Source organism: Equus przewalskii, chromosome 10, assembly GCF_037783145.1.
Source record: "Equus przewalskii isolate Varuska chromosome 10, EquPr2, whole genome shotgun sequence".
Classification (NCBI taxonomy): Eukaryota; Metazoa; Chordata; class Mammalia; order Perissodactyla; family Equidae; genus Equus; species Equus przewalskii.
Genome location: NC_091840.1, coordinates 22,069,545 through 22,139,138, shown reverse-complemented (window position 1 = coordinate 22,139,138; position 69,594 = coordinate 22,069,545). Strand labels below are relative to the sequence as shown.

Below are 69,594 nucleotides of genomic sequence, written 5' to 3'. Positions count from 1 at the left end.
AATCCCTGTGAGACTGAAAGAGCCCTGTCCTAGGAGAGGAAGCAGGAAGAGGGTCTCTGACCTGCGCTCAGCTTGGCTGCCCTGCAGCTTGCTAGGCCAGGCCAAAAAAATCCACAGTGGGTCACCGATTATGCCTGGACAGGCGCCCTTACCCTGAAACCAGCTCCAGGATAGCAGAAACTTTTGTGGGGGAGGATGGGTGAGTACTAGGGGGACCTGAGAGAGAACCTAGGAGACAGGTCCCTGCTTCAAATGCTACTGTAGGGCTGCTTCCAATCCTAGCAGGACTGAGGCAGGGTGGGGGATACAGGTACCAATAGGATCTCACAGAGGGCCTTGCCAGCCCCTACACTAGCCCAGACAGCAACACTGGGTGAATTAGAAAAAGGCACCCCTTCCTCAAAACCCTTGACTGCCATCTACTGGAAAACTGTCACGACAGCTATACAAATCTATGATGACTACAAGAGAAATGGTGCCCCCTGGAGTTGTGCAATGCACACTTTGCACACTGAGAGTGGCAATCTCCCCAGCCAGTCTCCCTCTGGGAGTGGGTCTGGGCAGAAGAAGCCATCATCCAGGAAGGAAGAAGAGGGTTGGCACCTCCCTCCCCCTGAGGTCGGTTGATTCCGTCTTGGGGAAGACAGAGCGGACCAGGACTCAAATGGGCTCTGGGGAGACAAGGGCAGGGGGAGGTTGTAAAGGGCAAGTGGGAAGAGGGCCTACTAACGTCTTGGGGCCATCAGACCCTTCTGGGCGCCTCGTTGGGTGCCTGCACCCCTTTCCCCACCTCACCCGACTAGGTCTCCAGTGGTTGAGACCAAAAGCGCTAGGGTGGGAAAGGACTCTGGCAGGGAGATGAATCCGCGGAGCTCGGAGTCGGGGCTAGAAGGTCGCCCTCTCAGTGCGGGGGCTGCAGGCCGCCTTGGTGGGCTTGGGGAAGAATTCTCCAAGGTCAGGGAAGGGGGGCCAAGGAGCAGCCCCTTCGCTTCTCCTCTCCCTTCTCTCCGCTCCCAGGCTCCGGTTCAGAGGCGCTCTCGGCGCCCGCCGCGGCTTCCAAACTGCGCCGCTTCCTTCTTGGGCAGAAAAGGACTTTCAGACGTTGTAGCGGCAGCGACTCAGGACAGCGCCCCCTCCCCCTAACGGCCGCCTCGCTCTCTCCCCCTCGCCCCCACCCTCCCGCTCCCCCACCTCTGGGAAGGCGCTGGGGGTGTGGCCAGGGGCCGGTATAAAGTCCCGGGGAGCCGGTCCCGGGCAGCCGCTCAGCCCCCTGCCCCCCGCCGCCCGCCGCCTGGGCCGGGCCGAGGATGCGGCGCAGCGCCTCGGCGGCCAGGCTCGCTTCCCTCCAGCCCGCTTGCTAACTTCCCTGGCTCCGTCCCTGTCCGTCAGCGGGCCGCCCCGTCTCCTCCCGCTCTCTGGTTCGGGTCCTCCAGGCGCGCCGGGCGCTGCCGCCGTGTGCCCCCTGCTGCCAGCCTGCGCGCCCGCGCCCCCCGCCCGCGCCTCGCGCCCGCGCCCCGTCGTCGCCTGGTCATGCTGCCCCTCTGCCTCGTGGCCGCCCTGCTCCTGGCCTCCGGGCCCGGGCCGAGCCTGGAGGACGAAGCCATCCACTGCCCGCCCTGCTCCGAGGAGAAGCTGGCGCGCTGCCGCCCCCCCGTGGGCTGCGAGGAGCTGGTGCGGGAGCCCGGCTGCGGCTGTTGCGCCACTTGTGCCCTGGGCAAGGGGATGCCCTGCGGGGTGTACACCCCGCGCTGCGGCTCGGGCCTGCGCTGTTACCCGCCCCGGGGGGTGGAGAAGCCCCTGCACACGCTGATGCACGGTCAAGGCGTGTGCATGGAGCTGGCGGAGATCGAGGCTATCCAGGAAAACCTGCAGCCCTCTGGTAAGCTTGCCCCTACCCTTGCACACCCTCCCTGATGGTCTCCCCTCCCAGAAGCCCTTTTCTCATTCAGGCTAGTCTGGAAGGCCCTTGAAAATCCCCTGTGAGTTGAGGAGAAGGCAGGGCCCGACTGGCATGGGACAAGCTCAGCCAAGGAAACTGCTATCAAGTCTCTAGCAGCCTGTTGCCACCATCAAGGAGGACTCTGTCCCATCCATCCATCTCAAACCTCCCAAGGGTGCCTAGTTGGGAAGAGAGGTCTCAATGATAGTCCTGGCTGCTGGTGCAAGAGTGGTAAATTAAGTGACCTGGTCCAGCCTCCATCCTGCAAGTGAACGGTCTGGGGGAGGATGGGGATGATGGCGGTTGGGGCTTTCTGTTCCTGATCCAGGGAGCTCCCCTCACCCTGCCCAGAAGTGAAACCCCAGGGGTCTGAGAAGCCAGGGCTTGGACTTTTGACCTTGAGGTGTGGTGGAGTGAGACATGCAAATTAGTGGGGCTTTGGTGGTGAGGGTCGTCGGAGTTGCCTTTCCCCAAAGCCCCAGGCCAGCTCACCTAACTGTTTGAGAGGTATTGGGAAGACAGGGGTCTCTCTGCGAGGCCTGGGCACCTCCTCCTGCCCTGGTACACAGGCACCCTGCTTCTTCCCGGCAGGTGCCATTTGAGGTGGCAGAAGAGAAGCAAGTCTTGGCTCCCAGCCCAGAGCTGCAGAAACCTACCAGGTGTGGGATAGGGAGTAGAGAAGAGGGGAGAGAGAGAGGGAGAGAGAAAAGAGCTTTAGAAGGCCCTTTGCCCTAAACTCATTCTTACACTTTCTCTGTTTCCATTTTTCAGTGAGCCTCTCAGTTTCTCCTTATAATCTTTCTCAGTGTCTTTCCGTTCTCTTATTCTTTTGTTCTTTCCTTGGGCGTCTCTCAACCTCTAGTTTCACTAACATTCTAGAGTTCTCCTTTCCTTGATATCTTCTGCCCATTATCAGTTTCTTTCTCTTCCTCTGTCTTATTCCTTTTTTCTGTTTCTGTTGTCCCGCTTCTCTCACTTTGATCTCAGTCTCTTTCTGTTGCTGTTTCTCTCTGTGTCCCTGTCAGTGTTCCTCTTTGTTTCTGTCTTTCTCTGTTACTTTTGGAATCTCTCTCTCTGACTGCCTTTCTGTCTCTGCCTCTGTTTCTTGTTCCCTCTCTGACTCTGCTCTCCCTGTGCCTCTGTGTGGGTCTGTCTCTTTTCCTGGTGCTTGAAGCTTCCATTGTTGCAGTCCGGATGCTGGGACTCCAGCCCCGAGCTTCCTGCTCTGGGTCCCAGACCGCTCCACTTCCTCAATCCTCTGCAGCTTGTGAGCCGGAGGAGAGCAGGATGCAGGGAAAACAGGAAGGAGGTGGACCCCAGGGGTCTGGGCCTCAGGCCTCTCTGCCCTTCCTGCCCCTGGGTAGTGAGGGATGGGTCAGCAGAAAACATTCTAGGAGAAATGCCAGCCTGGCTTCCAGCACATCTGAGAAGGGGGGGTCCTGGGGGACTAAGTTGCTGCTCCGGAGGCAGAGATGCCAGTGCCAGTGGGAGAGGAAGGTACTGGTACTGATCAGACTGGGAGTGAGGGCTGAGCCCTTGCACTTTCTGGGTATAACGGGACCACTTTCCCTTTGTATCGCTGTCCTCCACTGGCCAGCAGGTATCTGGCACCAAATTAGAATGGCTGGTAGCCTCCTCCTCTCTCACCAATTTGAACATGGGGTAGAAGAGTCCTCAGAGGGTCTTGGGCACTCCTTCGTCCCCGGCGGGGTAGGAATATCCCATCCTGTAGTGGAGGAAGCATCTGATCCTCTGGAGCCTTTAGGGGACATGGCATGAACAGTTTATGATTGTCCTGATGACATCTTACAAACCAGCCTCAAAAGGTGGCTTTGGGTCTCCTTTGGATTTCAGGGCCCAGATCTCAATACCCCTCACCCTTCGCTCCTTGCCTGTCTTCCACCCGTGAAGTGCATGCAGATATCTGGAGAGGGAAAGGGGAAGCCTGGAGGACCCTGAGGAAACTAGGTAGCAGCTCGGCAAACAGTGTCCACGGCCTCTCACCTCCTGGTCATCACAGAAGTACCCCCTGCCATGGCCTGGGCCACATTACTCTGTGTGAAAGGCGTCCCCTGGAGTTGTATAGCAGCCCTGCAGGGTCTCTGTTGAGCCAAGATGGCCAGGGCTCGGTCCCTAGCCCCTCTATTCTCTTTAGCCTTCCACTGTCAATAGGCCACTGTCCCTCCTAGGTCCCAAGGCTTGGGCCCTCTGGCCTGGGCAATACTTTGGCAGAGGGTATCAGGGTCTTCTTTCTGCCTTTTCCTCTTGGGGCTGATCTTCAGCAGGTGACTGGGGAAAGGCAGCCACTTAGCAGACCCCTTCCCTTGGCCTGCTGTGGTCTAGCTGCCTACTCTTTGTCCTGGGACAGGTCTCCTACTTCCATCTCCACCCCTCCCCCCGACAATAGCCCTCATGTCCCAGCTTTCTGAGCCAAAAATGCTGTGGATTAACACCACTCAGGTCACCAGAGGTGGGGGTGGGGTGGGATGTGTGCGTCAGAAGTCCACAATTCTGCATCAGTGTACTGACCCTCGACTCATGGAATTTGGAGGAGGGGACAGTGGGAAGATCAGTGTTTGGATTGGGGAGTTCCTAAACTGTGCTCTGGGTCCCTCTGGGACAGGGTTAGGGAACATGCAGGCTGGGTTAATTTTTAGTCAACGCAGCAGATATTGTCCCCTTTACTTCAGTACTGGGAATCTAGTCATGTCATGGGAACAGGGCCTTCCCAGAAATTCTGTGCCTTGGGGAGGGGGGGGGGAGGAGGAGCATGGCTGCTTAACATTTTTTCTTTAGTATTGGCAAAGCAAGAATTATTGATGTCTCGAGTATCAGGAGTCTTTCCATTTAAAGACATAGGAGCTGCAGATATAAGTCTCTCCTCCTTCCTCCCCACCCAGTCTACTTCATTTCCTCATCTGTAAAATGGGATTGCAATATGACCTGCCTCACAGGGTTGGGATGTCTGGCATGGAGTAAGAGCTCAGTAAATTGGAGTGATGATGAGGATGGTGATGAAGAGGAAGCTGAATAGATTTAAGTTGAAGCTTAAATTCTCCTCTGATTCTGGGACTTTGGGAGACAGTAGGGCAAGTGAGCAAAGCTGGGGGGGACATTCAGGGGAGTTGAAAGGGGTAGAGAGGACTTTGGTAGCTTTTGCTGCTGTAAACATGGGGAGGACAGGTCAGCTTTTCTTCCCTGGCTCTTTAGTCTGAGGCCGGCAGCATGGCACGACAGTGAGGGGGACACCCCGTGAGCCAGACCTCAAAGAAAGGGCCTGGTACCCAGCACAGGTGGTCTTGGCTTCTCTAGTCAGAGTCCAGGGGAAGAAGGAAAAGGCCTTTCTTGCAAGGCAGATGGATGACCCTCCAGATCATGCCTGAAACTTCTGTGTCTGGGTGGCTGGGCCCACCCACCTCACAGCCTCACTCTGGGTATCTTGAGGAGGGCAGGGGCTGGAGTTAAGGAGAAATCATGGGGGTGAAATCAGGCAGCAAGAAAGAGGAAATCTTCTAGCTTTGGCTATGAACTTTGCAGTCAGTGGTGCCAGAGCTGTGAAGCCTCTTCTCTGTCTGGGTGCCTTCGCTTCCTCTGTTGCTGGAGCAAAGACCAAGGTTTCCCCTGTGGTTGGATGTTGTTGGCCTAGTTCCAAGGAGGGGCGGGAGAAGATAACCTTGCCTATCTTGGAAGCCCCACCTCCCAAACAAGCCTTTCAGAGGTCAGGAGGTCAGAACTTTCAGGGGGCTAGGTCTGCCTGTGCCTCCTGCTCAGAGGGGAACCCACGGGGATGGGATTTTTCCAGAGGGAGCCACTTGGGTGAGCAGCACCAGGTAGCTGGAACTCCTGCACTAGCAGGGAAGTAGCAAGTATTTAGCCAGTTTTGGAGATGAGAAGTTAACGTTTTCCAGAGACCCAAGGCTACGACCTCACCCTCCCAAACCAAGTGCCTATGGATGGGTTCTGCTGTGAGCCCTCAGTCCGCCGGTTAAGCAAGGCCAGGCAAGGAAAAGTTACAGATTAAATGGAAAGTCAACAAGCCATGATGCAGTCAGCGTGGCCTGCCCTGGGTCTGTGTCTCTGCCCAGGGCAGGGTCAGAGCGCAGTGTGCACGCGTGGATGAGTGTGTGCCTGGACATGTGATTGTTTGTATGTGTTTGTGATTCTTGAGTCCCAGCCTGTCTGTGTCTGAGTGGGCAGATATGGACATTGTCTGTGTACGTATGTCCCCATGAGAGTAAGTAAGGAGATACTCTCCCTGTCTGATGTGTTCTACTCTAAGCTTGCACATGAGCTAGGGATAAGTGTGCTGGGTAGTGGGGAAACCAAGAAGGGGGAGGCCAGGCGCGCTGCCTGCTCTGCTTTCCCCACATAACCCCCTCTGTGTGACGTGGGGCCACACCAACACAGGAACATAAGCTATGCTTCCAGGCTTGCCCTGTGCTCCATGCAGCCCTAGATTTCAGTGAGTGGACCCAGTTGTCCTCCTTAGTGGTACCTCTTAAGTAAAGGGATAAACATTCCAAATATCCATTAATAATCCCTTGAGTGCTAGTCATTTGTGAACTTTTATTCATAAAAACTCAGCAATGGAAAGCGTGGTTCCAATCAAACTTCCACTCCAGATCTCTAGATTCTTGAGGCCTCAACCACCCGATGCTCCACACCTCCAGGGTGTGGAGCTCTCTATCTGCTGAGGCAGCCCCATTCATTAGAAAACTCTTCCTTACTCTTGAAACCTATGAACATTCTGCATGTTGTCCAAGAGGACCTAGTGTCACTGTGCAAAGTAATCCTTTCCTTTATGGTCAAGAAAAGAAAGCAAACTCAAAGGAAAGACAATGAAACCTTTTGAAGTTCAAAGGGTGTCCCTGCGTTAGTGTCGTGGGCTGTGGTAAATGAGTAAAATGGTGGTGCCTTTCTTCACATTCCAGCTCAGCCTCTGTCGTTCCAAGATTTGGCTCTAATTCCTTTAGGTCTTTCATTTCTTCTTTCTTTCCATTCCCCACCTCCAGCCTACACCCCTGAAACACTGTGACCCCATCCACAAGTCTCATGGCTTTGTGCAAGGTGGACTTGATGTGTGTGTTGGGGTGTCACTGGCCAGCCTGGGCCTTTTTAGCCAGATAGCTTCCTTGGGAGTGTTTTCAGGCAAGAGCCTGGATCCCAGATCTTTCTCCTGGTTCCTAACTGAGGGCTCAGGGTGTATCTTCTTATGGCCCCCTTGGCACAATCCTGGTCTTCTGAAATTTATCTGCCCCTTCTTTTGCTGCTCACACCAGCTATAGGAGACCTTGCTATAGTGTCTTCTCTTTGGCTGATCCTCAAGAAGTTGATGTCATCTCTGGGACAGAAGTCCTCTCTGGACTGTCCTTTTTGGGATGGTAAATATACAGAAGGATGGGTTATATCTATCTGCTCCATTTATTCCTTCCCTTTGATTCTTTTTTCTAAGGCAGCCCTGTACCCATGACAATTCTTCCCATCCTTGGTAACTCAATTTTATAAATAACCTTTAGTGTGGAATCTTGACAAAGTCTTTCTGAGGGTCTATATTCGTCCTTGCCTGGTTTCCCTTTATCCACATGCTTTCTCCCATACCCCCCAGAACTAGGAGAATAAAAGGAGAACTAAACCCCCAGCTGACTTTGGCTAGGCGGAAAAATACCATTTGACCCAGAGGCAGCTCTGGGACTGCTGCCATGCATGGAGGAACCTGCTAACTCCCCAGGAAAAAAAATCCTGACGCAAACCAGATGTAACCTTCTGTCTGGCTGCCAACATCTGGAATGCTGGCAGGGACTTTGCACTCAGGCCGGTAGCAAGCTGCCAAGCCCGAGCATTTCAGAGGTGGCTCTGATGTGTGGAGAGGTCTTGTAGCCTCGTTCTCTTGCTCAGCCCTATGTTCTGGTTTTCTAGCTGCCTGGATGGAGGAGCAGTGGTTTCAATTCTGGGACTTCTGGATGGGATTTTTCTTGAGTTCAGATAGTCTTTAGGAGATCCAAGGGAGAGCTTGGGGGTCCAACCTCACCACCCTGTCTCCAGATCCTCAGTGCCCTGGCTCTGGGCAACAGACATGGACTTTGGATGGGGTCCGAAGTCTAAGGATGGGAGACTGGGGTGGGGTACTGAAGGGATATCTGAGGGTGTTCTCTTGGTCCTGGGGCCACACAGAGTGTCACACACACACACACACAATTTCACATGCAGGCATACACACCCACTCCCACTTCTCTCCTGTCCAGCCAATAGGGAGAGCTTTTTGGGCCAGATTTCTCACCACTCTTGGAAACTTTGATTCTGGCCATTTGGAAGAGGGTCAGCAGAGCCAACAGCCCTGGGGATCCCCTGGCTGGCTCAGCCAAACGCTGAAAAGAGCAGGAAAAGAGACGAGAAGAGAGAGCAGATGGAGAGGGGGATGGTAGGAGGAGCTGAATGGAAGGGGGACACGATCCAGTGGGGGGGCCCCCCTGCCTGCCTTAGACCTCCCTGCAGGGCCCAGGAGATGGACCCTCATGCCATTTGGACACCTGCAGCTGGTGACTCATCTGAGGGCCAGACTGGGTGGGGTGAGGGACAAGTCAAGGACTTCAAGAGGAATATTCTCCTGAGGAGATCCAGGGGAGTGGGGAGGAGACTGGCTGCTTTCATTTCTTCCCCTCACCCCACCCCCCAGGCTCCCTGCTCTTCCCCAGCACCAGCCTGGTGAATCTCCAAGAAGAAAGCAGGTGGGAGGTTGGGTTGGTGTGCGCCTTGTCCTTTCCCAGTGCTGACCTCTCTCCATCTTGGCCTGACTGCAGACAAGGATGAGGGTGACCACCCCAACAACAGCTTCAGCCCCTGTAGTGCCCATGACCGCAGGTGCCTGCAGAAGCACTTTGCCAAAATTCGAGACCGGAGCACCAGTGGGGGCAAGATGAAGGTCGTTGGAGTGCCCCGGGAGGAAGCCCGGCCTGTGGTAAGGACCTCTGACCTACAAATGTGCATGTGCATAGGCAACAACACCACTGCCACCACACCAGATCTGGACTATATTCATTCAGCAAACATTCTTTGGATGCCCACTGTGTGCAAGATGAGTCTAGTATGTGTCATCAGGACCCAAAGAGTCCTCATTCCTTTCCTTGAAATTTCTTTCCCGTTCATCAGTTCTGTACATTGGTACAGCTGAAGGGATTGTTAAATACTGAAATACTTCTGTACACATTAGTAGATAGCCGTTGCCCCAAGCTTCCTGATGTTTCTTGGCCCTTCTCATGGATTTCCTGTCCCAGAGTTTCTCAGTAACTAAAAGGGTTAATGCTGGCCGTAGCTGGGGGCCTTGGGAGCTTGCTTTAGGGTCTGGCTAATGTCCTTCCTGATGGGTAGTTCTGATGGATCTGTGCCTGGGTCTTACAAGTTGTTAATTGTACCATTTCATCCATCCTTCCTGCTTAGAAATCACCCGCTTCCTGTCCTTCTGCATGGATTTCCACAGCCCCTTTCCCCACAAGGTCCTTCCCTTTGCACCCCTCCTTTTTCAAAGCTCTTTGGCTCAAGATCCTCTCTTCAATGTCCTTAGCTGTGCCCAACAGTGTCCCCTGAACCCAAGCCCCTCCCTTCACCTCATTGGCCCTGCCCAGCCTCCAGGCCTTGACCTTCCTTTCAGGGCCTTCAGTCATGCTCTGACCCCCAGCCCTGGTCCTCCTGCTGTTCTGCCTTCTGCTGAGCAGTTTCATCCTTCCCCTCCTCCAGCCCCAGGGCTCCTGCCAGAGCGAGCTGCACCGGGCCCTGGAACGGCTGGCCGCCTCACAGAGCCGCACCCATGAGGACCTCTACATCATCCCCATCCCCAACTGCGACCGCAATGGCAACTTCCACCCCAAGCAGGTGGGTCTCCCTCTCCACCAGCTCAGCCCTGGCTTCGGCTTCAGGGGCATTCCCGGACTTTCCACAGAATGGTGATCTCAGGAAGGGGGAGGCTCCCCAACCTAACCCCTTGGGCCCTCCCTAAGCCCTCCCCCAGCCTCAGAATCTCAGCTCATTTTGCCCATTCACTCATTTTGCAGATGAGACTGAGGCCCATGGAGGGGTAAAGACCAGCCCAAAGTCACAGAATGAGTTAATGGCAGATGGGTTATCCTGCAATTTCCATGACCTCTGGATTCACCATCTGATGTAGACCTAGTACTCCTAGCAACCTATGCCTCCTGACACTCTCACTCCCCACTACTCCATTCCTCTGAGTAGTGCTTTTCTGTCATGGACTCTCTGAGGTTTCATCTGGGAATGAAGGGGCTAGATCATGAGGAGCTGAGGTGGAAACTCAGACTGCCCCTTCCCGCAAGCTGAGCAGCCAGACCATCTGGGGTTCAGCCAGATCTGACAGCCCGAGACAGGAGCTTTGGGTGGAAGCAGAGGAAGGAAGAGGGCAGGAGAGAAAACATGAATGCAGTAACCTCCGTGCTCCTGCTCCCTCATGCCCTTGGAAAACAGGTTCCTCTGATGAGCCACCAGGAGGCTGGGATGTTCAGCAGGGTTGGCCTGCTCCAGCCTCTTCTCTGGCCAGTCAGAGTTGGACCCACTTGGAAGGTGGCATGTGTGGGCAGGGCACTGTGGTGCCTCATGCTGGGTGTGGCCTGGGGAGCCCTGACCTAGATCTCCTTCGCCAGCTCTTTGTGGGCAGAGGCACACACTCCACTCCACGCGTACCCACAAAGTAGGCTGCCACTTGGCCAGCAGAGGCCTAGCTAGGAGGAAGGCTGCCCCCTGGGTCTGCACATCTCAGGACGGCACAAGGAGGTTATGAGGTGATGTACAATGAGTGGCCCAGAGAGGGCACCTCTAAAACCAATGCCAAACCTATCTCCAATGTTTATCCCAACACCAATTTTATCTTTGTCTCAATTTTTAAAAACTTTTCCCCTAATTAAAAAAAAAATTTAATAGACTTTGTTTTTTAGAGCACTTTTAGGTTTACAGAAAATTGAGCAGGAAGTACAGAGTTCCCATCTACTCTTCCACCCCCAGTTTCCCCTATTAACATCTTGCATTAGTGTGGTAAATTTGTTATGATTGAAGAACTAATATTGATACATTATTATTAACTAAAGTCCATAGTTTATGTTAGGGTTCACTCTTTGTATTGTACAGTTCTATGTGTTTTCTTCCCCCAATTTTTATCCCACTGAAAGTTCTGACACTTGCCTCTTTATCCCCAGACCAATTCTGACCCTTGAGACAACCTTTACTCCAACTCTAATTCTGACTCTGAAATACACCTTTGCCCCCTGCCCTCCCTCCTCCTGCTGTCTAATCTTTACCCAAACTTTAGTCCAACTCCTTTAGTTGTTCTGACCTGAACTTCTATCTTTATCCCAATTCCATTTTTGACCTGGGCTGTAAGCCTCACCCAACTCAAGTTTTAGTCATAATTCCCAATTCTACTGCAACTCTTATCCTGATGCTACCTTAACTTCAACTACTCTTAACACATCCCATTTCTAAAGTCCCAACCCAATCAGAACACACACTTAACACCTATCCAACCTAAACTCTAGCCTTTCAAACCCAGCTGCACCTTTAAACTCCATGCATCCAGTCTCCCCTCCAGCTGGGCTGGAGAACCTGTTTTCCAAAACTCTCTGGACCTTTCCTTTTTGGCCAAGTTCTCTCTACTCTGTGAGCTCAGAGGACCCATGCTCATGAAAGAACCTCCACCCTCAAAGGCCATCTTGGAGCAACTGTCTGACTTGGGGCCTGGGCTGGGATTGGGGTGAGATGCCTGAGAACTGACCTCTCATACCCCCTTGTCTTGGCAGTGCCACCCCGCCCTGGATGGGCAACGCGGCAAATGCTGGTGTGTGGACCGGAAGACAGGAGTGAAGCTGCCGGGGGGCCTTGAGCCGAAGGGGGAGCTGGACTGCCACCAGCTGGCTGATAGCTTCCGCGAGTGAGCCCTGCCAACAGGCAGGGGACTCAGTGCCCCCTGCTACTCTCTCCCCTGGAGGCTGCAGAACTGACCAGGAGCCTGGGTCTGAGTCCTGGCTCTGCCTCTGGCCCAGAAGTTTCCCTCGGGTGTGTGTGTGTGTGTGTGTGTGTGTGTGTATGTGTGTATGAGTATGAGCATGGGTGTGCCCTTGGGATGAGCTGGAGCCTAGGGGTGTCCTCTTTGGGTTTAGATAGCCCAAGAGGTCTGAGAGTGGCAATGGGGAAGCCCTGGTGTGTTTCCAAATTGATCCTGGATTCATTCATTCATTCAGCCATCTAGCCACCCAGCCATCTAAAAACATTTATTGACCACGTACTACATGCCACTTCTAGTTTTCAGCCCTGGGGCCTCTTATTCTGCCTTCCTCTGATTTAGGGATGTGGGGCCACCTCCTATAAGATGAGCACAAGCCTGTGGAAGAAGAGAAGTCCCATTTCCAGAATCAGAGGAGGAAAGTAGACATGTACCTTGACAATTGTCCCTCCTCTCATTCTAGTCAGAGGGTAGAGGTCATAGGCAAGGTGTAGGGTGGCAGATGGCTCAAAGGTCAGGAGACCCAGACCCATTTCCAAAGCTGAGGCCTGCCAGGCTCCCCTTTTCTTTCTTCCAGGTCCCTCCAGGGGGAAGGACCTACAAAGACAAGCCAAGATCCATCTCAGCTTTTGGGTCGAGTGTGGTGCCATCTGCTTGGTTGCCTGGTAGCCCAGACCCCACTATGGGGGAGGGAAGAAGGTCGGAGAAAGGTCTGCAGGACAGAGGGCTGGGGAGGTGGGGCCCATCTCTGAGCAGTCAAGATTGGAGGAAAGAATGCATGGTCAGACTGTATGTGCCTGATGGAGAAGAGGACCCACATTCCGGGGGTGAGGGACTTGCCTTGGGTCTTGCTTCCTTCCTCATTTGTGGTCACAGCCATGAGGTCACCAGGATGACTCCATCCTTCAGTGGCTCACACTCTGTGGCTCTGCCTCCCTCCCCACATCTCTTTCCCCTGCACCCCCCTCCCCCACACTGCCCTACCCCCTGGGCATTTTCTGGCTTGACTGGATAGAAGGAGACTTAGGGACCTACCAGTTGGCCATAGTGTCTTTTCTTTTTCTTTTGTGTTTTTTTTTTTTTTTTTACAAAACAAAACAAAAATCTAGACAATTGTGTTTGGTTGATTTATTTCAAATTAGAGACAGAGATGTACCAGGGTGGGGAGACCTGCCTTACATGGTAAAAGGACTGCAAAGGGTCAGCCAATTCACCCTCCTCTTCCCTGCAGCCTCTTCCCTAGGGGGCCTCCCTGTCCCCAGAGTCTGTGCTGTCTGTGTTCAGACTCCTGGTGGGCAAATAATGGCTTCTGAATGGAGGGAGCAAGCAAGGACAGCCCTGCTGGGCCAGAGCTATTTCTGCGATCAGCCTGTGTGTGAAGCTGGGGCATTTCCTAGGATATCAGGCAGATTGGGTTTGCAACTGGATTTGATTTATTAATTTAGTAGGGGGAGGCACTGCCCTGAAGTTGGGGAAAGGGGATAAACTCTCCAGTGCATTCCACAGCTCTGACTGCCTAGATTCCTGCCTGAGGGGTGTGCTGAAATTTGATTCTGAGGGGTTGGAAGTGGGGGCATCTTTGATCTTGCTGTCCTGGGCTCACCAGGCTGTGGGCTCCTGGTGCCAGCCCCCAAATTTGTGCTTATGTGGTATGACTAGATTCCTGGTCATCTGCCAGTGCCTCACCCTCCACCTCTCTGCTGTGTGTGTGTGTGTGTGTGTGTGTGTGTGGCATTGATCTCTTGGGTGGGGGCCCCCTCCCGGGAGGTCACCCGCAGCCCTGAGACCCAGTGCGCTGAGTCTGCTGCACTCTGGGGGAACTCCCTCCTATCTGGTTGTCTCCTGGATTCCTAGACCCTCCCTAGCTGTGGAGGCGCTCCCAGGCCTCTCGATTTCCCTGGCCCCTGATGCACTGGCATCTGTGCTGTCTGCATCTTGAGTCGGTGGCTGCAATCCTTGTCTCTCTAGCTCTGTCTCAGTGGTGGCATCCTGTAGCCATCTGATTTCCCTGAGGCACCACAGGCCACTGCCAGCAGCAGGAGATAAAGAACAAAGTGACGGTGAGGGTTGCTCCCTCGGTCTCCTGGCCACTCTTCACAGAACACCCTTCTTCTGGGGCTGAGGCCAAGTCATGTTGGGGTAGAAGGTGAGCAAAGGCTGATGATTAATTTTTAGGTCCCTGTACCACGTGTAGAGAGAGTATCTCTTTCTCTAAAGCATCTCTTTAAACTCCCCTTTGTCTCCAGTCCCCTTCCCAATATTCTACCCTTGCATCCTTGGCAGTGGGTGGTAGGAGGTTCTTTTTCGTTCATGGGCCTCCAGAAAAAGCAGGGTCTGCTTGGGAAGAAGCTGCATGTGTGGCCTAGGATGTACCTTTGTTATACACATATATTTGTGGTGTGTGTGCGTGTGCACACGTGTGAATATAGCAAAGTGATACTTTGGATGTGAGTGAGTGTATGGGCTTTTACAGGGCATGTATACCTGATCTGAGTGCACGTAGACAAGAAGCACATTTGTGTGGTGTGTCTATGTGGGCTGTGTGGATCTGAGTATGGATGTGTGTGCTGTGAGAGAGGAAAGGAGAAATACACAAAGTATGTATGTCCTTCCCTCCCAGCTGTGAGTGCGTGACCATCGCTCATTAGGTGTCCCTACTGCAGGTTTTGTGGGGAGCTATCTAGCACCAGAGAACAGGGGATGTGCACTTTGGGAGGGGGAATTCCACATCCCACAGAAACCACCCCCCACCTCTGGCGGTTGCTCCCGTGATCTGGGAGCCAGGTCCTAGATGTCAAAGAAGGACATAAAAGCATCTCTATGTCAATGTGGACACGCTCTACCACTGCCAGGTCAGAGGAAGTGCACTGTCTTGGGCAGTGTCACAGCGTGGAGAACTGGGCTCCAGAGAGGAACTGCTGGTCTAGTTTGCACCTAGGCCCTCCCACCATGGCCTCCAAAGACCCTTGAATGGTCACTCTAGTTGCCACAGGGGCATCAGCATCTCTGGCAGCCATGGAAGGGAGGAGGTGGTAAGGACCAAAATCTTATGTCCTAGTTGGGCCACCATACCTGGATGAACCTAAAACTGAAGTCCTTGAAGTCCTTGAGAGCTCTGCCCTGCGTCTCCAAGAAATGTCATTCCCCCATACTGTGGCTTGGAGCAGAAGATGGGAGGCACCTCACCAGGCTCCCCTAGCCCAGTGGTGCCGATCTGCATCAGGCATTTGGTTTCCATTTCCCAGCTCATTAGTGGAGATCAAGCCCTGATGTCTGCTGAGGGTTGGGGGCTGGGTTTTAAATTGGCAAGAAGGCAGGGAGGGAGTAGGGAGAAAAAAACCGAGACTTGGACTGACTCCAGTTTTGGATTCAGGTTGGGGGGATCTCTGGAGAGCTGGCCAAGCCTCCTGACCCCTCCTCCTATCAGGGCCCTGAGGTTCCAGCCATTGCCATCCCTTCAACTCCTTCCAGGAAAAGGCTGCTTGTTGCAACCGCTCTGCCCTCTGGGCCGGATTCCGCCCCTGAGCTGCTCCAGGAATGTTATGAGGCTTGCAGGACTTGGGGAGTCTGCTCGGCCCTCCTTCTTTGGGGGGCGGGGAGCGGGCGGATATGACTGTGTGGTAAATGACCCTGAAATATTCCCAGCCAGAGAAACTCCCCCTGCATTCCAGACCCCTATGGCAATTTCACCTCTGACCTAGAAAGAGAAAGTCAAGATGATGTGGTTGGATGGAGCTGGGAGGCAGGCTGGCAGCTGGGATCTTGGGTCCTAATGGGGAAGAGGGGAGGAAGGGGCGGTTTGTGAGTCAGGGGGAGGATCAATAAGTAAGCATATTCAAGGGGAAAGAGGGAGTTAATGGGAACAATAAGTGGAGGAGAGACAATGAGACAGACCTTGTTTTTTGGAGCAGACACCGCTCCAGCCAGCCAAGGGTCTAATTAGATCCTCACTGTCAGAGTGACCTGTCCCTTCTATGTCTGAGGCCCCAGGGGCTGGGGAGGGTTGAGGTCAGGGAGTAGAAGGGGGGAGTGCTGCAGATAATTAGAAACATGCTCTACTGAGTCAGCAGGCGCCACCAGGACCACACCCCCCCCACCCTTCCCCAGGTACCCAATCCCCTTCCCCACAACCTGGACCATTCCAGCCAGACTAGGGGAGGGGCTGGTGGAGCCTGGGAGTAGCAACCAGGGGAGATTGGCTTCCTGGCCCTGACACGGTCTCTAAAGTGCAAACAACATATTTTCACCATGCATTGGTATTTAATTACATATAAAAACAGAGCCATTAAACTGAAATTAAACCCTTGTTGGAATCATTTAATTCAGGGCGTGACAAATTGCTTTCAGTGGAGGTGGCTTGAAGTCTCCCCAGGGAGAGACGGAGATTAGTGGCTTCCTTGGCTGGCTGGTTCCCCTCGTTCTCATTCTCTTGGCCCCCTTGCCAGCTCTAAATTCTGAAACTGGGGTCAGAGCCTTCTTCCTAAAGACCACCCAAGCCAAAGGGAAGCCTGTAGGTTTGTTCAGGATGATGGGAATGGAGGGTTGGGGAATCACAGAGTCACTGTCTAACCCAGTTTTTGACAACCTGGTCCCTTTTACCAATGGGGAAGCTGAGGCCCAGGTACCAAGGTCTTCCAGAGCCAGGATTCGAACACTTGCCCAAGCCATGGCCAGGGAGGCTGTTTTTTCAGGCTTGTGTCCTTTCACCCGAGGCCTGGAGACAGAACTTGGGGGCTAGATGGGTGAGTATTGGGGAACCAGAGTAGACTCTGGTCGGGGAGGGTAGATTCCTCTGGAGCTGGGCTCCGGTCTGGTCCAAGTCTGGAGACAGCAGGGAAGGCAAAGTGGTGGCTCTGGAGCATGGGCTGCTGAGGCAGCCTTAACTTCCTGGAGGGCAGCCTGGTGCCCAGACTCTGGAATTAGGCAGACCTGGTTTCTTACCACCTGGGTGAGGTTGGGCAAGTAAGACCTTTCACTCCTGTGAGCCTCAGTTTTCCCATCTGTCAAATGGAGGTGGAAATTCCTATCTATAGTGTTCCTGTGAAGACTAGTGGGCAGAATGTGTGGACAGGGCTCAGGGCCAAGTTCAGTAAGTGGTTCTATTAAACTTCCTTCTCAGGACCTCTGGTTCCGCATTTGTAATAAGATCCAGCTGGGACCTGGTGGTTTCTAGGGCCTTTGCTTGCTCCGATCCTCTCTGTTTGTGGCCCTTTCTCCTCCCTTTAGGCTCCTTCATTCCTTCAGTTTCCCATCTCTCCTCTATCGTGTGTTTGTCTAACTATGGACAGAGGCCTGGGGTCTGTGGTTAGATTGCTGGGTAGGAACAGGCAGGCCCATGCCTCCTGAGGTTTCCCTGCCTCACCTACTCTTCCAGTGGCTGTGAGTGAGGCCTATCTGGGAGGTGAAAGGAAGACCAATTGGGATGGGGACTACACTCTGATGAGAGGTGCTGCGGGGTGCGCAGTGAGGTTGTGGCCTCCCTCCCCCATGTGCCCTCTAGGATCTGGGAACCTGCTCTCCTGATTGGAACCAGATGGGTCTTCTGTGGCCGGAAGCCTGTCTTAGAAGTCCACTCACTCAATGTCCTCCCCTAGGAGGGGTGGGGGGCATAGACTAAGGGGAAGTGGAAGTATGGCGGGGTCCTCTTCACTGGGGCTGGGAGAGAGGGTCTTTTCCCTTCTCTCTACTCTCCAGGCTAGTGGCCTGGAAACTTTTCTATTAGTCCAGGGAGGGTGGTGGTGGGGTGGTGGTCAGCGGAGTACAAGTCTCTCACTGAGGTTTGGCGGGCCGTCTTTGACCTTATGACAGCCTCCTCTGGGAGCAGCACCTCCTCCCCATCCCTGAAGTGAAGCTCAGCTGCAGATTGCCTAGGAGGGGATGACAGCGCATGTCCTTTGTCTCCTGGAGTGGCCTCAAGGTCATTCCCTTCACCCCTGGCCTCCTTGGCCTTGGTAGGCAGAGAGGTTCCTGCACTGGGGTTGGAGTGGAAGGGCCAGGCTGAGACCCAGGGTTCCCGTCATTGCAGGTCTGGCAGCTACCCTGCTGCAGATGGCTGCCCTGCCAGCCTGGCGGCCAGCACAAATGCGTTACAGCTGTACCTCTACTGGCTTGCTCCTGAGAGTCTAGAGACAGAGGCGGGGAGCCTGGGGGACTCAGAGGGCACACATGGAGAGCCAGAGTGGGTAGGGGACAGGCCAAGACAGCTGCCAAGCAAACCCAGGTTGCTGAGAGAGTGGGGACAAGGAAATCTGAAGCTTTGGAGAAAGCTTCCCCAACACACACACATTGGAGTGGGGGCTTCCTGAGGAAGCATGGCACTCGGGGTGGGGTACTGCCTGGCAACCATGGCTCAAGTCCTTGCCTCCCTTTCTGGTCCTGATCTCTGAGCAGAGTCAGAAGCTTCTAAGTTGGAGCAGCAGGGAGGGGAGCCCAGCCTCGTCACCACCCAGGGGAAATTGGACCAGACTGCTCAGGAAATAAATTCAATTTTCCAGTATCGTGGAAGGTTAGTTGGACAATAGAGGTTTTTTTCCCCCAAAAAACATAAGAAAAAAAGAAGTCCAAATTGCCTTTGGCTAAGCTGTCTCCCAACTTCATTTCTCAGCCTCAGTTCAAGGCTTCTCATTCAAAGTGACATGTGACTGTTTGGTGACCCTGGCCTGATCTCAGCTGGAGGGGTCAGGCCAGGCCAGCCCGAACCGTGACTACCTCCACTTCCAAAAGCCCTGGGCAGGCCCAGCCTCCTGCAATGAGGGAGGTGCTGTGGTAAAAACAAAAACCCTCCCCCAAAGAGCTTTCGAGTTTAGGGGCGGGTGTGTTCTAAATCCCAGGCAACAAGCCCAGAGGAGTTTATATTAAAATGTAAACTGAGACCTTAAAAGTTTTGAAAAGTTTTCTTTTGGGGGGCTGGGGTGGAGGAGGTTGCCTTTAAAATGCAAATGGACCTTGTTAACCCTTGCTGGGGGATCTAATGAGGGTAGAGGGCCCCGCAGGCTTGGGGAGGGGCCAGCCTCCAGTTGTGCGGTCTGCAGATGGTGGCCTTGTGGGGGACTCTGGGCACTGGCAGAGGAAGGGAGGGTCAGCACAATCCAAAGTAGAGGGCATGCCCAGAGTGGGGCGAGAGCAGAGGCTGCCAGGCGGCAGATAAATTCTGGGGTGGGAGGTAGGAGAAGGGAAGACCACACAGGAAGCTTTGGGGACTGCAGGGCAGTATTTGGGCTGGAGAGGGGTGTATGTATTGGGGGAGAGGGGGTGGCTCTAGCCTGGTAGCTGAGAAAGGCCACTCCTAAGAAGACCAGGGCTGGAGGCAGCTTTCAAGTTCTTCTCCAGCTTACCGATTACACAGGTGGAAAACTGAGGCCTAGATGGCTCTGTGACTTACGGGTCTGAAGGCATAACCGAGCTGGTGGCAGAAACAGATTAGAACTCAGGGCAATGTTCTTTTCACACCATCTCTCAATGGACCCAGGGTGGGGAGGTGGTCAGGCACCCAAATAGGAAGAGACTCTTCAGTCTCCAGAAAGGGGAAGCTAAGTAAGGGCTATCATTTGAGAGGAAGGAAGGAAGTCTGATGGAAGATTCTGGGTGGAAGATTACATGGGGAAATACGCCACCTTCTAGGCTGAAAGAGGGATGGGTGACTCTCTCAACACCCTGAGTAGCCTGGGGCTAGGGATTGGGGTGGGGACCTAGTCCCTGATGGGAGAAGAGGGGTTTGGCAGAGACACCAGAAGGAGGGGCAGACAACCCTACCCTAGCGTAGGTAGAGGCAGGGGTTGGACTTGATGACCTCTGGTTCAATAAACTCCAAATGTGGTCATTATCATCATCACCACGGGTTTGGGTCCAGATTGATTGGGTTCAAATCGCACTCTGCCACTTATGGTTGGGCCCTGGGAAACTGACTTAATTTCCTAATCTACAGTTCCATATCCATCAAATGAGGGTAAATAACAGTAGTTATGTAGTGTTGTTGTTAGGGTTAAATGAGATAAAATACAGCAAAGCTTCCAACAAATATTCACTACATTCAGGGGTCCTTGGCATATAGTAGGTGGTCAGTGAGAGCTATGGGAGTGCTTTCCTTCTTGTAATGAACGTTTGGACTCCATGGGCAACAAAGTGCATTCATGTCCACTGTGTCTTTAGGCTTCCTACAACCCTAATTTAGTGAGGTGGATATTACAGTTGAGGAAACCGAGGCTCAATACCCAGAAAAGCAACTTCCCCTAAATCAGGCAGCTTGTCAATGGCAGAGAGGACTTGCCACCCAGATCTGCGTGACCACCCAGGCTTCTAATGCTTGATGCGGAAGGGGGAAGCAGGATGTGTGTGTGTGTGTGTACTTAGGTGGGAGTGGGGTGAACTAGGGAAAGGATATGTCCCATCTTGGTGTTCACGGGGTGTCAAATCTGAATGCTATGAAGGAGAGGACATTTCTCCTGGGGCACATGCAGACTATCCCCCAGCTCCTGGCCAACCTGGTGTACCTAATTCTGCACTGTTCACGTGGGAGCTCAGCACATATTTGGTAAACGAGTGAATGAGTGAGTGAGCATCACCCTTCTCCTCCCCCTCCTCATTTTCTCTTTCTGGTTCCCTCCTCCTTGTGTTTCTCCCTGCCCCCTAGGCCTGCTCCAAGCCAAACTCCACTTGCACCCCTTGGCAAGATTAGACTGGGGAGAGGTGAAGAGCTGAGATGCCTTCCAGGAAGCAGAGTTACAAAACAAGCCCCCGGCTGGCTCCAAGGGCACAGAATCGGGGAGGAGAAAGTCTGCTTTGCTGGGGCTGAAGGCCCCAGCCTAGCCAGGACTGGGGGGATTTTTGGGGGTGAGGAACATGGCTGGGGAAAGGTTCTGTAGGGAGGGGTGTTATGGATTGAATTTTGGCCCCCCAAATTCGCATGTTGAAGCCCTGACTCTTAGTGTGACTGTATTTGGAGATAGGACTTTAGGAGGTAATCAGGGTTAACTGAGGTCCTAAGGGTGGGGTCCTAATCCCGTAGAGCTGGTGGCTTTATAAGAAGAGAAGAGAGAGATCTTCTCTACAACTATGCACTGAGGCCACGTGAACAGGCAGTGGGAAGGTGGTCACTTGCAAGGCAAGAAGAGAGCCCTCACCAGAACCCAACCATGCTGCCACTCTCATCTCAGACTTCCAGGCTCCAGAACTGTGAGGAAATAAAAGTCTGTTGTTTAAGCCCCCCAGTCTGGTGTTTTGTTATGGCAGCCTGAGCAGACTAATACAACGGGGAATGGGAGTCCCAGGTCCTACTCTTTCTCACATGGTCCTTCCCAGCTCAGAGAGAACCCAGGACCCAGGCCCAGATCAAGTAGGCTCCTGCCCCAGCCCGTCTTGGGATGAGCGCCCCTATTCTTGGGCTTTTATCCCTTTCCTGGCCTGAACTCCAAGTCCTCACAGCTTCCTCTTCCCATCATGTTCCTCCCCTACCTAGGCCTCAGATCCTACCCCCATAGTCATATTTCTAAAGCACAAATCTGGTTGCTTAATCCCTGGATGAAAAGCCTCTGATGTCTCCCCATTACCTACAGGAGAAGTTCAAGCAGTTTGCCACGTACAATTGTGCATTGTGAAACCAGCACAAAGGTACAGGGTGGTCCTGAGTCCGACCTCATCCATTCATTCATTATTCAACAAGTATTCATTCCCTAGACATTCTCAGCTTAGCACTCAAGGTTCTTGATGATCTGGCTCCTGCATCTTTCCTTTGCTTCCTCTCTCACCTACTGTCTTGGATACCATATGCTCCAGCCACGCTGAACATGGCACTTTTTCATACCTGTGTGCTTCACACATAGATTCATGCATCTGCTTGTCTAAGAATGCTGAGGCAGTAGGATGGGCACAGATTTGGAATCCTATTTCCCTGCCATTTACTAGCTAGGTGAATGTGGACAAGTTAACCCTGTGAGCCTCAGTTTTCTAATCTTTTAAATGGGATTAAACATATACAACGTGCCTCACATTGCCCTTAGCACATAGGAGACCCCCAATAAAAGCTGATTTCTCCCCCTCTTTGCATGCTAGGCTCCTATTCATCTTTAGAGACCCAACTCCAATGTTACCTCCTTGGTAACATTGTCCTCATTCCCTCCAAATGGGTAAAGTTTTTCTTCCCTGTTTCTAGCCTTCCTGCCAGCCCTGCATGGCACTTACAAGCTTCTGTTATAATGCTGCCACATTTATCTGTTTTCCTGGCTCACACGAACGAAGCATGCATCCAGAAAACATTTGTTGCATGAATCAAGGAACCAACCTCTTGTTTGGGAGCCCTTAGCCCCTCAGCCCAGCTCTCGTTCCAAGCCCACAGCCTATTGGATAGCAGGAGAGTTAAGGGCTGGAGGCAGAAGATGAAAGAGAAGAGGTGAGCAGCCTCGGCCCTCAGTGGGAGATGAGTATGGGAGAGATGGCTGGTCAGATGAGGGTGAGGGTGCTTCAGCCTTCTGGGGTGATCACTCTATAGCCAGAGGGGAGGCAGGGCTTAGGGAGCGTGGGAATCTGAGTTTTGAAAAATGGTCAGCAGTGCAGGGGGCTGCCCTTCCCGTTCCCTGGGCTTGGCTGTGGGTCCAGCTGCCTGGGACAAAGGGGTGAGGGAATTAAAGGGGAAAGAGTGAGCAAGAGGGAAGGTTTTTCTGTGAAGAAGCAGAGGATGGATTTGGTGGTGGGTGGGTGGAGAAGGTATGGTGAGGAGAGAGAAGCTGGGAGGGGGATGTGCGGGAGGGCTGGGTAGGTGTCTATCTGTATAGAGAGAAGGATGGAGAAAGGGATGCGGAGGGATGGCAAGTTGGGAGAAGTGACCTTGGAGGGGGTTCTGGGGAGGGAGGCTTAAGACCAAGGGCTGCAAGGCCTGGAACCTTCTGGAGAGAAAATTCCTGGGTATCCTGTATGAGTATGAAGACCTCTCCCCTCCTGGCTCCTGGCTTGGTGGCTGTCCTTCCTCCCCTCTGACCTCCAGCCCTCCCACCCTTGCTGGGCTGGCTACTCTGCTTGTCAGCAAAAGTCCAAGTCAAGTTCTCTGTTAAATCTTCCTGGAGGAGAGATGAGCTGTGGCAAATGCAGCAGACATTATGACCCTCCACAGACTCTGTCCACGGCCAGGCCAAGGGGAGCCTGGGCGTGGGCTGCAACTGCAGTTTGGCAGTAGGAGTGGGGGCAGGGGCTACTCAGTGGGGGTTCTGGGTCATTGGGAAGTTCTCTTCACAGGCCCTCCAGAGAAGCCCCTAGCGCTCGGTCCCATAGTTCAGCCCAAACAGAAGCAGCAGCTGTCCTTTTCCTAAGGCTCTTTAGGAAAGCGGAGACCCCTGCAGCCCCCTCCTGTACCACTTGGCAAGACTTGGACTGCCAGCTGACAGAGGCCAGGGGTAGAACCCCCCAGGCCCAGGGAGGGATGATGGGGCCATTGTCTAGTTCTCCAGGGCTGAGCTGGGAGCTCGGGGCTCATCTGAGTTCAAGGACTCTTCTGGACCCTAGCTGCCCATGTTTCACCTGCCTCTTCTCATCCCTCAGGGAGCCCTTGTGAGACCTTGGAACCTGTTGGGGATGCCACACATACTCACTGTTGGCCCTGGGACACAGGGCATGTCCAAGCTCTCTGTTATCCTGGCAGAGTGGCAGGAAAGGGGTCATGAAGAAGAAGAACAGGAGTGTAGGACATATGGGGGACACAAAATGGTTTAAGTGACGGTTTATGAAGTGGAAGCCAATGGAGACCTTACTGCTGTGACCAGGGGTGTGGGAGGGAGTGTGGCACACGTGGTCTTCTCTAAGACACAGCCACTGCCTGCCAACTTAGGCCCCCTTCTCTGTTCAGGTCTCCTTCTCCAAGGGGACAGCCCTGAATGCGTCAGAACCAAATGTTATGCAAAGACAGGTATTTTATTTTCCATGATAGGAGCTACACAGGCACCCATGGGTGTATGGGGGGGGGGGGGCTCTCTGTCAGCCCTCAGGCTGTGACCTTGAAAACTTGGGTACTATGAACTTCAGAACCTTGTCTAGCCTTTTGCAGTCTCTGGAGGTGGAGCAGTGTCCTACCACAGGCACGGTGGGCTGGTCTCGGCCGGTCTTGCCAGCCCAGGGCCGCTTCAGTCTGGTTTGGTTTCCTGGGTTGAAATTACAACCGGTCAGGCCCAACTTTGGCCAAAGATAATGATGCTCTGGCAGGGCCCACTGCTGGGAGGGGGGCAGGCACTTGTTCCTCATAGAGCAAAAGTGGGCTTTTTCTTTGAGCTTCCCTTCTACCCTCATGGTGCGGTTTCCTTAGGACCCCAGGCCTGCTAGGCAAATGATTACAGCTTCAGATGGGGTGGGAGTGGGACGAGAAAGACCTCCCAGCTTTTCCAAGCCTCTTGAGAGTGGCTGCCTGTTTGCATTCTTGACTCTTTGCTGCCCCCGTGTGGCTGTGGGGCTAGTTGATGCCACTTTGCCGTAGAGGGCTCTGTGTGTGTGTGTGTGTGTGTGTGTGTTGGCAGGGGCAGGGAGGACTCAGTCAGAGAGAGCCAGCCCTTGTGTCTGCTCTGGAGAGCAGGAGTCTTGCTGCCCCCACCTCCCAGGTGTGGGTTACATAAGCAACACTAATGCAGCTGTGACACCAGTTGGAGGACACTCGCTTACCAAAAAGTTGAAAGAAAAGATGGGGTTGATACTCATTTGCAATGGGGGCAATTAGACATCAAGAACTTAAGGACAGCTGGGTTGTCTCTGACCACGAGGGCAAGTTCTTCCTTGCTAAGCCCCAACAACCACGGCCACATTAGCCTAAAGAATCCAGGGCAGGCAGATCCAGCTTTGTCCTGGGAACAGCTGCCCAAGAAGCCATTAGAGAAGTGGGGAAAGGAACAGACAGGGAGGGAAAGAGAGTCAGTCCATCCATCATTTCCTCCTCAATCCTTGCATACCATCTGCTCTCAGGCCAGCCTCGGGCCAGCGCCCCATGAATCACCACCTGGCACCTGTTGTTTGCCATGAAACAGGGTCACAGGTCTCTAGCTCAGGCTGCAGTGTTGGTAGTGTCCAGGCTGATGGAGTCAGGGGTCCTCAGATATGGGTGTGCTTCAGAATCACAGGAACTTATTAAGATGCCCACCAAAGTCTAAGAACAGCTGATCCTGTCTGTTGACCTCTTTTTATGGTTGAGGAAATAGAGATCCAGCGGGGTCTGGATGAAGGTCACTGCTGAAGGTCACAGTGGGTTCAAGGGTTTTAACTTGGTACCATTCTCCTCCAATCCTCAATAGATTGGTCCACCAGTGTGGCCACAAGCCCTTGTTCGGACGGTGGAGGGGGGCTCCTGAGCAAGCCCCTTGGGATGTCTGGGAAGGTGCCCAGGAAGCTCCTTCGCCCTACATTCGTTCTGTGTCCTGCAGCAGAGCACCCACCAGGCTGATGACCTGCGAGGCTGGCTGGACTACGTCATACTCTGCGAAGAGGTGGCACACATTCTCTTGTGACTCAGTCTGGCTCTTGGCCACAAACCCAAAGATCCTGGTGAGAGAGGGCAGCCTGAGTGAACAGTAGGACCCAGGGAGGCACCAGGCTGGGAGGAGGGCCCCTTCCCCAGTCAAGTGGCTCCAGCACCTCCTTATAAGGAGAGCTCTCTGAGGGGAGGATCCTTCCTCTGTCAGACTGGGAGATCCCCCAGTTCGAGGTCTGGGTTCCCCTAGTTTTGAATGGGGACTCCCTGAGGACAGAACTTGTGTATTCCTCATCAGGGTGGAAGGTTCCTGAGGGCAAAGATGTATCTTGACCATCAAACCTGGGCGTCCCTACAGATTAAGCCTCCCTGAGGTCAGGGCCCATGGCTCGACATAAGATTGAGGGCTCCCGAGCTCATGTCTCCTCCCACCATTCTGGGGCCAGGGCCTGTGCCGCCCCCCTCAAGACCATCATCAGGCCTCTTACCTAGAGGGCTTGCAATACTTCTGCCACCTGTGGGAAAGGAACACGGACAGTAGTGAGTAGTGAGGCTTTGCTCCATTCTGCAGGATTCTGGCTGAGCAGTGGGGAGGACATCCAGCTGTGTCCCCACCCCTGCCATGCCCCATTCTCCCCTCATTCTGCTGCTCCTGGCCCCTTGAGGTTCACAGGCTCTGTCTGTCATCCCAATCCCAGAGTCAGCAGGGACCTTCAGTGGGCAGCTGGGCCCTGGATAGCCTTCTTAGTTTGGCCCAGCCTTGAACTTACTTCCGTTGCTCAGGGTCCATCCCACAGAAGCGGAGGGTGGTGAGGGGGTAATGGCGCCGGAAAAACACCCTAGGAGGAGACAGAGAGAGAAGGAGAACTGGTGAGAGCCCGTCCAGTGTTATGCCCCACCTCCATCATCTCCAGTTCCCTCTAAGAACCTCCCAGTTAGAGCCCTCACAGCCCGCAGAGACCCTTCCCACCACACGGCCCTGGGGCACATGTTTGCACTTCCCTCCTTTAGGGGAGTGCATCTGCCATGTGTCCTATCTATTGGGGTTTCCTAGCCCTTCCCTGCTCCCTGTCCACCACATCATTTAACTGTTTGAGGATAGAAATTACATCTTGGACATCTCTTGTTCCTCCAGCCCAGGACCAGGTTCCTGCTAGACTGTGAATCCCCAAGCCCAATCTCCGCCCACTGTGTCCCAGTGGTCAGCCAGAGACTAGCCTACAGAAGATGTTCTATCAATGGGTGCAGATTTAATCAGTGTCTGGTGAATACTGATTGATTCCATCTCCATCAGTCACAGTGAAGGGGAACTTTGGCAGGAGATCATTGGAATGAAGCCCAGAGAAAGCAGAGAATTTGCCTGGAGTCACTCAGCATGTCACTGACTCCATGGGGTCCAGGATCCTGAACTCTACCCTCATCACTGATCCACAGCTGTCTCTGCCATCTCCTTCAGCTCACCCTGCCCAGCCCAATAGCCCCAGGGCAAGGGAAGCCCCTTACTTTCTCTGGACGTCAGTTAGGGTGATACCCTGCTCAGTGACTTTGAAGTGGACCACGGTGGGCGTGGGGAGAACCTCCCTCTCCAAGGTGGTTGAGATGGCCTTCTGCACAGCCAGGGCTCCAGTCAGGGTCTCCACGCTCACCGAGCTCAGGTACAGGGCCTGGCAGCCTGTGGGATACAGATACTGTGCTGGGGCCCTGCCAGGATCCTCAGGGTGGGTGGAGGTCACCTAGGCCCTAGCCCTCCTTCTGCCTAGAGCCAAGGGACGGGGGCACCTTCCTTCTTCAGGAATCCAGTAGGGCTTCTCTTTGAGCCACTAGGCAGGCAGGGATTGTATGGGTAACTGCAATTTGGGGCCAACCCCAGAGGACTTTTGGAGCATCTGTTGCTTTGCTTTGCCCTGGCCCCTGGTCCTCAAGGCTGGGGCAAGGGAGAGGATGTTGCCCTGTGTATAGGGGTGTCCAGACAAACCTTCCTTCTTTCCAGACCCCTGGTTGGTGCCTCCTCCACCCCCACCTGCCCTGGGGCCCTGGCTCATTGTTGAGAGAAGGGAGAGAAGACAAGAATGGGGAGGGGGTCATTGTGCTCAGGGACACAGAGTAGGAGCTGTCACTCAGACAAGTGCTGATCTGTGCTTGGCCTCCGGATGGGAGGAGAGACTATTCCCCTATAGAAACCCCCAGGACTCGGACTTGATACCCCACAGAGGATCCCAGACCCAGAGACCACCTCAAGGGCAGGTACTTCAGATCCAGAGAGACTCTAGCATGTCCATGTGTGCCCATGTGTGTACAGAAAGGGTGTAAGCCTCACCAAACCCCTCCTTTTCTGCCCCTCTTCCCCTTGGCCCACTGCTTGCAGACTCTCATCTTCTGGTTTACGAGGGGGGGAGGAATGTGGCACCTTGTTAAAGATGAAGAAATAAAGCTGTGATGGGAAACACGTGTGGACCTGTGTGTGCATGTGCGCACCCAGAGATGGGAGGTGCCCTTGGGAGGCACAGCCAACCCTGGAGCCTCTCCCGTACCACTCACCGGCAGATTTCTTCAGACAGGAGGCCTGGCTGTCTGCAGAGGGGTCTGAGGCCCCGGCTCCACCTCCCAATTCTGAGCCAAAGCAAAGGAACAGGCCCCCGAGGGGGCGGGGGTGGAGTGAATGGACCCCTCTCATAGGAACAGGCCTCATTAATCCTTTTGAACATCTCCCACCTCCGCCTCCACCTCCAGGAAGTGACTTGGCTAAGAAACCAGGTCATTACCGTAATTAGGCAAAGGGGGCCACTTTGGGCTTCCTGAACGCCTAGCTTGCAAGCCTTTTTATCCCTCCTTCCCCTCCTTGCTCTTCCAGCCCCTGGACTGCTGCAGTGACCTGGTCCTCAGAGGCCCCTGACCTCCTCACTTCTTTCAGACCCCACCCCACACCCAGGCCTTTCTTTGCAGAATAGGGAGGCTGTTGCCATCTCTCCATCAGGGGCTCCCCCTGCTCTTGACTCCTCTCCCAGAATCTCCTTTGCTACTCCTCCTGTGCACCCTGAGATGACCTCTTCCATCTAGGGGTGTGGCTGGGCTGTAAGCTCTGGATGGGGCTTCCTGATCTGAGTTTGAGGTCTGACTGTGTGCCTTTGGGGGAGGTACTTAACACCTCGAACCCTTCTTTTCTTATCTGTGAAGTGGGGATCCTAGCAGCACTTCAAACCTTGCCAAACTGGCAGATTTATGCTCCCTTCACCCTCTTAAAGATGGCTACTGTTTATCAAACATCTCCTCTGTGCCAGGCATTGTGCTAAGAGCCTTGCCTGAGCTATCCCATTAAATCCCCACACCACCGTACCAATAGGTACATGCCAATAGGAAGCGGAGATGTTGACGGACTCTAGAGCATGCACTCTTAACTGTGACACTAAAATAATCCATAAGTAAGGTGAGATGTGACCATTAGGAGTCTTTTAAGTGAGAACAAACAGATCTGGTGCCCCAACCCACCTCTCTGCGGGATGGTGAGTTTGCAAGGCAGGGCCAAGGCCATGATGGAGTGCTGGCACACAAAGGCAGAGAGGCTCCCTGCAAAGAATCAGGCAGCCCTGTGTGAGAAGCCTTCCCCAAACCACCCTCTCCGTCCAGAAGTCTCAGCCCACCCACCCACCCAGGGGCCTGCAGGCTGGAGAGACTCACCAAAGTAGGGCTCCTCATCTGCACCTTTGAGATGCACCCCTTTGGCGGAAGACTCGATGAGGAAGTGGCGGATAAGGTCACTGCTGTCCTCGCCTGGACAAAGGAGAGCGAGTGCATGTGGATGGGAGCGTTAGCCAAACACTGACCAACTTACTCCCTGACCCACCTCCTCCCGGTCCATCCAGAGGTTAACTTGTGCATTGTCCTGCTTCTGGGTGGCACTGAAAATAGGAATCCCATCTTCCTACCCACAAAGGAGGTGCCAATACCCTTGCTCAAAGGCTTCTGCGTCTGCTAATTCTCTCTCCAGGAGAACTTTCTCTTGGTCTCAAGAGCTGTCAGGGATGGTTCTCCACGACTTTTTAGATCAAATTGCAACTCTTCAGCCTGGTTTCTCTCTGTCCTACCCACCCTCTCCCAGGCGCTATCATTCTCCACCAGATGGTCCCTACTGGAGCCTGGCTGGCCCCGGAAGGGTGAACAATGCCGTCTGCCTCTTCTCCACCACCAGCCCATAGCCTCGGGCTTGTGGCCTCTGGCAAGGCTTCCTTGATAACCAACACTGCCCTAGAGGTCACTTTCTTATTTAGACAGAGTGGCATAGTGTAGAGCATTTGAAGCTGGGGTTTTCATCCTTGCTCTTTCGCTTACTTGCTCTGGGGGCTCACTTAGGAACACTTGGAGCCCCTGTAAGCTCATCCATTTGTTACCTGAGCACTACAACCCTGGGGTTTAGTGAGAGGCTGTGATCCAGGTAGCTGGTACTATAATGATCTGTTTTTATCTGTCTCCCCAAACAGGTATCCCTGGTGCCTTACACAGTGCCTTATGCAGGGGGGAAGCTCCATAGATGTGTGTTGGGTGTGCAAGACCGTGGGAAAGCATGTGATAAGCCAGCACACACATGATGAGTTAGCACACATGGGTGATTACTACTTTAGCTTCCCCCAAGATAATTCTGGTCTGGACAGAGGTGGGCACCCGGAAGACAGCACCCTGGAGAGAGGCTGGGACCTTCCTCTTCCTCTTCCCACCATGAGAGTGGAGCAGGGAATTTGGGGATTTGGGGAGGCAGAGGCAGCTCAGGCTTGCTGTGAAAGGAGCTGGCAGAGCCTTGGTGCTGGAGGGCAGCTGGGAGAGCACTGCGGTTGACCCTTGTCCCAGGAGTCATTATGGGACTGGCCTAAGGTCACCCTGTAAGCTAGCAGTGGAGCTGGGACTAAAGCCCACCACACCCTGTTGCTTCCAAGAGGCCTTGGGTGAGTACAGAGACAGATGCATACCTGATTGGTTCTGGGCAGGTACGGGGGCCTCTTGCACCTTCAAGGCAAGGCCGAAGGAGCCTCGGTATGAGGAACTGTCCCTCACGATGAAAGCCCCTGGCTCCTCCTTCCTCAGCAGCTCGATTGCTGGAACAGTCCTTGAGTCAGAGACAGTTACCACCCCACCTGGACACCCTGTGTCCCCGTTGGGTCTTCATAAAGCAGATGTTACAGAATCACCCTTAGTTCCCAGGAAGTCTTTTCTATTGTCTAATCTCCACCATTTCTGCTGCAGTTCTTATTTCCTTGGGTCATGAGGTCCACAAGACACCCCCTCCCCTGGACCTGCCATTTGCCATTCCCTCCTCTACCATGACCCAGGGCCCCATCTACCTGATGCAGAGTGCAGGACCCAGACCTGATTCCTGAGTCTCTCGTCCCCTGAAACACACTGATTCCTCTTACCTTGCTCTCGGGTGATGCTTGGCTTAAACCAGTATTTAGATGTGTCCATCACAAACTTCATGTTGGGCTGCATGTCCCTGGTGGGACCTGGAGACAGACAGAGAAGGGGAACCTTGTAGGCTGGACAGAGCGGAGCCGAGAGCCCCTCCCCCTTCCTCGGCCCAGTGGTCCCATTCAACCCACCCTCCCCTCCCCTGACCCCAAGGTATCTCCAACTGCCTAAGGAGGCAAAATCCAGCAGAAGGATTCCAGGGCTTGGCGTATCTAGGACTTAGGAGTTTCCCTTTGTATCCTTGGTAATGAATCACAAACAAATAGATAAAATCTCAGTTTAATGAGAAACAGTTTCTCAAATCTAGTGTTGCCTTCTGGGGACTGAAATAACAGATAAATAAGGGACTCCAAGATGCATTATTTGTTTGATTTCACACTCTCCTCCCCTTTAATAATGCTATGAGTTCCTTAGGGGTATATTCAGCCTGGAAAAGAAAAGGAAATCAGATCTGGGCAGAGGAAGATGTGCTTGGAAGTTAGGAGACGGGATTCTTGACTCTGATTTGGGACAACTATTTAGCGCCTGAAGCCCAGGAGGGACTGAGTGAACTAAAAAACCTCTGAGGCTCTTTAAGACTCTAATAGCATAGGAAATTAAAACGAATTTTGTTTTAAGAACATTTTGCAGAATTTGATAAGATCCCAGAGTATAATTAGTGATATCCTAGGGTATCACCGAACCAGGATGGGACCATCACCAGGCTAAGTAAATGTGCTCTCTGAGATGCCAAAATGCCCATTTTCCTGGGTCCCTAAGACAGAGAGCAGTGGTTCCCAATTTCAGCATCTTGAAAAAGTGTGTTGTGGCCGGTTGAGAGTAACTCATTACAAAAAAATGTACTAAAATCTGCAAATGATTTGTCCTAGGAAAATGATCAGAGCAGATTCAAAGGCATACCTGTCATGTCACTTTTTCTTGTTGCATTGACATGGCTTTGTGAGTTGGAGAGAGCAAGGGTTAGCGTGAGCATGTCGTCCCCCCCTGCCCCCCAGAGTCTCCCTGATGCCTGTGGCGGAGTGAGGGCTGAGAAACCCCAGAAAGGAGCTGGCTGAGTGATGAGGGAGCAGAGACAGTAACCCTGGAGCTCAGCGGGGGCTCTGCTCATGGGAGATGTGCACCCTGGGGGTGCTAAATCTTCGCCTCTGTGTTTCCTGCTTTGGGTTCTGGTTGGTTTTGTTCTTTTTGGACGCCTGTAGTCATAGACTACGGGAAGGAGGGTGTTTGCTGTTTTGTGGTTTTTAGCTGTCTGAATTGGAATGCATTGTCTTTGTTACCCTCTTCCCCCTCTCCGAGCTTGTCATCTACAAACGTCAGAGTTACGACTGACTTTCCCACTCCCCCTCCCTCTCTTGAGTTAGTCATCAAGGCTGCTGCTTCCATATCCTGAGGGTCTCCTCGCTCTGTCTTCTCTCCTCCGCCCCCCTGCCCCACCCTGGTTCGGGCCCTGTTACAGCTTGTCAGGACCACTTCATGATAAAAACCCAAACAAAAGCAGATAAAACTGCTCACTCTGCCTAGGTCAGGCCCTGCAATTCATCTGCCACACAGCTGCCAGAGTGATCTATTGAGCATGTGTCTCTGACACCACCACTCTCCTGTTTGAGACTCTCTGATGGACCCCTGTCGCCTAAAGGGTAAAATCTACTCTTTAACTTGGTGTTCAAGGCCTTTGGCAATATGGCCCTAAATTACTCTCAATAACCTTGCCCTACATCTAGTCATTTCCTAAACATGCTGTGTGCTTCCACACCTTCATGACTATGGACTCACTGTTCCCTCTGCTGAGAACACTGTTCCCTCTGTCTCTCCTGCTCTGGCCATGAACTTCTGATCCACTTTCCAGCTCCAGCTAGGATGTCACCTCCTCTGAGGAGCCTTCCCAGTTCTCCAGACTAAAAGGACCACTTCTTCCTCTGTGGCCCTGTGAGACTTAGAACATCTCTTTATCTCTGTGTTTATCCTGCTCCATAGTGATCCTTGGCTTTTGTCTCCCTTTCTAGACTGTGTCCATCTCTATGTCCCCACTACCTGGCACACAGTGCTTTGCACATAATAGGTACTCAATCAATGTGTTGACTGGCTGTTGCAGAAACCCTCTGGTGCTTTGTCTCTTCCACTTAGCCAGACCTTACAATGCTTGAGGTATTGGTTTACAACGTACCCTCTGCAGATGTAGTGAGAGGGGTATCTGGTACCGTCTGGCTGTGGCTCCTGGTGGCTGGACAGGGGTTGCTGGAAGAAGTAGCCCCAGGTCGGACAAAGTCCTGGTGTCCTGCAATCCGCTGCGGTGGGGGAGACACTGGTTCTGGGCAGCCGTTGATCAGCACGATGGGTATGTCCACCATGGAGTTGGTGATGGATGGGGGGCAGCTGCTGGCATGCTCCTTGGCCAGTGGTGGGGAGTGAGTTGCTCTGGGCTGGCCCATGCTTGGGGTAGGGTTGCTGGGGACCTGGAAGTCACTGGCCCTTGTACACAGGGACACAGGGCCAAGGCTGTGGAGGCTGGAGGAAGAGCTAGCTGGACTTTCCAAGGATCTAGAAGATGACTGATGGCTGGAGATGCTGGAGTGGAGGAGGGACTGGCTGCTGCAGGGGGAGAGAGCATCAGACAGACGGGGTATTAAGGTATTGAGGTGGACACTCAGGGGCCAGAGCCAGGCTCTGGAATCTACTGATCTGGTTGCCCATCTTTGGGCAAACACAGTTAGCTTTGGTTGAATAGAGTACTGTATACTCCATACCCCATAGCCCAGAGCAAAGGGCATGCCCACCTGGTCATTAATGGATGCTGAAGGGTACAGAAGTGTCCCTGCACTATAGTCTTTGGTCACTTAAAGTAGCCAATGAGCTGACTCTCCAAAGGTCATAGGGACTTAGGCTGGACGGGATTCACTCTGCCTTCCCAGCCAGGCAGGTCTGACTGAGCTGTTACAGCAGGCACCGCCCCCCACACCCCTGACCTTTACTGCCAAGGGCCCAGCACACAAGCTGGACCTGGGCTGGACCATGTCCATGGCTGATGCAGAGGGAATTCCTCAGCTGGAGGAAGGGGAGGAAGCCAGATCTGCATCCAGCCAGACTTCTCCCTGAGCTCAGAGGCCCATGCCAGCGAGCATGGCTATGGAATGCCAGACTCCTTGCCAGGACTGCCCTGGCCCAGTGGCTTTGGAGTTGGTATGGGGGACCGAGGTCCTGTGGTTTGGTCTTCCTGGCAAGATATGTGCGTGTGCAGCTCTCCTGTGAGGCCTGCAGAGAACCAGACTGGGGCAATTGTAAATAATGCCCAGGCAGGTCTGCCTCCCTCCTGCTGGGTTTTGCCAGCAACAAAGAGGAAGCAGGCTTTTCTTTCTTAAATGGTTCATCTCAGGCCCCCAAGTTCTATTTACATCCCTGTGTTTTGAGGTTTTCAAAAAATCCTTCCTTGAGATAAGTTGTACGAGGGCTGGAAAGGATACGAGTGAGCCTCGTTAATGCAACAATTCTTTTCCCAAGAGGTAGGCATAGATCAAAATTTCTATATATTGGATCATATTCTAAATGCTTGAGGAAAGCTTGAGATCCAAATAGATGTGATGGCATGAAAGAGAACATTCACTTTTTAATTTTTGGTGCATGCCCAGATTTTGCTCAGACTGAGCAGGGTGCCCCCTATGATTTTAGGATCTGTGTGTGTGTGTGTGTGTGTGTGTGTGTGTTGTGGAGGCAATGTCAGAAGCTATAGTGAGAGTGACCTACCTTCCGAACACATAGCTGACATCAGACACTGGGCTGGCCGACAGCAAGGAGACCCTGCTGCTCCGCTGAGGGGCCAGAGTCCCCAGCCCCTTCTCCAAGCTCGGAGAAGCCACCAGTGGGGAGCCCAGGCTATGGAGCCCTGAGGCCTTGCTCCCTATGCAAGGGATGGAGATGCTGGGAGAGGGTGGGGGATGAAAGGAGGGAGCCCCAGATGGGGGAGGGGGGCGCTGGTGCCCCCTGCCTTGGCTCCCAGAGAAGATGAGGCTCTCGTTGCTGCTTCGAGTCTCTCGGGGGACATCTCTGGAAAGTAGGAGGCCGCCACTGCGTGGGGAGCCAAAGGGTGGGGTGACAGATGAGCTGGAGTAGTGCTGGGGGCCATCGTGGCACCTTGATCTGGTAGAGGTCACCTCGATGTACTTTATATCTTTGGGGAGAGAAGCAGAGCATCAGTGAGACCCAGGAGCCTGGACTTACAGAACAGGAATGCTGGAAGGGTCCACAAGACCATGTGGTCGCTTCTTTTATACAGATAAGGAAACTGAGGCTCAGAGAGGATAAGCTCATTAAGTTAGGATTAGTACCCAGTTCTACCTTCTGGGCCCAGTTCCAAAGTCACCCTCTCTATGACATCTTCCTTTGGGTGGGGAGATCTGGTGGAATGAACACAGACCTTGGAATCAGGCAGACCTCGGTTTCTGATCTGGCACTGCCACTTACTCTCTGAGAGAGCAGGGCCAAACGATTTCACTCTGGAGCCTCAGCTTCCACACCTGTAAATGGTGGTGACTCTGCCCAGCCTCTTGGTGTCCCTGTGGGGGTGAAATGAAGTAGGTGGCACAGCACCATACCCTGCACATAGTAAGTGCTTTACACTGGGAGATCCCTCCTTCATGTATGCCCCCTCCCCAGATTGGAATGACTGCTTAACACTGCGCCAATCACATCTTCCGATCTGTTACTCACCTATCTGCTACTCATCTATTACTCAGGGCAAGTAAGGGCTGTTTCTATGTCTGCGCCTACAGGGAAGGCAGGGGTTCTCCAGCTTGGTTGCACACTAGAATCACCTGACAAGCTTTTAAAAGTCCTAATGTCGAGGCTACGTCTGGTGCCAATTAGATCAGAATCTCTGATGTGGACCTAGGCCTCAGGCTGTCAGTTTGTTTAGTTCCCCAGGTGATTGCCCTGTGCATCGAGCTGCACCACTGTGGTCCCTGGCCCAGCAGCACCCCTTCAGTTGGGAGCTGGTCAGACGTGCAGCATCTCAGGCTCCACTACAGGCCTGCGGAATCAGAACCTGCATTCTAGCGAGCTCTTGGGGACCTGGGTGCACTTTAGAGTTTGAGGTTCTGCTGTAGAGTGGGAGCTTCCTGAGGGCAGGGCTTGTCACACTGTTGAGTGTGGTCCTCTCAGGCTGCACTGTGAGCTGGTGCACAGGGATTGGTTACTAAACACACCCAGGGCTGCTCACTCCCTTGCTCTTTCCATGCCCCAGTGGGGGCACCCAGGACTCTCGCTCTGAGACCTTGTTCCTCCCTGGAGTGGGGTGCCCTGTGGTTCTCCCCACAGTGAGGAGGGACACCCCTCCTCCTGACCTGGGGGAGGGGAGCTGTCTTTGGTGCTCTTCCAGCAAAGGTGGCAGAAGGTGGGGGTTACCCAGCTGCTCCCTCCTGGAGGGCTGTGTGTCTGGCCTCTGGCTTCCCAGGATGAAAACTGGGGCAGAGTCGGCAGGAAACCGCACACTCAGCTCCTGTCTGCCGGCCTCCCACCCCCTTGGGCTCTGGCACATGCACCATCCCCCCGCCCACGGTAACTGTGGAGTCCCTGCGTGCCCCAGCCCGCTCCCGGGTAGGACCTTCTGGCCTTGCTCATGGTTACTGCCTCTGTCTGAGCCTGCTTGGGCTGGGGTGGGGGTGGAGGATTACATCAGATGAGGGGGGCTGGCAGGCTGACCTGCGCATGCTGTCCCAGGAGGTGGAGGGACAGGCCTGGCTTTGTCATCAGACAAACCTGAGTGTGAGTCCTGGCTTTGCCACTTTCCTGCCAAGAGGCATCAGGTAACCTTCCTAACTGCTCTGAGCCTCAGTTTCTTCATCTGCAAAGTGGGGACCTAAATCTGACCTCCCAAGGTTGTGGTGACAGTGAAACACGCTGATGAATAGAGCCTGGAGCCTGGCCCGTGGTGGGCTTTGAAGGGCATCTCCTACCTGCTGGCTTTGGGGGGCCAGTATTGGCCAGATGGCTAATATTCTCTGGTTAAGGTGGGGGAACCACCGCTAAGGGCAAGAGGAGAAAATTTGGCACAATGTATTGCAGGCTCTGAAAGACAGGAGGTCTTGGAAAGGGGTAGATTCTTCTGGAAGTTTGGCAAGCACAACTTCTATTTTTATAGGACTTTATAGTGTTTATAATCCTCTCAAGCCTTACAACAGCCCTTATGTCCAATGCCAGTAGGCACTGCTTTTGTGGAGGAGGAAACTGAGGCTCAGAGAAATGTGAGAGTGGGGCTGACATCTATTGCATAGTTTTTAATAAAGGCTGGTATTTATTGAGTGCTGTGTGCCAGCACTGTTACAAACATGTTACCTATATTAGCTCATTTAACCCCCATGACAGCTCTATTGAAGTAGAAAATATTATTAATTCCATATAACAGATGAGAAATCAAGCCTCAGAAAGGTTAAGTGAACTGTCTAATGCCACACAGCCAGGGAGCAGAGGAACTTGACTCCTGTTCCTGTGCTCTCTCTGGGGGGCCTCTTCCAAGAGGAGGGGTTTCTCAGGACACTTTTCCAAGGCCTTGCCCTGCGAGAAGGTGCTTGGCTGCTTCAAGGAGGGTCTCTTGGTCTGCTGAAGCTCTGGGCTTCCTACTCACCACCAGAGGCCTTGCTTGGAGGCTGAGCGAGCAGGAAGGGCGGGAAGTGAGGAAGGAGTCCTGGAGCTGTGAGTCACCTCCTGATGCTGCCCTGAGGTGGAAGTGGCTGGGGGAGCTAGAGGTCCCGCCATCACCTGGATGCAGCCACTGTTTACAGGCCCGTGGGGCAAGTCTGAGCAGTGCTGGGTGGATGCAGGCGCCAGCCCCAGGCAGGGTGGGTGGAGGGGGAGCCCGTGGGTGGGGGGGCGGAGAGACAGTTATTAAACACTCTTCACTTGGGATTGGCAAACGGCCTTGCCTGGCAGAAACTGCTGGAAAATGAAACATGGGGCCTGCTGCAAAGATGTGGAGAGGTGACAGGATAAAGAAAGGGATATGGTGCTTGCTTCTAAGAGCCATGTTCCCTGTGGGGTGGGGCCCCCCACAGGGTAAGTCTGAAGGAAGGTAAGCAAGAGGCAGGGGCCAGGGGGCTAGGAGAAGGTTTGTGAACACTGGGGAGGTGGAGCCTCAGAAGAGGAGCCCGCAACACAGGCTGCCTCCAAACACATTTCTTCTGCGAAGCCTGGGAGGACAAGAAACTAGCTCCGAGGAAGAGAGAAAGGCAGAAACATGGATTTTGGAGCCCAGAAACCCGGGCTTCGAGACCTGACCTACCTCCCTCTAGCTGTGTGACCATGGGCCATCACTTGCCCTCCCTGAACCTCAGTTTTCTCATCTGTAAAACGAGGTTACCACTATTTCCTTCACGGGGTAGATGCTGGGATCGTGCATAATCTACAAAATTCTACATATATTTAGGCGAGGGATCAACATACGATAGCCAATGTTTAATGCTTAATGTTGCCAAGTTTGGGTAAAGAGAAACAGTGAACAGCTGCTGGCACCTCTGTGATAGCGTGTCTTCCCTTCAACACCCTCAAAGTAGGAAGGATGAGGATGCAAACAGAGGGGGTCCTCCACATGGCATACATTTGGTTGGATGAAAACTCACCATGGTGCCCAGAATTAGCTACACTGCCATGGGCCAGTGACAGCCCTGCTGCCAGTAGCGGTGGTCTGAAAGGAGTGTTTTGGGAGGCTGGGATGCACGAGACAGTGACAGTGACACGTAGGTGCTCGCTATTCTCAGCCATGGCAGAAGAGAACTTTCTAATGGGGAGCTGACCTGGCTGGCTGTCTCAGAGGTTGTGAGCTCCCAGGCATCACAGTTGTCCAGGCAGAGGTTAGAGGAGAGGACGTTTTTTTATATTCCATCAGAAGGGGCTAGGGCAGAGCTAGGCAGCTTCATCAGGACCCTATGATCATGCTGCCCCCTTGGCGCCTCCTGCTGCCCAGAGTTGGATGGACACATTCTCATGATGGCAGGCTGTGCCCAGGCCATCTGACAGCACAGACCATTGGCCCCTTAGAGGAAGGGCCCAGTTGTCAACACCCCCACCCCATTCATGTGGTCATTTCACAGAGACTGGCCTCGCCCCAGCTGGCCTCGAGTGTGTGGAACTCCTGCCTTGGGGCATAACATTAAAGCTCTGGGCTTGCTCCTGCCAAGGGTAATTAGGTAATTAGGCCAAGTCACCTTCCTGCAGAGACCGCGCCCATGACTGGCCTCAAGAAGCAGGAAGACTCAGGGAGGGAGGTGATTTTTTTAACAGGCCTGGAAGGCAATGCTCAGGAGGAGGAGCAGAAGGCAGGAGCCCAGGTGCCAGAGGACCTGGGTTCTGGGCTTGCCTCCACCCTAGAGCCTGAACCTACCCTGGGGCTGATCCTAAATGCAACCCCAAAGTTTGATAAAAACAGCCGCATTTATAATGGCTTACAGTGTGCCAGGGTTTGTGATAAACACCCAGCAACTGTTGTTTCTTTTAACCCCGCAGCACCCTTTCAGGTAAGAACTCACATCTCTATTTTACAACGAGGAATCTGAGACACAGCGAAGTGAAGTAAACAGCTTGTGTGAGGTGTGCCCCACTCCGGGGATTAGGCTAGACTGCTCCTTACTCAACTCCATCAGCCTCCGTTTTTTCATCTATAATATGGGGATAAAATACTCATCTCATGGGGGTGGATTGGGAAGATTAAAGGTTCTGCTATGAAGTGCTCAGCACAGTGCCTGGGTGTAATAAGTCCTCAGTAAGTAGAAATTCTTATGATCCTCTCTCCAATCCTAACCGCACTCTGACCCATGGTGATTGTTTAAGCTCCTGGAGGCCTCAGTCTTCCAGCCTGTCTAATGGAGCTGCTGCTCCTTGACCCTCATTCTTGGCATATACTTAAAACTCTTTGTCTGGAATCTGAAGCGAGAGGTAGGGATTTCTTGATTCTATTGGATGTGGTGGTATGTTGGAGTTGGCTTGTACCAGATGGCGAGGGCTGATTGTTAAATGTTCAGGATTTTGTCCAGCTGGTTGCTAAAAGCAGCTATTATTAAAATTTAAATTATATAAACTTACCAGTAAATAACACGTTAAAAACAAAAGTAATAAATACTCAAAATTAATCACATCCCAATTATTTTACTACATTTGACTAGTATCTATACTCTGGAGGTTATTTACATCTGCTGTATTGGTAAGGTGGAAATACTATGTAGTGGCCTGCTACTATGTATCTCTTTCCAATGCCACATTCAGTGACATCATGTTGGTGGCTTGAAATTGGCCACGGAGGGAGAATTCACACCATGGAAACTGGCAGATGCTTCAAATCAGGGCTCTCCCCCACTCCCCCAGGCAGCCAGTTGTTAAACTTTTACCAGCATACCACTGCTTAAACACAGCAGGGTTCTTGCCCTAAATAAACTGAATTCTGTGTCTCTTCAACTCTGCTATTTCCACCTTGGGCCCCCCAGACAGATACTCCCCTGAACAGGGACAGGGGCCCAGAAAGCAATCCTACAAACATTTCAGGGAACCTAGGTTGGGACTTAAAGAGAGACATCATTAAACAGCAAGGTTGAGGGACCTCACAATTATGGAGCTCTTATTTATGTGAATGGCATTGTACAAAATTATTACATATATAAGCACTTATTTAAATTCTCTTAAAAGTCACATAAAATAGGTATCCATCATTTTCCAAACTCAAGAACCAAGTAGAATTGGATAGTGAGGGAAACTTGTATTTATCCCTTTTATGTAGCAGAGAAAACAGACAGGTTAAGTAATTTGTTTAGGGCTGCACAGCACCTCCCAACAGGACATTGTCCCCTGTTCATCTGATTTGATAGAAAAGTCCTTCTTCCTCATGAGGTCTGGTCCCCAAGCCCCCCTTCTTGCACTGTGCCCCAGTTCCTTACCCACGGCTTCAGGCTCTTCCTTCTTTCTCCTTGAGGCAGTGCTCTGAGTGGGCTCAGCCCAGGTGCTACCAGCCCCTGGGGGAAGCAACTGGAACGTGGGGTCCAGTTCCAGAATCATCTGGTTAAGGCTCTCCAGTGAGAAGTCAACGTAGGAGTCAAGGTCCTCCAGAGACCCTGAAGCCTGCTCATCAGGGGAATGCAGGAGGCAGCTGGCTTTGGCTCCAGCCTGTGGGGCCTGCTGGAGCCTGCTGGGGGGCCCCTTGCAGGGCATGGGGGCCATTAAGGCCTGGGCTCCCCAGCCTTCTGTGGTGTAGTAAGGACACTGGGGTGGCAGGCTGGGGCTGGGTGCTGGGTGCAGGGCCCTCCTGGGTTCTTCACAGGGAGTCAAGCCGACAGCATGGCCTCCTGCCAGCAGGGGGCTGGACATCACCTGCGACATGGTGGGGGCAGTCACCTGGCAGTTTACCTCTGGCTTCCGACCAGCCTCACTTACATCCCAGTGATGTCACTTGCCAACCAGGAGCTCCCAGGACCTGAAAGAGGCCGAGGGTGGGAACTGAGTAACTTTTGTAGATGAAAACCCTGCCTCCCCTTGCCCCAAACAAAGGCATATTTATTCATTCAGTTAAAAGCATGGATGCTGGAGGCAGACTTGTTTGCACCCTGGTTTGCACGCTGGCTCCACCATCTACTAGCTGTATAATGTTGGGCTAGCTAATTAACTTCTCTGTGCCTCAATTTCCTTATCTGTAAAATGAGTTAATATTTGTAACATGCTTAGAACTGTGCCTGGCACGTAGTAAGCATTATGCAAGTGATCATTAAATAAAACAACGTCAGTAGAAGTTTATTGACTAGCTACTATGTCCCAGGCATATTTATTAAATAAATACTAGCAAATATTTATTGAGTAATTACTATGCATGTAGGCATTGGTAGTTATATGTAAAGCCTTTTTAACTCCTCATAGCCAGCCTATGAGGTAGATACTATTATTATTCCATTTTAGAGTGTGAGAACACAGAGAGGTAAGCTACTTGCCCAAGGGTTGTACAGCCAACAGGTGTCAGACCAGACTCCAGGCTGCCTGATGTCAGAGCCCCTGCACTTAGCTACTACTCCCTGTGGGCCAGTTGGTGAAACAGACAAGGAAGCAGGTAAGCAATCATAAACAGTGTCACCAGGAAGGAGGGGAAGCAGAGGGGACTCTGTAGGTACTGATGGGAGGAGATCAGGGAGGGCTTCCAGGAGGAAGGGGCATGTAAAGGGACATAAGAAGGGAAAACAGGAGCTAGCTGGGCAAGGCTGGTAGGGGTGAGGAGGCAAGTAGGTTCAAAAGCCTGGTGGACAAGGGAGATCATAAGGCATTATTGAGAATCTGGGAAACAGAGAGCATCTGGGGTGGTTGGAGGGAAAGATGGGGTTCGGGGAGGTAGGCTGGCCGGACCCTGCAGAACCTTACATGTGGGCTCAGTAGTGCCAACTCAACCCAGAGGGCAATGGGGAGCCACAGAACAGTTTTGAGCTGCGGAGTGACATCATCAGATGATATTCACTCCCTGCGGTCTCATCCAGGAAAGATGAACTTTCCTTAGTGTGGAAAGTTCTTCCTGTTGTCTAACCTTATTGCTATATGCTAGTTTCGTATAGGTGGGGCTGGGTGGGAGGTTAGATGTTCTAGGACTGAGGCTGCCAAGAAAACCGTAAGGAGCTAGGACATGCTGCTTGTACTACCACAGCCTGTGCTGTGCCTCATCGCTCGCACCCCAGCACTCCCCAACTCTGCTTCACCCTTTTTCCAAGATGCCTCCACCGCGTCCTGCTTTAGAGTCGGACACCCAGGGCTAGAAAAGGCGTTGAGACCAGCCTGGGGCAAATGAAATGAATGCAGACTCTGGAGTCTGAAGATTCAGATTTGAATCCTAGCTCAAACACTTCCTGAAGGTGTGACTCGGACCCTCAGTTTCCTCACCTGTGAGATGGGAACAAGAATTCCTGCCGTGCACCTTCCCAGAGAGTGATGTGGAACCAATCAGGTGCTGCTTATGGGAGCAATTGGATGGTTCTAAGCATTACTTAGAAATAAGGGTGTAGGGAGAGTATCACACCTTCAGGATAATAAATAATAAGAGCTGCCATTTACTGAGCACTCGCCACATGCCAGGCACTGGTTTTACGTGTGGTAAATCTTCTAATCCTCTCACAACCTTAGGAAGAACGGTGCCCTTACTCCCAGCCCATTTTACAGATGGGGACACTGCGATACAGTTTAAGAAATCTGCATGGGCCATACATCCAGAAAAGGGGTAGAGCTTGGGTTCAAACCCAGGCTGTGGAACTTTGGACTCTTAACTCCTTTTACCACGTGGAGTTCAAATGCAGAGGGACACCTGAGGTCCAGGGAGCCAGCGTGATTTGCCCAAGGTCGCACAGCAAGTGAATGAGAAAAGCCAGGCCCCTCTTCTCCCCCATGGCTCCCGTATGCCCTGCTGCCAGCCTCTTCCTTGGCCGGGTCCTGGAGGGGGCGGGCACACCCCAGGCTCAGGAAGTGTGTCTATAAATGGCAGTGGAAGAGAATAGGCCTCTGAGCCTCATCCTGGGGGCAGCCAAGGACGCGGAGCTGCAGCTTTTCCTCACACTCCTCACGCTGGGTTTCTCAGGGCAGGATCTTGGTGCACTCTGCAGGGTTTTCCACTGGGCCCCAAAGAGAAGGATGAGGCTACTGACTTTGTAGGGCACACTGGGGGCCTGGGTCTCTCCCAGGACCAGGACCCGGGATGCCTGCCTACTGATTTGAAAACTGCTTTTTTTTGAGGAAGATTAGCCCTGAGCTAACATCTGCCTCCAATCCTCCTCTTTTTGCTGAGGAAGACTGGCCCCGAGCTCACATCCGTGCCCATCTTCCTCTACTTTCTATGTGGGATGCCCACCACAGCATGGCTTGCCAAACAGTGCCATGTCCACACCCGGGATTCAAACTAGCGAACCCCGGGCTGCCGAAGTGGAACGTGCACACTTAACCACTGAGCCACCGGGCCCGCCCCTTGAAAACTGCTTTTGTGCCATCCTGGGCAAGTGTCTTTCCTCCCTGGGTCTTACTGTTCCCATCTGTATAATGGGGATACGATAATAATAGATACTTAAAACTTACTTATTTCATTTTCTCAGTGGCTCTTTGGAGAAGGCACTGTCACTGTGGAGCTGGAGAGATGAAGGGATTTGCTCAAGGTCACACAACCTGCGGGACCCAGTGGTGGAACTGGGGTCTGAGTCCAGGTGGTCTGCTCTACAGTCCTACGCTCTATGCCATTGCTTCATAGATTTAAGGCGCCTTCCACCTCTGCCCCTTCTGGGATTCTGGAAGCCAGTGGGACAGGCCTGGGATGGAGCATAGGGCAGACAGCCCCTCAGGCTCTCTTGCAAACTCTTTGCACTTTTAACACCCCCTGAATCACCACTGGACCTCCCAAGACAGGGCCAGGCTCACTCCTTTATTCCAGGATGCCCTTTCTTTCCTGCCCTCATCAGCACACTTCTCTAGCTCTTTCTTTCCTGCTCTAAGGGGGAGGGGAGGGTCCCTGGGGCTTAGGACTGTGTGTGTGTGCGTGTGTGTGTTGGGGGTGTATTATGGATAGGGTGGGCTCCATCCAGCTCTGCTGAATTTATAGGTCCCTCCCACCTACTCCCCTTCAGATTCAGACTCAAATCTCTTTCTTCGTTCCCAAGGGCTCCAGAGGCAAGGGGAATCTTGATTCCTAGGCAAATCCCCTCTTTCGCTTCATGGCCAGCCTCTTCTCCTGACTTGTTCTCTCCCTCCTACAAACCCGAGTCACGGAAGGGAGAGGGTAGATTGGGGGAAGGCTGAGTCTCCCAATAGTATCTTGCCTCAATAGCCCAGCCTCTACCCCACCCCCACCCTCAAGAGCGGCTTCTGATTGTCCTATCCCCTCCACCCAGACCCAGTGAAGCAGCACCTGGGACAGCAGGCAGGGACCTGCAGGACTGGTGAAGGCCGTGTGCCCCCACCCCTGGATTCCTGGCAGCCTTGGAAGGGGCTCAGGGCTAGCCTCTTCCCACCCCTGGATCTCTGTTCTCTCATCTGTACACTGAGGGGTACAGATTTAGTTCTGCTGAACGCCAGGGTCTGTAGTCCCAAGACCACCTCCCTCTCATGCACAGCCTCTTCCCCATTTCTCCCCACCTTCACTGGGAGCCCCCAGGAGAGGTGGAGAAGCTGAGGACAACGGGTTAAAGGAGTCAGGTGCGAAGGTGCTGAGTCTCCCTCTCTTCTCCTTAAAAAAAGGCACCTACCTGGTGTCCACCGGCTGCTGTGTTCCCTCCTGGCTCCTGGGACCAAACAGCTCAGAGTCTAGGTGAGAAGTAAGGGGAGGCACAGCTCACCTTCAGACCCGCCTTAAGAGCAACCCGCCCGCCTGCCCCCCTTCCTCCACTCTGGGCCCTACACGTGGCCTGACAGCCTGCAGGCCCCACCCCTCCCGTGTCTGGACAGCTCAGATGGGGCTGGCACAGGCGCCAGGAAGAGAAGCATTGAGTGGCGCCTGGCCTGGTGGGCACTGGGGCTGGGTGTGTGTGGGGGGCTCCCAAACTTCCTTCCTCCCACCTCCACCTCGTGCACCACATGGTCAGGGGAGCCCTACTCGGACAGGGGCTTGTTAGGACCAAGGTGTGCTGTGGGCATTCCTCTCATCATGTGCCAGTCAAGGGGAGGACAGTGGGTTGGAAGAGCCAGCAGAGGTGAGGGCCTTGGCCTTAGGAAAGCAGGATGCCAGTAGGCAAGAGACACTTCCTAGAGCCCCCTCCTGTCCTGTCTGAACTGGGTCACGCTGCGGCAGGTACAGGGTAGGGGCCCAGTGGAACTCAGGCTGGGTGCAGATCTTGTCGTTTCTTCTTAGCCTGGGAATGGGGCGTCTAACTCAAGCAGAAGAGGCTCTGAGAGTCTGGAGGGCTTTGAGAAGGGGCTCATAGCCTCACTTCATTTCATTCATTCACTCACAGGCTGTGCTGCGTGGTCTGGTCTGTGCCCCAGGGTGGAAATTCCATGTGGGAGTGATGGCAGGAAGTCCAGAAGTCCGTGCATTCCCTCTTCCTGGCTCCAACTCCCTCCCTGCTCTGAGCCAGGGCTCCCAGAGTGTTGTGAGGGGGCATGCAGCCACTGTGGGGGAAGGGACACTGAGATACCGAGATGAATGGGACAAGGTTCCTGCCCCCAAGGAGGACACTGTCTTTGGGAAAGAATGACTCATAGCCTCCAAACTCACAAGCTGGGGCTAGCCTCGAGGCCTACAAAGGGCTATCATTGCACCGTCCTATATGGTAGCCATTGGCTGGTCTGAATTCAAATGTGTTATAGGTGTAAAATACTATTCAGATTTCAGAGCCTTAGTATGAGAAAAATAACATAAAATATCTCATTAATTTTTGTATTGATTACATGTTGAAGTGATACTATTTTGTGGATATTTGGTTAAATAAAATATATTATCAAAACTAATTTCACCTTCTTTTTTTTCACTTTTTTGAAAAGTGTTTTATTAGTTTCCTGAGGCTGCTGTAACAAATTACCACAAACCTGGTGGCTTAAAACAACAAAAATGTATTCTTTCACAGTCTAAGAGGAACCTGAAATTGGGTTGCAGAGGAGAATCTGCTCCTTGCCTCTCCCACCTTCTGGTGGCTGCCCTGGAACTTCTGGGCTTGCAGCTGCATCACTCCAATCTCTGCCTCGTCTTTCCTTTGCCTTCTCCTCTGTCTGTGTCCTCTCTCCTTGCCTCTCTCTTATAAGGACACTTGTGATGGCGTTTAGGGCCCACCAGGATAATCCAGGGTAATCTCATCTCAAAATCCTTAACTTAACTACATCTGCAAAGATCTTTTTTACCAAATAAGGTAACATTTAAAAGTTCCAGAGGCTAGGACTTGATATTTTTGGGAGGCTATTATTCAACCTACTATACGTGTCTACTAGAAAACTTAGAATTACATACATGGCTTGCATTATATTTCTGTTGGACAGCTTTGGGCTATAGTACCCCCTGCCTGAGGGAGCTCGAGCAAGCATCTCCCATTCATGAAAGATGTTCAAAGTGGAGAGAGGCAGGGACCAGCATGGGCAAGGGCAGAGAGGCAAGAAGAGCCTGGGGTGTCCCCAGGGCCCTTGGCGTGGACTCTGTGGCGGGAACCCAGGGTGAGTGTGGGAAGAGTGCTGGGAGAAGAATCTGGAGAGACAGTGTGTATAGCATCAGCCTCCACCCCATCTTCTAGTGAGCCTTCTGAGCTGGAGAAATGGACGCTGAACACTTCGTTTCTCACACTCCCTTGCCGCTGGAGTTCTGGTTAGGCAATAGGTGCTGTCAATCAAATGGACCTGGGGACGTGGCTTGTTGCTGCTGGTCAGCACAGTTGTGGAGACACTGGCTTTTTTTGGGCAGCTGCCTTCTAGCAGCCAGTGTCTAGCTTTGTGGTGTGAAGTTGTTGCTGAAATGACTTCCTGACCCCTGAATCCGTTAGGCGATGGTTCTCAAAGTCAGCAGACCCTGGGCAGCTCCTGATTCTTTACCTTTCTGCCGGTGCTGGGGGGCAGTTCCAAGGTGGGTCCCCTGTTTTTCTGGGAGCCATTTCTACAGCTGCAGCCTGTGACTCTAGTCCCTTCTCATGATTTTGTGAGTATGAAATTACCTGCATGAAATTCCTTTCTGCTTAAATTAGCTAGTGTGGTTCCTGTTTCCTGCTGGTGACTGATGCGGGTGGACCGGGCCGGAGGAGAAGGGCATGTGGGTTGGCATAAGTAGCCTGGCTTTTCTGTTGTGGGCAGTAGAGATACAGGGGATGCTTTTAAGCAGAGCAAGAGCAGGGAGAGAATGAGACGAACATGTTCAGGGAGGTGCTGACCCCTGAGAGAGCAGCAGAGGTGCAGGCCTTACTTTTCCTGGGACTCTCTCTTCTCTGAGGTTAAGACAGATGCAAAGGATTGGAGAGGGATGTTCTTGGCTACAGTGGGGCAGAGAACTGACCTGGGTGCTTAGCCTCCTGAACATTCTGGGCTTTATTTGCAGCATGTAAAACTGAAATTAATAGCAGGAAGAGCTTCCCAACAAAGACGATAGGTGAGAATTTTGGTTACTAAAAACCAGGCTCGAGGCCAGCCTGGTGGCGCAGCGGTTAAGTGCAAATGTTCTGCTTCGGCGGCCCAGGGTTTGCCGGTTCGGATCCTGGGTGCGGACATGGCACTGCTTGGCAAGCCATGCTGTGGTAGGCATCCCACATATAAAGTGGGGAAGATGGGCATGGATGTTAGCTCAGGGCCAGCCTTCCTCAGCGAAAAGAGGAGGATTGGCAGCAGATGTTAGCTCAGGGCTGATATTCCCCCAAAAAACAAAAAAACGAAAAAACCAGGCTCTGCATCAAGGTTCTGAGAGAGCAGAGCAGGTAAAAGGCCAGACCTGGCACTCTGGATGCCTGAATTTACACGTAGTCTCCATTGCCAATTTGCTGTGATGTTCCAGGAAAGATAGTTACCCTCTCAGGGCCTCTGGATTCCCTCTGAGCAGGAGGGAATTTGTTTTCCTTCTCTTGTTGCAGTGGGAGGGGTGGAGGAGGGGAGTGATGTTCTTATCCATCAGAGGGGATTCTGGTCTTTATGATGCGGCTGCCCTGGGTGGAACAGGTCTCAGGTCTTACTCTTCTGTACCTCTGACCCCTTAAGCTACAAAGTATGCATCCCTGAAGGTACCTGCAGGCCCAGTGAGGCCAATCCAGGAAGATCTTTATTATGAATGCCCCTGCCCAGGACAGGGGGGGCCCCAGGCAGTCTCTAAGGCCAGAGCAGGATGTTGGGCACTGCTGACATTCTCACATTCAAGCTTTATTGTTCATAGGTCTCATCGGTAAAAAATGTTAAGCAGGCACCGCCAATATCTATTTATTTGTAAATTATATACATAGAACTTTTTGAATTATGTATATAAACGACATGAATATATATTAGTATGCACATTACAAAAATATATGTATATTACAAAATATATTATGTGCATTATATATTATAAATTATATGTTGTTACATATATTATAAAACTATATAAATAGAAACAAAACTGTGATAAATAAAAACAATGTTTTTAAGTAATTTTTATGGCATTTCATTTAATAATGATATAAAATGCTGTTTTTCTCTCACAATGAGAGCAACGCCCTTGAATATGCTTCTTTATTTTTGAAAATCCTGGTTTAACACTTTGTGGAACAGTGACTTAAGAGTCTGGGACTAAATTCAGTTTATTCAACATTCAGTTTTAAAAGCTGTCACAGTTGAAAAGGAGGCCTCATGAAGATACCTAGATCCAGATGGACGAGGTGCATTGTGGGCTCAGCTCATTAAATCATGACATTCATTTTTTGATTTTCAATGCCGTCCACCAATTATGCAAAGGTTTTGTTCAAAATTGACTTTCAAATTTCCATCTTCTCTCATGTCAATCAGTTGTTCTTGCAAAGAAATTGGAATATGTTGCATTTTAATACTTTTAGCAAACGGATTTTAAACCCACTCAAATTCTTTACTTGGAAGATTTTTGAGCAAGTTAAAAATTCCTTTTTGTTTTTTTTTTTTAAGGGTGGATAAGAAAGATCTTGGGAACACATAAGATTTTCAGCAACAAAATCATATCACAATGGGAACACTTTCAAACTTCATTTCTAAATGCTCTATCATACTATTTTCTTTCCAAAAACTCACTTCTTCCACAACTGTTTAAATTTTACCTTTACCCTGAAGAAAAGAGATTTCGCTTTCAGAAATCTCTACTGGGGCACTCAACAGACAACTCTTGCTTTTCTGTTATGAAATGACAGATGAAATCATGTCCTAGGATTAGGGGGAAGTGCCGCTGTTTTCTTTCTGTTTCTTCGCAGACATCTTTTTAGGCTGCTTGTCCTTTTCTTGAGGCTAGTTAATTTAGTTTGAATCAGACATTACAATCAGCAAATTCCACTGCACTGGGCATATGTAAAAAGCAGTATGTCACGATATGTCAAAAATCAAGCAATAGAGCAGGATGCCACCTTTAAGTTCTCTGCCTGATGGAGCATCTGCACCCCCCTCCAGACATTGGCTAACGTGGGGGACACGACTTGCCAAAAACAGACCGAGTAGGGGGACCAGGGTCAATCTGTGTGTTAAATATTAGTAAAGCTGAATTCCTTTCTTTTAAATAGAAATATATGCAAATACGTATACATTGAATTCTAAAGTTTTCTTCCCACGTGCCAATGGATCATTCTGTGTCGCCCTTGGGGTATGTGCACTGTACTTGGGAAGTAAGATCTCACTGGATGGATGGGTCAGCTGAGGCTCAGGGAGGGACGGGGTTAGGGGCCTTCCTTAAGGTCCCATGGCTAGTAGTGACAGAGCCAGACTGAAACTTATGTCCTTGCCTTCTGGGTTCCCTCCCCCAACCCTGATGGAAGCACACGGAGGCAATGCAGAGTGTTCAGTGCAGCCCCACTCCCCACTGCACAGGGTCTCGGCACCTCCTCTACGCTGTGCTCTCTGGGGAGCAGCACTGGGTGGGCCTTGAGAGCAGGTATGGACCAGCGTCTTATTAGAATGCCCTTTTTCTTTCCCACCTGCTTCCTCCATCATGACAGCGCCTGGATCATTCTGACCAGCGGTAAGTTGTGTGCCCTCTCTGGACTAAATAATTCGTACGTATTTGGCTTTGGAACATAATTTGCTGATTCTCACACCTCCGAGTTAAATCTGAAAAGAAAATCAACCACCTGTATCCAAAACCAGACAGGCTGGGGGCTCAGCACGCCACGTTCAGGCCTGTCCTGCTTGGGCCTCTCACTCTCTCTAGGGGAGGGGAGATGTAGGGACACTCCTAGGGACATCAGTGTCTATGCCCTCCCGCTGACCAGGAGCAGCAATGACCCAAGCTGCTGGACCATCTGCCCTGGGCCTGGCCTGGGGAAGGGGGTCTCTGGGCAGCTCAGGGGAGGAGGAGGGTGCTGTGTGATCCTGCATAGTCCTAGGCCCACAGTGACTCACTGGATGAGCAAGGCCTCCTGCTGAGCCTAGCAGGTGAGTAAGAGAACTCTCTCACACCTCCCTGGCCCCCTGCTGGCATGCCTACCCTTGTCTTCACGTCTTGAGCTCAGTTCTGTTATCACTTACTGCGTTGGGCAGCCCTTTGTTCACAGCACCCCTGGAGCCTTGTGTGGCCAAAGGGTGTGGCATCTGTGGCAGCACTCATGCTGTCTGTTCCCCAGATTCAAATTTCTTTTCCTCCTGGGCACATAGTGAGACTACACTTTCCAGCTTCCCCTGCAGTTAGACAGCACCATGGACTGAGTTCTGGCCGGTGGAATGTGGTTGAAGAGATGTAAACCAAGCCACGTCCTGGTCTAGCCCCTGTAAAGCCCACTCTCTTCCCTGTCCGATGACCATCCAATGGAAATGGAGGAGCCCTTGTTACAGTGGGGTGGAAGAGGCCGGAGCCCATGCCCATTGCACCTGTGTGTGAAAGAAATCTATGTGTGAAGCCACCAAAATGTCAGAGTGGGTACAGCAGTGGAGGCCTGATTAACACAGTGTCTGACCCCAGATGAGAAGTCTGGGGGCTTGAATTCTTTAAGATTTTGTGAGGCAACATAGTGTAGGAGTTAAAAGTTTAGTCCCTGGAGTTGGGCTCCCAATTTCCCTCATAGATGGGCCACGTGACCCTGGGGAAATTGATTAATGCCTCTGAGCCTCAATTTCCTCACATGTAATTGTATGCATGTCACAGGGTGTCTGGAAGGCATGAGCGAAGATGGGCACACACCAGGCAGTCCTAAGTGGTAATTATCATAAGGTTCATTGGTCCTGCTGGACTGTGCGGGGTCCTCCAAGGCAGGGATGACATTTGATTCATCTCTCTGGATCCCTTCTGCACCTGGCACTGTGTCCCATGATCAGTGGCCCCTGCCCAGATTGCTCCTGGTCTGGTGGGTGGAGCCGACTCAGAGCTCTCAGCTGTAACCCAAGGCAGACTGGGAGATGCCATAGAGGAGGGGTGCAAGCAAAGTGCTCTCTGGGGGAGATGAATTCTGGCTGGGGCTCAGGTTGAAGGCTTCATGGAGGAAGTGGCATTTCAGCAGGTCCTTGAAGGAGAAAGTGTAGCATTTGGACCACAGAGATGGGTCATGGTTGTACTAGGTTAAGCTGAGTTCCCACGAGTTAAGTCCTCAGGTGGGAAGAGCTGGACATGCCTGTCTGCAGCAGGTGCTCTGTAATATTTCCAAGGCCTAGGCAAAGATTACAACTGGAGGCAGTGGTTAGCAGAATTCTGAAGACGTCCCCACCCCAAGATCCCATCCCCTGGCTACTCAGTCAAATACTAACCTTGGTACTCTACGGAGGGATTTTGCAGATATAGTTAAAGTCCAGAGTCAGTTGGCCTTAATATATGGAGATTAATTAGACGGGCCTGCCCTGATCAGATGAGCCCTTTATAAGGAGAGAGTTTTCTCCCATCAGATCGCAGAATAGGAAGTTAGAGAGAGTCAAAGCATGAGAAGAATTTGACTCAAGGGTGACTCCCGACTGACAGCCAGTAAGGAAATGGGGACCTCAGTCCTACAACCACATGGAACTGGATTCTGCCAACAATCTGAATGAGTCTGGAAGTGGATTCTTCCCCAGAATCTCTAGATAAGAGCCCAGTCTGTCTGACACCTTAATTTTGGCATTGTGTGAGCAGAGGACCCAGTTGAGCCTATCTGAACTTCTGACGCATGGAGCTATGAGTTAATAAGGTGCTGTTTTATGCCACTAAGTCTGTGGTCATTTGTTATACAGCAACAGAAGATGAATACAGATGAATGCCACAAGTCTAAATATTCAAAAGCTGTGCGTCAAGCTTACAAACTGTTGATCAAATACATCCTATCCATCTGTCTTGACATATATACCTTCATAATGAGCTTGAAGGCCAGGGTCAAATTCATAATTCTTTGATGACTTAGAATTCTGTGCTAGCAGGTAGCTGCCCAGGGATGGCTGGTCCTCGGGTCCCAGTCCCTGGTCTGTAGTCTTGACCTCTCTTCTCTTCTCATTCCTGGCTCCATCCTGCACCAGAAGGAGTGGACAGCACAGGCTGGATAAGCTAAATTCCATTCACTCCCTTGCAAAGAGCTGTCCCTTGCCTGCTCTTTGCACCCAGGATGTGGTTTACCTTCAGGAAAGGAAACTGGAGAAGTCTCAGGGCTCTTTAGGGAGGGCAGACAACAGTCCTCTGTGTGCCAAGTGTGGTCTTGAAGGGAGGCTGTGGCTCTGGTGGGTGCATCCACTCTGTCCTTCAGATTCCGCATTCCCATGGGGGGTGGCCAGAACAGGATCCCTCTAGAGCTGGGGACCCAGGGCAAGGGCCTTTTCTTCCTCCTTTTAATGTAGTAAGATACGTATACCATAAAACTTACCATTAGCGACATTTGGTACATTCACAATGTTGTGAAACCACCTCTTCTATCTAGTTCCAGAACATTTTCATCACCTCAAAAGGAAACTCCAGGGGCTGGCCCCGTGGCCGAGTAGTTAAGTTCGCGCGCTCCGCTGCAGGCGGCCCAGTGTTTCGTTGGTTCGAATCCTGGGCGCGGACATGGCACTGCTCATCAAACCACGCTGAGGCAGCGTCCCACATGCCACAACTAGAAGGACCCACAACGAAGAATATACAACTATGTACCAGGGGGCTTTGGAGAGAAAAAGGAAAAAATAAAATCTTTAAAAAAAAAAAAAAAGGAAACTCCATACCCATGAAGCAGTTGCTCCTCATTTCTCTCTCCCCCAGGCCCTGGAAACCACTAATCTGTGTTCTGTCTCTATGGATTCACCTCTTCTGGATATGTCATATAAATGGAATCATACAATATGTGGTCTTTTGTGACTGGCTTCTTTCACTTAACATAATGATTTCAAGGTTCATCCATGTTTTAGCATAAATCGGTACTTCATGCCTTTTTATGGCCAAATAATATTCCATCGTATGGATACATCACATGTAGAGGGGTCTTTTTTGACAGGATCTAAGATGGTGTTGGGCTGGGGATTGGGAAATTCAGCTGGTGGCTCTGCCTGTTTGTCTTTTCTCCTCTGTGCTTCTTGGGGTCTGTCACTCTAGAAGATGCTGCTGGGGCCTGGGGGCCCAGGGAGACAGCCAGTCTCACCACGTACCCTAGTCTTTGCAATCTGATCCTAAAATCTCGCCCAGCAGTGGTGGCAGCATCAGATGCAACTGGCGTAGCCCCATCCCAGGAGGATGCCCCTGTTTTGGGGTTCCCAGCTATCTCCGGTCAGGGTGCCCCAGCCAAGTCGGGTAAAAGCTGGAGCCCTTCTCTGATGACAGTTCTGAGGTCACACAGCGTGGGGGAGGCTGCTGGGGGGAGAAGGGGTGCCATGGCCTCAAGAGCTGGGATTGCTCAACCGCTGAGCCTGGAGGGCAGTGGGAATCCAGCCTGGAACCGGGCAAAGTCGGCTCCACACCCTAAGAGATGCTTAGATCTTCACTTGTGGAGCCTATTTTCCAGAGAAATTTAATTCCACATTGTTTGTTCTCTGCTCCGCAGACGCCTCAGCTAAGGAAACCACAGAATCTCATTTGAAAAAGAATTTGGCCCCTGGAGCCCCCTCCCCACTTGCTGATGGGAAGGTGCCAAGACTTCGGTTGCCACCACACCAGCAAACCCCAAACCACAGGCATGCAGTGGAGTCACCTGGGGACAGAGGGAGGGTAGCTGGACAGTGAGCCCATGGGCCTTGTCACACGGGGGGCAGTTGTTTTGTGACAGGAGCTCTGGACTTGGAGCCCTCAACCTCAGTGTGGACCCAGGCTCTGCCACTCTGGTCTGGGATCTTGGGTGGTCACATCTGTGGCTAACCATGCTCACCCAGCCACTCTGGCCCTCCGCCAGACTCAGGTGAGGAGCTGAGCTTGGCGGTGATGGAAGCCACATATGGGAGTCAGGGAGGGGAGGAGGTGAATGAGGGAAGAATTTTCTAGTCTTGGGCTCTGCAGGTTGAGCTGGAGAGGCACCCAGCATTCCTAGGCACCTTCTAGTCTCAGGGGAAGGGAACCACATCCATTATGGCATTAATTATGGGTCAAGCGCGGCTCCAAGCACTTTACATAATTCACTGCATTTCTCCTTGTGGTAATCTTATGGTGTGGCTGCTATTATTCTCTTTTACAGGAAACTGAGGAAGCTGAAGAGACTCACCTAGAGTAACAGGTACCAAGGGCAGAGGCTTGGCAGAGGGGAGCTGTTCCCAAATGCTGTGTTCTTTCCACACCATGTCACTGGTCTCTGACTTGGCTCTCAGATTTGTTTCTTGGTGGGATTACAGTTGAAATCATCGTATTTTTGAGCTGGAATAGACCTGGTTCAAGTTGCTGTTTTAAAGATGGGGAAACTGAGGCCCAGAGAAGGGAAGCGACTTGTCCAGAGTCACCCAGCAGATAGCAGATCTATCCTCCGATGCTCACTGGTCATTTGGCCCACATGAGTAGAGCCCAGCACCCCTGAAGCTGAGGCTGTCTGTAGTGCCCAGTGGGACAGAAACTCCTTGCTCTGCCCTGGTTCAAAGCCTGTCTGTTGGTCTGATCCTGCCTGGTCTTTGTTTTTTTTGAGGAAGATTAGCCCTGAGCTAACATCTGCTGCCAATCCTCTTCTTTTTGCTGAGGAAGACTGGCCCTGAGCTAACATCTGTGCCCATCTTCCTCTACTTTATATGTGGGACACCCACCACAGCGTGGCTTCCCAAGCAGTGCCATGTCTGCACCCGGGATCTGAACTGGCGAACCCTGGGCCCCTGAGGCGGAACGTGCGCACTTAACTGCTGCACCACCGGGCCGGCCCCCATGCCTGGTCTTGAGAGAGTGTGGATGGCTCGGTGCACCCTGTCCCCACTATCATGGAGTCCTGTTGACTGGGTTCAGCGCTGGGCTGGTAGATAAAGAACCGCTTTATGCTGTCTCGTCTTAACAAGTATGTGTCACCTATGTTGACACGAGGGTGGGAAAGAGTTCAGCTTCCCATCTCAGCTCAACCACTGTCCAGCAGTGTCTCCTGAGCCTGGTCACTTCAGTGGTTAGCCAATATTTATGGAGGGTTTTCTGGGAGCAGTCTATGTGCTAGGTACTGAGAAAACAAAGAAGAAATAATGTCCCTGCCTTCAAGGAGCTCATGGGCTAGTGGGGGAGGCAAATCTGCAGTTAAACAATGACTACTTCACTATTTCATGACATCCTTGCACTGAAGGAGGACGTGTAAGATACAGTGGGTGTGTGGGGGAAATCAGAGTGGGCTTTCCAGAGGAGGTGGGTGCTGACCTGAGACTGGCAGGGTCCTTGGCCAAGTAGACAAAGCAGAGGCTTTTGTGTTTAGAAAGTGAGTTCAGCAAGTGCAAGGGAATGGATGTGTGTAAAGGGAATTAGGGGTAATTTAGAACAGTTGGAGTGTATGAGTTGGGATGGTGGTAATGACAGCGTGGGGACATTAGGTTAGCTATGGAGTGATGCCAGACATGCAAGCTTTCTGCCGTACAGAGATGTTTGGACTTCATCCTCAGGGTATGAAGTGGGGAAGCATGAAGGATTTTGATCAGGGGACGGACACAAACAGATCTGTGTTTTGGAAGGTTCACCTGGGCTGCATCAGGGATGGCCCGATGAGCCAGAGAGCCAATGTGGTGATCTGGGTGAAAGGGGAGGGGACACCTCAGGCTGGGGAGTGATGGAGAGGCCCGAGGAGTGATGGGATCGAGGGGCTGTGATCAGCTGGTGGTGGGCAGTGGGAGAGGAAGTTGGTTTCTGGCTTAGGTGACTGAGTGATTGGGATGCCGTTCGTCCCAACAGGGAAACTGGAGGTGTAGGTTTGATGGTGGGGATGAGGATTCAGATGAATGAAGTTTAGGAACCGATGATTTGAGGTGCTTGTGGGACATCCAAAGGGAGACGTTCGGGTGATGATATAAGGTTGGTTGATATAAGGGTTTGGAGTCCAGAAAAGTTAGGACTGGAGTTATAGATTTCAGGATCACCACTGCAAATCAAATGCACATGAGTTAGGTGACCACAGAATGCTCTGGAAGCAGTGCAGTGCAGGATGTTTTTGGCAGAAATGGTCAATGCCCTGTCCATATCCCCTCGGCACTGCAAGCCAGTAAGTCCATTAGAGGACTTTCTCTGCAGGGGGAGTGGGCCTGGCCCGTGCGTGGGACACGCCAGGAGTGTCCCTAGGGACAGATTCAGCCAGTGACAGATGAGAACTGGATGATGAAAACCACAGCTCCTCTCCCTTAGGGAAGCGTGTTCCTCAGGGTCTCCCAGAGGCAGTAGGATGGAGCTGGGTTGCCCAGAGGTGCAATCTGCCCCTATTGGCGCCTTCGTCTTCTCTGTGTCACTTTTCCATTTTCCTAGCTGGCTTCCTGGGATCACCTCCCAAGTAAACGATTCGTGTGCTCATTCTTGTCTTAGAGCTGGCTTCTGGGGGAGCCCAACCCAAGACGTCAGTTTACTTAATTAGGATGAGAGTCTGCACTGACCGCCTCCTGCATGTCTTGACTCCTAGCTGGCCTGGAGGTGGCTTCAGGTGCTTTCACTTCTGTGTCACCAGCACTAGGTCAACCAGGTCAAGCGATTACTCAGCAAGCTGTTGTTGAATATGTGAATGAATAAACACATCAGCGGCTTCTCACTGCTTTTAGGATCAAGACCAAACTCTTCAACCATCCCCACAAGGCTCCTTCCTACCTTTCCATCCTCACGTCATGCCACCCTCCCCTCTGCTCCCTGAACTACAGGCCTCTTCTCTCCTTCCCTTAAATTTTCCATGCTCCTTCCTCTTGGATGGCACGTGTGGTTCTCTCTGCCTCATCTGCTCCTTCGCCCCATCTGGGGTCTCTCAACACAGGCCTATTTAACTCCTTCTCCCTGTTCTCCTTGAGGAATCCTCTTGTCTTCTCCCCATCCTCCTCGATCAAGCTTCTCCCCAGGGAAGACTTCCCCGACCAGCCCTCTCCAGCCCAGGTCAGAAGGGGTCCTGCTCTTCTATTCTCCTGTAGCACTCTGTGTATCTTTGCATGCTCCCAGCATAGACTTTAGTTATGGGCTTATGGAATTATTAGATAATGTTTGGACTGGTATTTCTCAAACTTTTTTGATTGTGCCCCAAGTAAGAAATACATTTTATGCTGGGACCTAGTTCACGTAATACAAGTATAACTGAATCAGTGCTTATCCTTACTATATGGGATACACTGATATTTTCCATTCCATCTCCTCCCATCCCATCCCATTCCATTCCATTCCATTCTGTATTTCGTTTTTTAAAATGCTGGCTGTGACTCACTAAATGGCCTGCAGCCTCACAGTTTGAAAACTGGTCTGGACACTCAGTAAGATGCCTGTAAACTCAGGAGAGTCGGGGCCGTATCCACCTTTGCTCACCACCGTATCTGCAGGGCATAGCACAGTGCCTGGCACAGAAATGTGCTCCATCAATATTTGTTGAATGACCCGTGTGATAACGTACGAATATGTATGAATAAGTGAATGAACTGCCTACCCCACCCAGACAGGAAAGTGTGGCTTTGATCAGATTCTTCCGTTACTGAAAAAAACCAGCCCACTTCCTGTGGCTTTGATCTGCAGCCTTCATTCTAAACTGCCCTGCCTCAGCCAACAGCTTCCACAGCTCATTTCCTGCTTTTTGGCTGCCTTATCTCTCTCTTCAAATATTCCTCAGTTTTCCCTTTCTGGATGAGTATGCCTGCCCTCCTTCCCACGCCTTTGGTACAGGGTGAGGTTGACCTCTTGGATCAAGTACTTCCCAAATCTCAGCTCCCTGGGGGGCAGGGCATTTCTGGATCAGGTACATCCCTTGACTTGTGCTGAGTGTTCATTGGTCCATATCTTGATGATGATCTTCAAGGCAGAAGGGGATGGGCCTGGGGGATAGACATTGATGAGAGAACCAAGCAATGTATAATTACAAACTATGAAAGATGCTATGAAGGGAAAGTTGAGGTTGCCTTTAGAGTACAGAATGGGGAACCTACCTCTGGAGGATCAGGGAGGGCTTCCCCAAGAAGGAGACAATTAATCCAAGACCTGAAGACAGGAGGAATTAGGCAGGTGGAGAGGGTGAAGGAGAGAGAAAGAGATGGTAAGTGGAGGGAACTGCAAGTGCAGAGACCCTGAGGTAGAAGGGATAGTGGTCCACTTGAAGCTAAAGAAACTCAGAGCTGGTGCACAAAGAACAAGGGGCTTACAGTGATGGGGCTGGAGAGCCAGCCAGCGGCCAGCCCTCATGTGCCAGATTAGAGATCTTAAATTTATCCCAAGAGCAGTGCGGAGCAACAGTGTTTGAAGAAGCGTTATGACAGCGTGTTTTGAAAGATCTTTGGCTATAGTGCGGCTGAAGGGTGCAGGTGGCGGTCAGGTGAGGAGGCCGGGAGACAAGTTCTGAGACTGTGGCAGTTCCGAGAGGAAGCAGCTCTAGGGTGGTCACGGAGATGCAGGCACGCGACCAGCCTGAAGAAATACTGTACTTAGCAGGTCATTTGTTCACTCAACACTTTTAAACACTAGAGTCTGCTCTGCACTAAGTGCCCTGGGGAGCCAGAGCTGGGCTGGGCTCTGCCTTTGGGCGCCTCGCAGTCTCTCTAGGAGGACAAACTGGAGGCAGATCAGCCAGGCTGCAAGGGCAAAGTGCTCTGGGAGGTTCAGCTGGCATGTGCCCCAAGGCACACGCCCAGAGGGAGAGCAGGCACCTGTCGCAGGGGGCTCCACTGCAAACACTGAGCTCCAGGCACAGAGAAGTCAGGGCTCTGGGGCAGGAATTCATTAAGGTCTTCTCCTCCACCCCACTGGTTTACAGGATGTGACCCCAGGAATCTTCCCTGTGCCTCCTGGGGTCTGCCTGCCCCGCAAAGGCCCTTTTCCTGGGAGTAGTGGAGCCTGAAGGTCTGAGAGGGCACAGAGGTCTCCCCATGTGCCCGGGCAGCTGAGCCCACTAGGCCAGGTGAGGGCGGTGTCCAGCTGGGTCCCAATTTCTTCCTGCCTCTGAGTCACCTTACTTGGAAGCGCAGTCTTTTGTAACCCTGCTTACTCACAGAGTCTCCACCCTCCTCGTGGCCGCCCTTCCCTGGGGGAGGAAGTTGTGGAGGAGCCCTGAGGTGTCTCTGTGAGCAAGCCTCCCCCAGACTCCCACCCAGGAAGGCATGGGTCTTCCCCCTTGGAGTGGGAGCTTGCTGAGGGCAAGGATGTTTCTTTGCCTTGAAAGTGGGGCTCCTGCAAGGCCTTGAGGAATTTCCCTCCCGGAGGTCTGGTTGCCAGTAACCTCCCCAAGACCCCCATGCCCCTTAAAAGGCTCTGAGAGACCCTCTTGATGTGTGGGATGGTGACTGGTGGGGTGGGTTTGTGGGGCTGCAGCTGCTGCCTCCCCATCTGTCCTCTTGATGCCAACGACTGACTGACTGACTGTCAGTGGTTCTAGCAGGGCTTGGGGCCTGGGCTGCCGAACAGGGGCTTCCCCACTCTGCCCGTTTCGTCCATAAAGCCCCAGGCCTGCTCCCTGCTGTGGCTGGGAAGGGGGTTGGGATTTATGGGGCTGCTGGGTATGTGTGGACTTCAGGCTCCTGATCTTAGGGCTGGTTTTCCCATCTACCCTGGGGTGCTGACAGCATGCGCTCCCTCCCTGGCATCTGGCTCCCACCTGGCCTCGTGTTTCTGCTTCATAGATCAGGCAACAGACCTGCACAGGGAGGGTAAGAGCTGCCTTCTGGAAGGTCAGAGGGAGAAGAGACCCTGCTGACCAGCACCAGCCCCACCATTGGTCCCCAGGACTGAGAGCTCAAGGTCACCCAATCCAGCTCCCTACCTTCCTGCCAGGAAAGGATTCTCTCCAACCTGAGCTGTGAACTGAAGCAGCCTCCAATTTTTGCTTCGGTCTTACTACCTTTTTTTCAGGGGGTGGGTGGGGTGGAGATTAGCCCTGAGCTAATGTCCGCTGCCAATCCTCCTGTTTTTGCTGAAGAAAACTGTCCCTGAGCTAACATGCATGCCCATCTTCCTCTACTTTATGTGGTACGCCTACCACAGCATGGCTTGACAAGCAGTACATAGGTCTGCACCGGGGATCTGAACTGGCGAACCCTGGGAGGCCGAAGCAGCCGAAGCAGAATGTGCAAACTTAACTGCTGTGCCACCTGGCTGGCCCCTGGTCTTACTACCTTTGAGTGTCTACCCACACCCCCTGAGACCACATAGAGGGGGGCTCGGGAGAATAGGACACCAGTTTCCCCCCACCCCACTTTATCCCAGCATTCTTAGTCTTTGGATGGGGTATCATGGAGCCGCAGGGCTTTAAAGAAGACGGTGGGGTTTAACAGCTGTGCAGTGGTGACAAAGAAGAGAAAAGGCAGTTAATTGCCAACAAGCATTGTAAGTGGAATCTTCTACAACTGGTGGAACTGGGAGACAGCTCCACAGACTCCCGTGTGCAGGTAAAGCGAAAAGGTCACGTGTGACCCAGGGATGCACCAGGGGCTGTGGGAAGATCAGAGGGCACAAGGGCAGCCTATGTCTTTGTTATTGTTAGTGCCATTGAGTTGATTCCAACTCCTGGTTGTCCTGTGAATGGCAGGCCTTTTTGTGCCTTCCTCTCACCTTCTGGCGTTGTATCAGACAGTACTCCACTGCTATTCATAGGGATTTTGTGGCCAATTTTTTCGGAAGTAGGTGACCAGGTCCTTCTTCCCATATGTCTTAGACTAGAAGCGCCACTGAAATCTGTCCACCATGGGTGACCCTGCTGGTGAGCAGTGGCGTTGCTTTCAGCATCGCAGCAACATGCAGTCACCACAGTGTGACAGCTGACAGACAGGTGGTGTGGTTCCCTGACCAGGAAATGAACCCAGGCTGCGGTGATGAGAGCGCTGACTCTTTATCGCTAGACCACTGGGGCTGGCTCTGTGTCTTCGAGGGCCTCAGAAATATCCCACACAAACTCCTTTCTAGAAGAACTGAAGAAAAAACTCTTGGGAGTAGCACGCAAATTGAGCAGGGCAGAACCACTGGGGGTGAAACAAAGAGGAGGTTCAGAAGGTTCAGATGCTGAGAGGGGAGGTGTCCAGTGGCGGTGGCCTCAAAGAGAAGCCATATTTTCAATACTTCTGGGATCAATAGCAAGGAACCCAGGAGCAGAGAAGAAGGTACGAAAACTCCCCTGGCTCATCCCTAACCCCTACATAAGAACATCCCCTAAATGGACAGGGAAATCCCCACTTAAACACACACAACAGAGAAGGATTGCAAACAAACCCCGTACAAAGATGTTCCTAAGAAAGAAGGTAGGATGCCAGACCCTTTCTTCAAACAGAAGCTTGCTAGTAAGTGTAGACAAATAAAACAGGTAAGTCAGAGCTAATCCGCTTGAAGGGTGCTGGGCACTGAGGAAAGGAGTAAGCACCCCAAATGTTCAGCTGCCTTGTCCTCCTGCACTCTGCCCCCACAAGGGTTCTAGACGTATATACAGTTCTGTACTCTACTATACTTATAGTCCCACCCCCTCCCCGGCAGTGAAGGAAGGCTGCCCTGGGTGTCAGAGCAGGAAGTGGTCCCTGACGGACTCCTGCCCAGCGCTCCTTCCCTGACGCCAATCTGCCTGTCATCACTTGTGTCCCTCCATTCACTGAGAGCCTTCTCTTACCAGACCCTGAGGAAAACCCAACAGGACAAGTTCCCCTGGGTTGGCCCCGAGGAGCCCATGTCAGAGTCACTTAGTGGCCCCAGAAAGAAAAAAGAGAAACGTCAAAGCCCTGTGTGAGGCACCATTTTAGGTGGGGAGGGGAACGTGGGAGTGGGATGTAGCACTGTCTACTCCTTGCGTTGTTGAAGACAGAACCTGCATATTCTGTAACAAGATCCCCTGAATGAATTATGCTCTCAGCCTGGCCGCCAGGAGTCCCCTGGCCCACTTTGACCCTCAGCGAGAGTCTCTGGGCAGCTTCCTCAGTGTTGGGGGCACCCTCACAGTTCTCCCTGAGCCTCCTCAGGATGAGTGGCTCCTCGTGGAATGTCCTCCCACACTGTAAGCTCTAGGAAGTGGACCATGGCTGTGGGGAACTCCTTGTGGTCGCCTTGGCTACCCCTCAGACACAGACAGACACAACGATATACATATTCTGAGGTATTGAAGAAGAATTTGCCACACCCTGGAGAATTCTTTCCACCAAGCATTCCCTCAGAGCCCTGAGCGACCCAACTCCTTCACTCCAGGAACCCTGCTAACTGATATTTGTCCTTTTAGTGATTATATCTTCCCATGCACAGAAGCTGGCAGTCACGGGTTCAAGTCCCTGTCCCATCACTAATGGTATGCTCATGGTCATGTGTTCCCTGCTAAACTCAGTTTTTTCATCTCTAGAATAGGGATAACTGTGTCAACCTTATAAAGTGTTAGGGACGCTTAAAGGATATGTGTGTGACAGGATGGAAATTATTAGTTCATGAGTGTTCCTTCACAGTCGTTCCCTTCTCCCTGCCTGTTGGAGAAAATCCTGGCTGGCTTACTCAGATTCTTTGCCTCCCTCAGCCTCTAAGGAGGGTGCTGATTTGTCAGAATAATCCTTAGGCGAAGGTGATATAGAATTGGGAGGAAAGAAAGGGAGAAGGATCCGGGGCATAACTAAGAGAAGAGGGACGTGTGAGAGCAGCTGCACTGCGTGACGGAGGAGAGTGGGGAGAGAAAGGAGGCAGAAGAAGCATCGCTGTGAATGGATTTTGTTAGGGTTAAGGAATTCAAGTAAACACACTGAGCTATTTTGAAATTATTATTTTTTGGTTGCCATCTTTGATGATAACACAGCTTTGGGACTGGACCACTTGGGTGATGACCTTGTAAGTGGTAGATATGTCAAATGCTTGGCACGCAGTAGGGACATAGGCACCATGACTGGTGCTGTGTCTGCTTAACTGTGAATGATGCCTGTGTGCACGTGCACAGTCTCCCACATGGGGCTGGGTGTTTCTTGTGTGTGGGTGTGACCACGTCAGCCTGGGAGCTCCTCAAGGGCCGGGACTACACTTTGTCTCCCCGCCCCACCACTCATTAGTTTGGGGGCTCCTTGAATTCTTCATTAGACCAGTGACTCCCAATGTGGGGGTGTTCTTCCACCCCGAGGAGCTGCATGAGGCCCCAGAACAGGGTCCTGCTCACAGATTGTGTTACATCTCTACTTTGCCTGACCCATGGCTTGACCCTGCCTGGGTGGGACGTGAAATTAGAGGGAGGAAGAGGGGAGAGGTCAGGGCCTAAGATATTTTTTTCTGTCGTGTGCTGGCCAAGAAGGCAAAGAGAAGAACAACAGAGAAAGCATCCTGCCCCAGCCCAGCCCCTGAGCTAAACATGTCATTCCTGATAATGAAAAATCCTATCCCCACCCAGTGGGTTCCCGTAAGTCCAGGTGAGCTCTGTCTGGTCCTCCTGACTCTGTCTCATGGGGTGGGGCAAGGGCTGAGCCAAACCAAAGTTCTGTCTCGCGAAGTTGAACGTGTTCACTTGTGTTTGGCAAAGTGGCAGGATTGGGGGTGGAGGTCATGATGACAACAGCTCAGAAACTCCTGCAGGAAAGGAACAAGGTGTTTTCATGTGGACAAGTTAGAATCTGTCTGTCTGGGTCACGGCTTGGTTTTTGTATCTCAGCCTGGCTGTTGGGTAAGGCTCTCCATAATTCAGTTTAGTTTGCTGCAATTCAACTAGATTCCAACATTTATTGAGTGCCTACTATGTGTCAGTTGCCATACTGGGTGCCTGGGGAAATCTTAAGAACAAGATCAAGATGCTGCCTTTAAGGAATCCTTCTCCATCAGGGGGACAGACCTGCACACATCTCTGTCTGTTGCAGAGAGATTGAAGCTACAACACAGGTGTGAACAGGGGCTGGGGGTGGGCACAGAAGACAGAACAATGAATCTTCTGGAGGGTTGGGGAAGACTTTGTGAAGGTGGGAATGTCTGATTTGGACCTTGAAGAATGAGCAGGAACTCAAGAGGTGGAGAACGGGGGAGGTGGAATTTGTATGAACAAAGTGGGGCATGGTGAGTAGTTAAGTATGAAGCAGGGGGAGGAATAGTAATGAGCATTTACTGAACTTATTTAATCACCAGTTTCCTTGCATGTGTACTATCTCATTTAATCCTCCCAGTAATCAAAGGAGGTCACTACTGATGAGGGAACTAACATTTGGAGATTGAGCCAGGATCCGAATCAGGGTTGTCTGACTCCAAATTCCATGCTTTTTCTACTAGGCCAGTAGTTTCTTGAGTATATTCTATGAAACTTTTAGGATTCTGAGGAGGCGCTTTAAGGACATGTCTGATTTCGGTTTCATATTTAAAATATATTTTGGTCAACATATACTCAAATGTGTTATGTAATAAAAAAGAGTTTTCCTCCCATCTCTGTGCATATTTTTGAATTTCTTGTAAAATTGTACAACGTGTCATTGATTAGAAGGCCTGCACAGCCTGTTCAGGTCTATCCGTGTAAAACTGTAAAAGAGAACAAACTCCCACGCCCACTACCCTCCATTACAAGGCAGGTGGGACTTCCAGCCATGGTGGCTGACTACATGCACATGAGCTTATCTCCTCTTCCTCCACAAATGTCTTAGGAATAAATAATAAACATATAAATCTTTCCAAAGAAGAGAGTTGGAGGAGGGGTGGAGGCATCCACAGACAAGAGAAATCTTAACGGATTTCTGGAGGAGTGGTTTGATGGAGGAGTGGTGACTGAGGAAGAAGGACAGAGGAAGCTGCAGTCTGGAATGCACATGGCAGGGTCTGCAGCCAAGGAGGGAGCTGCCCTGCCCATGGAAGCCTGAAGAAGCTTGGGACTTGGATATGCTGGGTACGGTGGAGAATGGGAAGGGGACGTGTGGCTGAAAATAGGGGCTTAACTGAAATTCTATGAGTGGGACCATTAACCTCCCTGACCCTGGTCTGCTGAGTGCTCAGCAGGTGTTTGCTCTGCACCCCTCATATTGCTCCTCCCCCCTAAAATGGAGGGTCTTTAAAGAAATTAAATTGTCTGAGGAAGACTGGGAGAGCTGGGTTTTAAGGCGGCATGCTAGAATAAAGCACAGTGCAGGCTGACATTTAGAAGTCCCAAACCGTAAAGACCAGCTCACGCTGGAACAAAGCCTGCCATTCATCTCCTCTTATCCATGTACACAAAGCTTCCAGGAAACTCTTCTACTGCTTCATTCTGAAATATGAATGGACAACCATAAGCCAGGAGCTATTTGAGGAAACCTGAAATGTGAAATAGAGAGACGAAGATAAACAAACTGAAAATAAAATGTCTGAGGAGACAGAGACAATTTATAGGTAGGAGAGAACTTAAAAAGAGAATTCAAGGAGACACTGTATCTGTAAAACATGAGTAGTGCTATGGAAAAGGAACAATTAGAGAACATAAAGCCCCTGGACATAATATAACCAAAATTCTGTGGAACTGTTGAAAGTTAGGGTCAAGCTAATCTCTCAGAAAATAAAGCAAAAGAGGAAAGAAACAGAATTTTATTAGAGAAAAGATAAGTGACTGAAAAAAAGAATGCAAGAGATCCATGCTTGATTAATAAGTATTTCAGGGAGAAGAGAGAAAGCCGGGAGAGAATTTTCAAATAAATAAGTGAACAGAATTTCCTAAACCAAAAAGACTCAAGTCTCGAGACCAACAGAGCTCATCAAACCCCCAGCATAAAGAACACACAAGATTTTGAAATTTCAGAATACCCAAGAATATGAAAAGACATCTCCTAAAAGTTCCCGGAGAGAGAAAAATGTCACCTATGAACAAAGGAAAACCAGAAGGCACCAGATTTCTCACCAGCTGTGCTGGATGCCAAAGGACAATGGAACCATAGCTTCAAAATTCTGAGGAAAAATGACTTCAATACCCAAGTAAACTGTCTATTAGCAACCAGGGCTGATCAAAGACATCTGTAGACACGTAAGGACTAAGAAAGATTACTTCCTACATACTCTTCTGTAGGGAGGTATTTTAGGGTGTGCTGCAATAAGACGAGGGAGAGACCAAGAAAGGGGAGAAGACGGAATTTTTGTCAGCTTGCAAGTTAGCTTGGTGTGTAGTTTAATTAATTTGTTTATTTAGTATGTGTTTTCTCTTTGATAGGTTTTGATACCAGGGTTTTGTCAGCTCTGTAAAATGCACTAAGTTCTCCGTCTTTTTATGCTCTGGAAGCGTTTGCACAGGGAATAATCTCTTTCTTGAATGTTTGCCAAAAAAACCCAAACCCAACCCATTTAGATCTTTTTTTAAAAGCAATTATTTGACAATATTTTCCATGTTGTCTTTCATCACTGTTTTGTGACCTTTGTGGCAGGTCATTCTGCTATCCGATCTTCATTCTTATTTTTCTTTTATTTGAAAGAATCCAGTTTTGCCAAGTCAGAAATCAAATTTCATAGGCCCCCTTGCAGAGAGGTGGGGCACGTGACACAGTTCTGGCCAATGAGAAAACACACATGTACTGAATGGGGTTTCCAGAAAAGCTGTTATTTTCCTGATAAAAGGGACAGATTTATCTGTCCCTTTGCCCTCCTCTCTTCCTCCTGCCTGAAATACAGATTGGATGCCTAGAGGTGGAGAAGAAATCCTGTGAGCATGAGGACAGAAACCACCTTCTAAAGATGGTGTAGCAGAAAGACAGAATGAGCTCTGGTCCCAGGTGGCATCACGGAGTGGCTCATCACCCTAGGACAGCCTTCCTCTGCATTTCCTGTTCTATAAGAAAAATATATCCCTTATTAGTTTAAGTTACCAACTGTTCATTTTTTTTTTTTTGAGGAAGATTAGCTCTGATCTAACTAGTGCCAATCCTCCTCTTTTTGCTGAGGAAGACTGGCCCTGAGCTAACAGCCATGATCATCCTCCTCCACTTTATATGTGGGACGCCTACCACAGCATGGCTTTTGCCAAGCGGTGCCGGTGCCGGTGCCGGTGCCAAGTGTTCACACCCGGGATCCGAACCAGCGAACCCCGGGCCACTGAGAAGCAGAACGTGCGCACTTAACCTCTGCGCCACTGGGTCGGCCCCCAGTTTTTGTTTTGTTTTGTTTTGTTTTGCAGCGAATTCACCTTCAATTGACACAAGCTTTAACCTCAGAGCTGCTTCCTGGAACACAGAGGGTTTTAGATTCTATGAAAAGGTTCTGAGTGAATTGTCATTAAGGGGGACAATTTTCTCCTCTCCCCATTCTCCTATCAGTCCTTAAAACAGGAACTTACATCCTCTTGGAAGAATTGGGAAGAAACCTTTCGACTTTCTTGGCATCCCCTCCCTGGTTCCTCACTGTGAGAGGAGGAGTGACCTCTTGGGTTGGTGGGGTTGGGAAAAGGTATTAAGTGTGCATTGCTCAGGCCGTTCCTGGCTTTCTCTCTGGGACTGACCTAACCACGAGCAGCGTGTGCTCTCTCTGCTCCTGCCTCCTCCAGGCAATGAGCACCAGGGCAAGCCCAGTCCCCGCTTGGGAGGACTTCAATAGTCCAGCTGCTCTGCTGCGAGTGGGTGGGTAAGTTCAAGTCAGGGGAGAAGGAAAAGGAAGCCCATTTGGGCCTTGGGTCTAAGCCACATCCTCCAATCCATCTGGACCAGCAATAAAGCTGATATTTTAATCCCTACTTGTCTCCTGTGACTATTTCTCAATTGGATCAGAACTTGGAGAAGCGAGGATGTGATTAACCAGCACCCACAAACCCCAACATCTGTTGAATACTTAGCCCCAGTGGGAAAAGCCGTGGTTAGATGAAAACAGCGGTTTAAAATTTTGGCAATTATTAGACAGTACTTCTCTATGCTTAATTGGTTATATGTCTTTTGATCTCACCATAAAAATGTGTTACGTTATTTGTTTTTTTGAAGGTAAGAGCCTGGATTGAGCGCCGTATGCTCTTCTAGGCTTAGCTGCCACTAACTTGCTCTGTGACTTGACTTTTCTGGGCTCCAATTTTATCAGTTATAAAATGAGTGGGTTAGACTAGATAATGGATAGGAGTCAACCCAAGCTTTGATATTCTTTCATTCATTCAACACAGTTTTATTGAGTACTTACTGTGTGTCGAGTGCTATGCTGGAGACTGGTTATACAATGTTGTACAAAACAAATATAGCCCTATCATCTTGTAGTTTAGAGTCTAGTAGGAGAGACAGACATCAAATAAACACAAAAATGAATGCATAATTATAAGCATTTTGCTCCTTTAATCAACAAAATTTTAATAAGTGAGCAATTGGCTTGGGTACAACGTTCCTGCTAGTCCTCGCTTACCCACACTCAGGGAAAGCCTCGCTAGTCCAACAGCCTCACAAAGCGGTGCCACTCATCATGCAGCTGTGTCAGGACCACTGTGCTCAGGCAGACTTATCAGAGAAGTCTGCAAAGGGCTGGATTCAAAAAAAAAAGATCAAATGTTCTTAAAAAATTACAAATTAATAACATGCTTGTTATGAAAAGTCAAGCAAAACAGAAAAAAATAAATGAAAAACAAAACGTCTTTCCCTTTCCCCCTCCAAACTCACTTGGAAATAGAAACAATGGGTGGACGTGTATCCTCCCAGCAAGCCACGTGCTGAATTGTAGGCTCTAGGAGAGCAGGGATGGGGTCTGCCTCAATCATGGCTGTATCCCTGCTGGGTGCCCAGGAAATGTTTGTTGGCTGAATTAATGAGTAAGTAATAATCACACACAAAGGCTTATATATAGGATTTTTT

At 51.6% G+C, this 69,594-nt stretch overlaps 2 protein-coding genes across 2 annotated transcripts; one reads left to right on the top strand and one right to left on the bottom strand.

Moving 5' to 3' along the window:
* The first annotated feature begins 625 nt into the window (after window positions 1-625).
* Window positions 626-13,043, top strand: IGFBP4 (insulin like growth factor binding protein 4). The gene is made up of 4 exons (XM_070560468.1): window positions 626-1,879; window positions 8,737-8,894; window positions 9,671-9,805; window positions 11,737-13,043. Exons 1-4 carry the CDS (start codon window positions 1,531-1,533, stop codon window positions 11,869-11,871), a joined length of 777 nt encoding a protein of 258 aa, XP_070416569.1. The 5' UTR covers window positions 626-1,530; the 3' UTR covers window positions 11,872-13,043.
* Window positions 13,044-23,815: 10,772 nt separating this feature from the next.
* Window positions 23,816-45,256, bottom strand: TNS4 (tensin 4). The gene is made up of 13 exons (XM_070560467.1): window positions 45,045-45,256; window positions 40,734-41,266; window positions 34,564-34,987; window positions 32,990-33,414; window positions 30,774-30,860; window positions 30,330-30,455; window positions 29,047-29,139; window positions 28,858-28,935; window positions 27,910-27,981; window positions 26,875-27,043; window positions 26,142-26,210; window positions 25,860-25,886; window positions 23,816-25,442 (listed from the first exon to the last, which is right to left on the bottom strand). Exons 2-13 carry the CDS (start codon window positions 41,170-41,172, stop codon window positions 25,301-25,303), a joined length of 2,151 nt encoding a protein of 716 aa, XP_070416568.1. The 5' UTR covers window positions 41,173-41,266; window positions 45,045-45,256; the 3' UTR covers window positions 23,816-25,300.
* Window positions 45,257-69,594: the final 24,338 nt, after the last annotated feature.

Bases quoted from the DNA above. Each gene is read 5' to 3' on its own strand.
- TNS4 (XM_070560467.1), bottom strand. From the start codon at position 41,172: ATGTCGCAGGTGATGTCCAGCCCCCTGCTGGCAGGAGGCCATGCTGTC. The intron at 30,456-30,773 runs GTAAGAGGAATC...GGACTGTTCCAG, and splicing joins AAGCATCACCCGAGAGCAAG to CAATCGAGCTGCTGAGGAAG. The intron at 29,140-30,329 runs GTATGCATCTGT...TCCTTTGTCCAG, and splicing joins ACCTGCCCAGAACCAATCAG to GCGAGGACAGCAGTGACCTT.
- IGFBP4 (XM_070560468.1), top strand. From the start codon at position 1,531: ATGCTGCCCCTCTGCCTCGTGGCCGCCCTGCTCCTGGCCTCCGGGCCC. The intron at 1,880-8,736 runs GTAAGCTTGCCC...GCCTGACTGCAG, and splicing joins GGAAAACCTGCAGCCCTCTG to ACAAGGATGAGGGTGACCAC. The intron at 8,895-9,670 runs GTAAGGACCTCT...CCCCTCCTCCAG, and splicing joins GGGAGGAAGCCCGGCCTGTG to CCCCAGGGCTCCTGCCAGAG.